Source organism: Lampetra fluviatilis, chromosome 71 (assembly GCF_964198595.1).
Source record: "Lampetra fluviatilis chromosome 71, kcLamFluv1.1, whole genome shotgun sequence".
NCBI classification, from domain to species: Eukaryota; Metazoa; Chordata; class Hyperoartia; order Petromyzontiformes; family Petromyzontidae; genus Lampetra; species Lampetra fluviatilis.
The window spans coordinates 508,675-580,763 of NC_136345.1; the positions used below are offsets into that span (position 1 = coordinate 508,675).

Below are 72,089 nucleotides of genomic sequence, written 5' to 3' on the forward strand. Positions count from 1 at the left end.
GATGGATGGTGGTGGGAATCCGGTTTTAGGTAGGCATCCGTATGGGTGGCTTTCCTGTAGACAGAATGGCTCATTGAACCATCAGGTCTCCTTTTAATTAGGACATCCAAAAAGGGTAGCTTGCCATCTTTTTCGACTTCCATGGTGAATCTGATGGCTGGGTGTATATAATTGATGTGGTCGAGAAATTGGTCTAGAGCAGGCCGGCCATGTGGCCAGATGACAAAAGTGTCATCTACGTACCTCTTCCATAAGGTCGGGTGTAGATTGGCAGTCTGGATGGCGTCAGTCTCAAATTTCTCCATGAAAATGTTGGCTACAACCGGAGATAGGGGGGAGCCCATTGGGGTGCCCTCAATTTGCTTGTAGAAGGTTCCATTCCAGGTGAAGTATGTATTGTTTAAGCAGTGTCTCACCAGGGGGGGTACCCCAGCATTCAGTCCTTGATGAACCAAGTCTTCAATGATTGCGATGGTGTCAGGCACAGAAACCTTGGTGAACAAGGAAACCACATCAAAACTGACAAGCAGGTCGTCTGTGGACAGGGAAATCCCCTTGATTGTCGATACCAGGTCAGTAGAGTTTTGTACCGCAGAGGTGGTTTTTCCAGTGAAAGGCCGTAGGATTTCAGACAAAAAACGAGCCAGTTTGTAAGTGGGGGAGTTGATAGTAGAGACAATGGGACGAATAGGTGTATCTTCTTTATGTATCTTTGGCAAGCCGTACAATCTTGGTGGCCTGGCTGCAGAAGGTTTCAACGAGAACTGTTTGGTCTGATCAATTAATGCGGTTGAAGCAGAAATGATTTTGTTGGTTTTGGTGACGAGGCTGTTGGTGGGGTCTCTTTTTATTTTTGTATAGCTGCCATCGTTGAGTAGTTCTTGAATTTTGTTGTTGTATTCTATTTTGTGCATGATGACAGTGGCATTGCCTTTGTCGGCTGAGAGGATGACAATGTCATCCCTCTTTTTTAATTGAGCTAATTCAAAACGCTCATCTTTGCTGATGTTGCTAGCTGGCATCTTAGCGTTTTTGAGGGTTGCAGAGATTTCAGATCTTGCTACGTCTGCAGCGATGTGACTCAAGCCCTTGAGAGCTACATCTACTCGAGCAATTATATCATTAACTGGTATGTGTCTAGGTGTGACTGCAAAGTTTAGTCCTTTAGCTAAAACGGATTTCAGACCTTCAGAAATAGGACTGTTACTGCGATTAATGACGACTTTGTTAACATCTAGCTTTTCAATGTGTGGGTCCGGTTTCTTGTTTGAGAGGCGGTTGAATTTGGAAATCAAGTTGTCCTTACATTTAGTCGACATAGCGGCAGCTGAAGAGGCAGTCATTTTTTCTACATGTTCCCAATCCGATGTGGACATTGTTGCACTCAAAGATAAGTGTGATTTGTAGAGTGTCTTGTCTAACTGATCTAGTTCGGTGCGCGTAAGTCTGATTTTCTCAAAGATAAGAGCTAAGCTAGTTCTAGACAGAATTCGTTTCGCATTAGAAGAAGTTACAGCAGCAGATGTTAGTGTAAATGCGTTTGGTATTACCTTAGAGTCGCGGCATCTCTTCAGAAAGGTGAGAGACTCGATTAGCTGAGCCTTCTTATCACGGAGCTTGTTGAAGGATCTCAAAGTTATGTGGAAGCCCTCCCCGTAAAGGCGGTTAAATTTCGATTTAAAGCTTTCGTGACTGCAGGGATATAGGACATATATATTTAATATAAATCAATCAAAATTAAGTCTTGTTTACAATAATCATTCCTGTGAATATGTACATGTAGTGCAGTTACTGCTCGTGTATGCGAATTGACAATTCACCATTAAACGTGTTATTTTGAAAAGTGTTTTTTTATATATTATATTTTGGCTTAATTCTATTTGTTATTCAGATTTTACCTCAAATATTACCTTTGAATTGGAACAACATAATGAGAAGTAATTGGGATGTTAATGCTACAGTAGAAGTGTTCTTGATAATCTTATCATGTTTACTGTGCATAGATAGCAACTTCAGGTATATCACACATTTCAAACTGGTTTATTTTGTACTTCAAGTGGTAATTCTGCATTTTTGGGTTTATATGATAAACAAGTTTGAAAGTGCAAAATTCCCTATGGTTTCCCTTTTTTCAAAATGGGCACCTTAAGCATCATTTTTCTCAAAAACTGCAAGGTTGTGTGCGGAGAACTTTTTCCTAAGGAATCTCTATATATTTCTGATGTTAATTATAAAAAAAAAAGTAGGTAGTGCCCCACTTGGTGGAACGAAACCCTATTTCTAGGCCTCTTTTAGGCTACCGACAGCGGCCTATATTCATATGAAGGGCAATAAACAAATTATTATATCCCGAGAGCAAAAGTAGACGTCAATAGATTCATCGGCAAGATTATGCAATTAACGAAAATGAATGACTAAAACACTTCTAACAACCGTATTCATGTAACTCGACGGGCAGCAACTGCTTTTCACGACCAGTTGATATTGAACGCATCACTTTGAAATGGCAACCCTTTTCGAAACACAAAGATAACTTTTTGGAATAATCTTATTCGTCCCGATGTGCGTGTTGTGTGTGTGTGTTGTCCCCTTGGTAAATGATTTAATTATTTTTTAGAGCCGGGAGTTGTGTTGTGAGCTTGCGGGGGGTGGGGGAGGGTCATAGACACAGCGGCTTCACTCTCTGCTTGCTCGCGCGGGCGTGCCTGCAGCCTTTGGCTCACTCTCTCCACTGCTAGATGAGTGGCGTCGGCACGATGCTGTCCTTGAAGAGGCTCGGTCGCTCGAGGCTCGGTGGGGCTTGGCGGCGCTTGGCGGCTCGTGCGCTCCCTTGCTCTGTGGCCGTTTGCAGCTGTTTGTCCGCAGCTGGGTGACGAGCCGGCACGACGCTCGTCGTCGTAGTGCGCGAAGCTCCTCCGCTGCTGGATGTCTTGTCTGTTCTCAGCGGGTGCTGGTCGATGTGTGTGTGTATTAAACACACGGCGCATTCGATGGCGCTCTCCTCTTCCTCACGGGCGGCCGGTCAGGCTTTTTCCACTGCTCCATTCCCTCTCCTTGCTTTCATCTTTGGCGTGCAGCTGACAGCTTAACACTGGCACCCACTGATGCCTCTCCCGCCCTTACTTCAGGGTTGCGCTGGTTCAGGTTCTTTCACGAGAGTGATAGCTGGAATTTCGCAAGCTTCACTCGCACTTAACCACACCTCGCCACCTCGTTCCGCGAGAATCGACACCGACTTGCGGTGTCGGTGTTTGCTCCCTCGCAACGGCACCGCCAGCCAGAGAAAGGCTGAAACCAGCCTCGACCCAGACTGAATTCAGACTTCTGCCACTCTAACGACCCCTCCTCGTCCCATCCTCGAGGCACGACCCAAGGTTGGTGTCGGTGCCTGCCAGCAAGCCTCCGCCCCAACTCCCTTGCGAGCCTCCCTCGCAACGCTGCATCGCAAGCCGAGTCACAAGACTGAGCAAGACTCGAACCAGACAGAACTGCGTGATGTGTGTTTGTGCTTAAAACCCCAAAACGTGAAACCCTCCCGTCTCTGGCATCTCCTGCGAGAGAAAGACAAACAAAAAAACAGACACCCTCCCGATCCCTCCTCGCGACCGCTCTGACCCCCCACTCCCTCTGAGTGGGTCATCCCGAGGCCGGACCCCTCCATACAGATTTATGGCCGGCCTGTTTTCGTGCTGAACTGCTGAAAGACAAAGGTGGCCAGGGAGGTCCTGAGGTTTGCTGTTTAATGGCATTTTACGACCTCCAGATGCCTGGTGTGGCCTGTGAGGGGTAGAGTTGAGCATTTCGGGAATATGTTATATATATTATTATTAATATTATTGGCCGAATTATTCTTAATATGAATTTGGAAAAAGGGGCATAAGTACAACAGTGCACATCTCCTTCATTAATGCAAGATAAAAGACAATAAATTAAACCCAAACCATACAATACATTCAACCCAAAGTATTGCTCTCCCTCCTTCAACGGAGGGAGAGCAATACTACACCAACTCTCTCCTAAAGCCCTCTTATGGCTAGCACCCTCAAAATTGCCATTTAGCTCCTGATCGTATTGCCATATGAAAAAATAGTGGGGGGAAACTTTTAGGTATGCTGCGATCTCTTGGAATTGATCAACACATAGACAAAAAAATAAACAAATTAAGAGGCAAATACATAGACACACAAACATCAACTTAATACAATTAGACACATACATTGAATAAAACTATTAACACTGACACATGGAGAGTGAAAAAAACCCATTAACCGACGAAATTTTAATTTAAAGCTTTCCTGACTGCAGGGATTCATATTATTGGTTCTTTCGGTAAAGTCACGTAGAAGAGAAATAATAAAATAATAAAAATATTAAACAATACAAATTATCACGGCGTTTCAACTGCAACACAAGCAATCATCCTCAGGTGTGAAATCCACAGCAAGAAAATTTGAAAAAAGTGGCGGTTTTTCCTAACGTCAGCACCACGAACAGCGATTTGGCAGTTGGCCAGATGGACGAGTCTATCTATGTTCGGAAAAGAGGAGGGGGGAGAAGAAAATGGAATGCGGTCTGAAAGTCACCGTAAGCGTGAACACAATCAATTAAGATCCGAAATGGTTTATCAAATCCTTCCAACGATTGCTAAGCTATAATCCATCTTCTCGGTACTGAAGTAGCTACGGATGTTTTTAACCCCATATACAATAACTATATATATATTGTTTTTGCTTCACCGTCTATTTTGTTGAGAAGAAGACAGTCTCACAGTGACAATATTAATAAAAATGTATATTTAAAAGTACAATACTCACACTTAAGTTATCGTGTGTCTTGCTTTCATTCCGGCCACATCGGTCCAGGATTTCCTCAAACGGGGTGAATCGTGCAACTCGATGCTGCTCTATTGATATGATAGCCAGATGCCTTAATCGGGCTTGGTCCATGGTAGACCACAAGTCATTTTGAATAAAAAATACTTCCATAAGTGTTCTTTTTGGGTTAGATCGCGTTGATATGTCGTGAAACGCGCACCACCAGACACAGACAATTAGTAAGGTTTGACACAAACAAAACATGCCAATTCGTAACTAGTTTTAGTGGGTGAAATAGTTTTAGTGGGTGATCTAAATTGGAATTGGCTAAACCTGCCGGCCGTGGCCACACATTTTGCAGATGAATTTAACCTATTTAAATTAATAAATGTCCACCACAAGACACAACCTAAAAAATCCGGGACAGTCATCTCTGCTTGACGTCTTATTGACAAATGCCCCTCACAATTTCGCACTGACTGGTGTTCTGGGTAATAACCTTAGTGATCACGCCTTCATATTTGGGGTGAGATCATCAGCCAGACCAAAAGCCCCCCCTAAATTGGATGAGAAGCACTCCATGAGACACTTCAGCACTTAAGGCATTTACTAATGATGTGCTTCACTCGGATATTGACAAGGTCTGTGATATCCCCAACCTGACTACGGCTTGGGAGACCTTCAGGTATACGTTTCTCCAAATTCTTAACAAACATGCTGCGTTGGTTAGATTTAAAACTAAAGGCAACCGCCCACCATGGTTTGATTCTTTGAATACTAAGCTCATGAAAACTAGGGGCAAGGCATGGGCATGTGCTCAGAAAAGTTATTTGGTCAATGGCTGGCTAGAATACAGGATTTTAAGGAATAGATAAGTAATATAAATGCAGCATGCAAAAAATGCCTACTTTTCCTCATCTCTCCTGGAATCACATGGAAATGCCAGGATCTTTTGGAAAACAATCAAATGATTCGAAAAGGCATCCAAAACAGATAATCTGCTCGTTGAGCTTAACCAAAATGGGGAATATTTTTCAGAGCCCAAAAAAATAGTTGACAATTTTAACCTTCATTTTTCTGAAGCTGGTAACCTTTTTAATGTGTTGGTAGTCACCCCTGCTCATGCAAATTCCTACACCCCTGTCCAAACATTAAAATAATTTAGTTTCCAGCCAATCCACGAATGTAATGTTCTGAAACAACTGTCCTACCTCAAAGGGTCCTCCTCTACCGGAGCAGATAGTGTTCCCGTCTTTGCTCTCCTATCTGTTGGCCACCTAATATACAAACCTATAGCCCATATTTTTAACCTGTCCATCAAAGAAGCATCAGTACATCTAGAATGGAAACAATTCCTATGTTCGTCCACTTCACAAAGGGGGCCCTAAAGATGATCCAAATAACTACCGACCTATCTCAATTCGGTCCGCGTTGATGAAAATTTTTGAAAATGATTGAACTACCAAATTAGCAGTTTCCTGTCCGACAACAATCTATTACATCTAAAACAATCTAAGATCCAAAAAAATACAGCACAACATCTGCTGCATTAGACTCTCTGAATCACATTTACAGTAGCCTTAATAATAAGCAGTACTGTGCCAGTCTTTTTCTTGACTTGTTCAAAGACTTTGATACAGTCGACCACAACACCCTGCTTAGTAAACTAAGTTGCCTCGGTTTCTCAAAACACGCAGTAGAATGGTTAAAAAATTACCTCTTTTCTCGCACCCAAACTGTATTTACAGATGGTTGGAGGTCAAACAGTGTTCAGATAACAAAAGGGGTTCCACAGGGTTCAATCCTCGGCCCCCTCTTGTTCTCTCTTTATGTCAATGACTTGGGCACTGACCGGGATCTTTCCAGGGTAAATCTTTTTACAGATGACACGATACTGATTACTGCTGGCCGCTCTCCAGATGACGTGATTGATAAGTTCCAGAGTGATTTCAACAAACTACAACATCAGCTAGTTGCTCTTAAACTAGTCCTGAAATACCTCCAAAGCCAATGTGCCAGGACTAAAGCAGGAAGTATTTTTTTACTAAATTACATTCCTTAAATAATAATCAAATAGAGCAAGTCAAGATCTTACATATCTTGGGGTCATCCTGGATTCAAAACTGAATTTTGAAGATCACATTGATTATATTGGTAAAAAGACAAAAATAAAAATTGGTTTTCTGTATCGACACAAGCACTGCTCGCAGACTACCTACTGAATCTCCTCTCTGTTTCGAAGAACAAATGTGACCTAAGGTCTTTGCTCATTTACCAGCTTCACATTCCTTATTGTCGTACAAATACAGTAGGAAGGGCCTTTGCTATTAATGCCCCCAGGGTCTGGAATGCTATTGCCAATAAACTGCAACTTGAATCACTACCTATGAGATCTCCACTCAAAACTGCTCTAGAGGAGTAGTACACCCCTAGCTGCCACTGATAATCAGTTGCCTAAAATCAAATGTTTCGCTCTGGATGACCGCTGCAAAGTATGATCTTGTGTTTTGATTTAGTGTGCTGATCTTTAAAGGTGCATTGAATGTTTTTCATACTCCCACTGATGCTCCTGCTGTTGTGGAGTGACTCATGCAGTCAGCTATGGCTACAGGGTTTGGTGGTACATGTTGTTTATGTCGTTAAATGTGAAATTTCGGTCACAGTTCCTATGATCACTGTTAAATTGTTTTATGGCTTTATTTTGGTGATTTCGAAAAGTGTTTTGGTTTGGCCATGTTTGTTTGTTGTATGGAGTTAGACTAATGACTTTAATCTAAGTTGTCTTGTGGTTGTTGTTGTTTGACTTGCATCCCACTGGGATTTTGCACACAGCGTTGGTGTATGGTGCTTTTTCTGGAAGACTTTGCTGTTTTTTCCTGGATTATTCTGTTTGCGCATAGTAACTTTAAGATGTTTTCTTGTTCATGTTTTTTGTTTCTTGCAGTTGCACCCGATTCAAGAGCCGAATGGCTCACAGGGCTATACCAAATAAATGAAACTGAAACTAGTTCAGCACATATTCTTGGTTCATTCGGTAAAGTCACGTAAATAAAAAACCATAAAAATAAAAGTAAATATTTTTTTAAATAAAACAACAAAAATATAATAATATAATAAAAAAGCAAAAAAACACGATAAAAATATAAATATTACAATAAAATTTCAGTAAAAAAAATAAAATAAATTGAAAATAATAAAGGCAAAAACCCACGACGTTTTGATCGCAACACAAGCGGTCTTCATCAGGCGGAGAGAAAAGAGGGGGCAAGGCTCTAAATGTAGCTGCTTATAAAGGTTCCAAAGTGAGTGGGTGGAGGAAAGAGCTGTGCAAGCAACACGCTAATGGAGCAACACTAAGGGGGAGTTGGGTGAAGGTGAGCTTGTGCAGCGCAAACAAGCATGGGCGGGGGAAAGCCAGTCAGCCAGCGTTAATACTGGTTGGAACCTCCTGGTTACACCAGCCCACAGGGGATTATTCTGTCCGTCCGTCGTGCATCAAAAAATGGGAGGGGTGGGGCTGGGTGGAGAGGGGAGGGTGGGGAGGGGCTGGGTGGGGAGGGGCTGGGTGGGGAGGGTGGGGAGGGGCTGGGTGGGGAGGGGCTGGGTGGGGAGGGTGGGGCTGGGTGGGAGGGGTGGGGCTGGTTGGGGAGGGGCTGGTCACCCCGTGGTGCCCTTATAAAACTCAACGTTTAACCTACTCACGCCGGCTTGTGCCCGCCCTCACAGTCGGGCATATTTGCGGAATACACCACGCCGCCGTTGACCCTGGCCATTGACCGAGCAACCCAATGTTCCTACCAGCTCCCTCCGCAGGAATGTGTTGGAAGAGCAATGGGGGGAAGGGGCAGATACAGGGGGAGAGAGAGGGGGTGGGGCAGAGATAGGGGGGGGAGATGGGGGGGGCAATGCACCTCGCTACACCCATCCACACTGCTGACGGTAGAGGTTGACAAGAAAACACAAATCAAGTCATGACCCAAAGTGGTTGATAACATCTTTCCAATGATTGCGGAGTTTAAAACCGTCGTCTCAGTTGAAATTGTCTGTATATTAGGGATGGCTTCGTGAACGAATCTTTGTTGTTAGCCAGTCGGCTTGCAACGTACCATTGTCTTAGAGAAATCTATTTCATGTGAGCCAGCCGCATTAAAGTAATGATCAGACACGGCAGAAGTATTGGTCCTGCCGTGTTTCAGATCTTCCTTATGTAGAGGTGTATTGGGTGACATCACGTCACGCGCGCCCTCGGAGAGAGTGGCGTCGCGGGACGTGACGTCAGGCGGACAGTGGAGGACGGTGACGTCATGCCCCCAGGGGGGTATTTAAAGGGTGACCCGGGATGTAACCGGGGTTCGTCGGGGGTAGGAGTGGGGACTCGGGTAATTGGTCCTCACACGAGGCTAGGGGAGGCTACTCCGCGCGACTGGCCGAGGTTGGGGGTGATCCCGGGCCGGGGCAGGGTGGAGAGCCGAGTTAGCCGGGGTGTAGGGATCCCAATACCATGTCTCCTGGGGAGTTATTGGTTAGGGGGTGTTGGTTCGGCGTAAACCCTTAACAACCTGGCGTAAGCCCTTAAATAAACGTGGCGTGAGCCCCTAACAGCAACCTTCCTCGGAGTCGTGAATTGCACCATAAACAACACTTATGTTCACGAACACAGTTCCAAGACATGTCGTTTGGTTTCCCCAATGTAACTTCTGCTGCAGATACAGCTTAGTTTGTCGACGCCCGGATATCACATGTCAGGAATCTTGTCCTTCACAGATGGGATTAGGGCACGAATTTTGTGCACTGTGTTAAATCGGACCTGGATCTTGTGTTTGTTCAAGATAGTTCAGCACACCGGTGTGTTGGAAACCTACGTGTTATTTTTTTTACTTGTTCATCTATTGATTCGGAGGGCCCTCCCTTGTGGCCGACTGGGCTCCTCTATACGTTACAAAACGCTGCATACACCTACCCCATAGTTGTTCCCCTGCACGGAGGTGCAAGTGTCTCCACTGCACCGCCTAACCTGCAGCCCAACTTGCAATCTAGTAGCCCGGTTCGATTGCATCTCGTGGCGTTGCGGTGGAAACAATGGGCCAAGTTTATTAAATCCCACCCCCACTCCCTCTATTAGTACCTGTCAAACCGGCAGTATAATCGGGTACACCAGTCAATTGCCAGGACGAGTGTGCTGCGGTAAAAAGTGTGTGTACTCCCACCTCTTCCAGGTTGGGGACGTGCTGCCATCCACTGTGTGGACCAGAGGTCACTTGAAGGGATCTCAGAGGTAGCTCTGTGATATGCGATTGTGGGGCAAGCATTATGTAACACAAAGTCGCACTTAATGTAGCTGATAGCACAATGAGGACAACATTAATATGGCAGGAAATATATCCTTTAATTATAGCAGTAATATAGAGAATAAAAAAGACAAAGACTCCCGTATAGCCTAAACAGAGCACCTATGAAGGCCGGCACATCACACAAGTGCGTGGGTGACCAGCACCACGCCCGGCCGCCTTTGTCTCCTCAGTGGCGATGTTTACATACTGCACCAGTACTCATTTGAGGCTGAATCGACTAGGGGAGGCCCAGGACCAGTTAAAATAAGTCACTGGTGTTGGCCGTGAGCGGGAATCAAATTCGCGTGGCCGGGTTTATAGCGCAGCGCACTAACTGCTCCACTACCGCTCCCCACAATATAGACAAAGTTCACTCACACACATGGAAAGTATGTTTTAATTACATAATTTCGTAAATGACTTCAGTGAATAGCCCATCATTTACCAAGCATGGTACAATGGTTATGGAGATGTTTGTGTCCATTAGTGGCAAATGGCGGCTGTTATTGTGTTTGTGTCTGCATATTTGTCCGATTCCTGATCACTGCAAACACCAGTTACGATTATCTAAACGAGCCCTGAGCATGCCCTGGGTCAACTCGGCCTCAAATGTGTACTGTTACGATTTGTAAACATCTTCACTGAGGAGACAAAGGTGACCGAGCATGGTGCTGGCCACCCACCCCGATTGTGCTGTTCCAGCCTTCATAAATGCTTAAGAGGTTTTGTGGGTTAGATCGCCTAAATATATAAATGTGTCGTTAAAACCCGCCACCACCCGACACAGCAAACTAGTAAGGTTTGTCACGTAAATAGAACGTGCCAATTCGTCAAGAGTACAGCACACCAGTGTGTTGGAGAGCCAGGCCATAAAATTTACAATCTGAGTACGAAGTTTTTTTATATGTACGCGATCTAACCCAAAAACCTATATTATGGATATTGGTCGCGAAAGCCTACTTCATAAATGCTACTCGCTAGCAGTACTTGCCCAACCAGTCTGCTAAATCTAGATTTAAACTCGATAACTTAGTACCCCTTTTTGTGTTTAGTTTATTGTTCGTCCCCCCACACATCCGATTATCACGGTTGACTATGTATGGTGCGAAATAAGTTCAACATACATACAAAGGCTATACAGAGGAATCTGTCTTTGTTCGGCTGTCTCTGCGCATATCTGTGTTTGTGCCTCTGAGACTCCCCCCCCCCCAACTAGAAGTGGCCGTTGTCACGGAGATACTGGGCCCTGGCGACCACGTCGTTGGCGTAGTCGTCGCCCGTCGTGCCGATGTCCATGTTGGCATACGACCCCACGTTCCGCGTGCCAGCGTTATATGCCGAGATACCTCCTGTACATACATGTGGATTACATACATGTGGATTACATACATTTTATACATTGTATACACACATATATACATTGCATATGTAAAAATATATTGCATGTGTTAATGTGCACAGAGTGATATCCGTGTTGACGTATGTCTTATGCCAAGATGTCTTCTGTATTACACATACATATACACATAAAATATACATTGTATACACATTAAAGTGAACATATTTTATATATATACGAGCTTTACTACCCGGCTTCGCCCGGGTCTTGGATTCTTATCTTGGATTGATGCTTGAAAGAAAGAACAAATCCTAAACAAATCAATGTAACTAAATCTGATGTTTTTCACTCAAGGAAATTCAACCTTAACCCACTTATACGTAAGGTTGATTTTGGCAACTGGAAGGGAATGACGTACGAGCTGAAAATAGTCGCGTTCACTTAAAAATTCCAGACAGCATAAACTGTGCAAATTTCATGACGTCAGAGCTCGGCGTTTGAGAGTTTTTGCTGCTTCACACAAACAGATGTATTTTATTCTTTATATTTAAGATTCAAGTTTCATTTATTAGGTACTAGCGGTAAGTATCCCCCGTTGCCCAGGCGAAAAATACAGACACACACATCGACCTACACAACAGCAACCGCCATTCGCCACTAAGTGGCGGTGACATCACCACGACGCTTGTGCCAGGCCATGTGCACATTGAGGCCACGTGAAGTGTCGAACGCCCGCTGGCAGACCCAGGTGCAATGGGTCGGCTGACTGAGATGACTGGCTGATGCACCACCTGTGCCCCTTACTGTGCTAACTTGCTGTGCTTTAGCCACCCGGCGCTCCGCTCGTTGTTGTGAGCGTCGCTCCTCCACCCTCCGTTGTTGCTGGAGGGCGACTGCCTCCAACTGCCCAGTAGCGTCCTTCACGAGCCTCCTCCACAGAGGCCGATCTTGACACCGCTGGTATCAGTCATCGGCAAGTCCACTCAGCTCCACGTCCTCCTGTACCACATCACTCCATCTCTTTTCTAGCCCATGCCGCGCCCGTTTAGCCCCCTCGATCCGGCCGAACAAAATCTGTTTAGGCATGCGGTGGCTGGGCATGCAGGCTACATGACCCAACCAACGCAGCCTTGCCTGCCGGAAGAGCTCACCGATGGGACTTTGCCCAGATCTTTCAAGGATTTGAGCTCCTCACACAATCCAGCCTGGTTAAACCCAGGATGGATCGTAGGCAGGCCAGTCTAAATGTTTCCAACCGGCGAAGATGCTCCATTAGGGGGGTCCACGTTTCGCAAGCGTAGAGAAGGGAGGGAATGACCGTGGCCGAGAAGACCTGAAGCTTCGTGCGGAGCGACAGACCAGGTAGCTTCCACACAGCATTACGCAACCGATGAAAAAACAATGCCGCTCGACTGATTCGGAGTGAGACCTCTGCTGTTAAACCGGAGCCGGTGATAAGCACACTGCCCAGGTATGGCAAACTCTCCACAAGCGGCCCATCACCAATTGGGAGTTGTGGGGGTGGAGTGTCCGATGGTACAAAATACCCAGGCAGGTGCTTAGTTTTGGTGGGGCTGATGGCAAGGCCCCGACTCTTAATGGCAAGCTCCAAGTTGAGTAGCAGCACCTCCAACTCGTCCTCTGAGTGAACAGCAATTACCAGATAATGGGCATACATAACATGGTTGCATAATAGGGATCCATCCCTTGATCGCACCCGGGCATCGATCAGCCTCCCATTGTATCTGTAGCAGATTGAAGGCTTAATGAAGTACGTGGTAAAAATAGATGTGAAATAATGTGACATCCAGAAGACATCCCTGTCGCACGCGAAGGTATAGAGGGAATGGCTGCGACTCGCGGCCATGTAGTTTTACCCGGGCGGCAAAGAATATGAAATAATGCAGTCACGAAAGGTGTAAGTGAAGATAAGTAGTGTAAGAATAGGAAGGTGAAATGTAAAAATATAGGTGTATTTGAACGTGAGTTGACACAATAATAAAGATGAAAGCAATGGCCAAGTTATAAGCCCAAAAAAATAGGTTTACGATTTGTATGGTGTGTATGGCATAGTGAGAAATGCAAAATTGTCAAAAATGTTTGTAGCTATGTGACGTAACAGAAAGAGGCAAATAATCTGAAATCCTGTAGTCATGAAAGCTGTAAGTGAAGAGAAGGAAAGTAATAATAGGAAGGTGATTTTTTTAAACGTATGTGTATTAGAACGTGAGTTCACACAATAATAAAGATGATATTTGAACGTGAGTGCACACAAGAATGAAGATGAAAGTAAAGGGCAAGTAATAAAGAATTTTTTTTATCGATTTGTATGGTGTATGGCAATGTGACAAATGCAAAAAATATGTAAATGTTTGTAGCTACGTGATGTCACAGAAAAATTCAAAGAATATGAAACCCTGCAGGGACAAAAGCTGTAAGTGAAGAGAAGTAATGTAATAACAGGAAGATGATATTGGTAAAAATGGGTGTATTAGAACGTGAGTTAACACAATAATAAAGATGATATTTGAACGTGAGTTTACACAAAATAATGATGATGTAAGTAATGGGCAAGTAATGAACAGCAAATATTTGTTGAGAGATTTGTATGGTGTGTATGGCATAGTGACAAAGGCAAAATGTATTGAAATGTTTGTAGCTACGTGACTTAACCGAAACAGGCAAAAAAAAAATCTGAATTCCTGCAGTCACGAAAGTTGTAAGTGAAGATAAGTAATGTAATAATAGTAAGGTGATATTTGCATTGAGAGGTGTATTTGAATGTGAGTTGACAGAATAAAAAGATGAAAGTAATGGGCAAGTTATGAACAAAATATATGTTGTGAGCACAGAAACAAAAATAATATATTTCCAAGGTGATGAATAAAACAACAGTTTTGTAGCGTAGGAAGCAAGGAAATTTGTACTTACCATAGGCTTGGTGAGGCTTAGTCCCATGTGGAGCCCCCGTCCTGGCCTACATTGCCAAGGCATGGTGAGGCAGCACTTTGGCAGGCTGGGCCGCTACCCCCACACCCATCCCCCCGTCAGTGTAAGAATAATGGTATCCAAGAACTTAAATATAATTATCTACTGACTCTGTAGTATAAACTGGACGGATCGTGTTGGGGGGGGAGGGCGAAGAGGACATCAGACTGTGAAGAAAAATCCGCAGCGTGATGTGTGTATTTATTGCATGTTAAACGTGTAAAATAAAATTTCCCCCGTGAGCTGGACCGAACGCACATCACTTGGCAGGGTCCGCCCCCCCCCCCAGGCAATTGTCGTTAGTTGGTATGGTCGATGTGGCGCAATGAGTAAATAATTAAAATAAGAATGCCACAAATTTGTTCATTAAACCACTTTAAAGTTTAGGGATGAGAAAATGGAATAACCTATTCCCGCCGCGGGGCTTAGGGCGTGCTGCCTGGTAAATTTTTTTACCCCACCGTCCGAGAGCCAAATCCCTCGCAAGCGGGCGCGCGCAGAGACTTTTATATGTGTAGTGGTGGTGTTGACGCGCGCCGACTGTGACAGTGATGGATCACGGGGCGGCACGGGGTGCGGGGTTGGGCACGCGTTGTGGGCGTGGTATGGACGCGCGCGCCGGGAGTGACGGATGACGGGGCGGCGCGGCGTGGGTGGTGAGGCACGCTGAGATGTGGGAAAACAGGATCGTAGCGAGTGCCCAGTGATTGGTCAAATAGGATGGGTGCTCTCAGCGACGTCCGCAGGTGGGGTATAAAGGGGGACGCGCGAGAGCACTCGGGGTTGTTAACCAGTTGAAGATCGAAGACGGAGTTGAAGAGATAGTGCCCCGAGACCCCTAGTCCCGCTGTCCTTGTAGGGACCAGGGCCCTGTGTGGCTCGGAGGCGAGACTGTGGGACCCGTGGTTCGACGCCCACGTGGGTCGGGACTGGGGGACCCACAGTCGAGACGGACACCCCGGCAGGGTGTGTCCAGAGTAGCTCAGTGGGCGTTAGTCGCCAGAGTAGCTCAGTGGGTGTTGGTCACCCGAGTAGCTCAGTGGGCGTTAGTCGCCAGAGTAGTTCAGTGGGCGTTAGTCGCCAGGGTAGCTAAGAGGGTGTTGGTCACCCGAGTAGCTCAGTGGGTGTTAGTCACCCGAGTAGCTAAGTGGGTGTTAGTCACCCGAGTAACCAAGTGGGTGTTAGTCACCCGAGTAGCTAAGTGGGTGTTAGTCACCCGAGTAACCAAGTGGGTGTTAGTCACCGAGTAGCTAAGTGGGTGTTAGTCACCCGGGTAACCAAGTGGGTGTTAGTCACCCGAGTAACCAAGTGGGTGTTAGTCACCCGAGATACTACAGTGGGTGTTAGTCGCCTGTGAACCGAAGTTGGTGAAATAAAGAGTGTGCTACCCGTGAAGTCGTCTCCCGCCGAGTTACTACATTACAACTGGCGTCAGAAGTAAACCTGTCTTCAAGAAGAATGGATACTAGGAAGACTACCCGTACCCACGAGCGAGATCGGGAAGACGACGGCGTACCGGAGACACCAACCTCGGGAGGAGAGGACGAGGAGTTGCCGCCGATGCAGCACTTCGCGGCGATGGCCGACGCTCAGCTCGCCTCCCGACACCAGCCTACAGGACGCGCACTCCCGCCTGGCGGAGTTGCTGCTCGCCGCCGCTGCAGTTTTGGCGGAGATCTCCGTTCCAGCGGGCGGAGGGACGGCTGCGGGGTTGGAGGAGGCGGCGCGGCTGGAGGGTTCCCGCCAAAAGGCGCTTCGCGCCAAAAGTTATGAAGTTGGCGCCGTTTTTGAGGGACCGCCATTGTTTGGCGGGAAGCGGGGACACCACGTGGCCGGAGATCTCCACTCAGCGCGGCCCGCGTCATCGGCGCGCGCCGGAGCTCTCCAGGGTGCGACTGCTGACAGAGCCAACATTTTGTACAACCACAGTGGCGCGGGGGAAAATCGTTCCGACGACGACGACGACCGAGTCCTCCAGCAACGATTGCCCGCGCTGTCGGCGTTCAAGGCAGACGGAGGCGACTGGGGAGCCTTCCACCGAAGGTTCCTCGCACATCAAGAAATGTCGGGGTGGTCCGACACCACTGCCCTGCGCGCTTTGCCAGCGATGCTCGACAACGACGCGCTTGCAGCCTTCACATCGGCCCCAAGGTCGTCTCGCTCAACGCTCCAGGCCGCGCTACACCTGATGGCTAAGGTGTTCGGCCCGCCCTCGACCTGCCGCCACCAATTCTACGATCGGCGGAAGGTGGTTGGGGAAACAACGCTCGCCTATCGCACGGCGCTGCTCGCCTTGGCGGACGCAGCTTTTCCCCGCATGGACAAGGAGGGGAAGGACGCCATGGTGACGGAGCAGCTGCTGGCGTTGGCCCACGAGTTGGGAGTCCCCATTAATGTGGCGGACGAAATGGATATCTGCTCCCTGGCGATCGCCACGAGTATTCACGCGTACGAGGTCCTCAAGCGCAAGCCGACGGTCGTCTGCAAATTGGCGGAGAACGCGGCACTGGCCGCCACGATCGCCGAGCCTCAGCCAGCTGCGGATCAGGAGCAGGCCTTCGCTGTATCGCGTCCGGGGGAGTGGAGAACGGGAGGTCGTTCACCCACACGTTCATCCCGCAAGCTGGAGCAACCGAAACCTACGACGTCCCTCGTCGTCTGCTACAACTGCGGCCTTCGGGGTCACGTCGCAGCCGGGTGCCGGGCCCCGCGTCAGCGCGCCACGGGACCACGTCGGGACGACGACCAGGCCCACAAGTCATCCCAACTAAACCCGGTGTCTCGGGCCTGACGGCTGCTGACCGTCGGGAACCGGAACCCCGCGGCACGCGCGGGTCCCCGATGCCTGGCCCGTGCCTTCCTGAACTCCCGGCACCGCCGGACGGTCAACCGCGTCTGGTGCCATACGACGGACCGGCAAGGCGGACTCGGGCTAGGGCACAACACTTTTCATGAAGACATTTTTCAACACCGAGCTCGCCCGGTGTTCCCCCTCTGCCGGGGTAATGTCCCGTTCTAGGGACGCTCGGAAAGAATGGGACGCTGCACGAGTCGGAAGAGAAGAAAAAAAAATAAAATGGAAATTTTTTTTTATTTTTCTTTTCTGCATACACATTTGGTATTGTCACTCGCCGGATTGTATATATTGTTCTGTTGTTGTGTAGTGGCATTGGTTGATGGTTGCGGATGGCAGTGTTCGCGTTGTGTTGTGTTGTTACGTTGGTTGTTGTTCTTGTTGTTGTGTTACGGGGCACACTGGGGGGAGGGGGTGTTGTATATTTTTATAGCAGCCGGGTCGGCTGCGAGCTATGTGGTAGGGGGTGATGTAGTGGTGGTGTTGACGCGCGCCGACTGTGACAGTGATGGATCACGGGGCGGCACGGGGTGCGGGGTTGGGCACGCGTTGTGGGCGTGGTATGGACGCGCGCGCCGGGAGTGACGGATGACGGGCGGCGCGGCGTGGGTGGTGAGGCACGCTGAGATGTGGGAAAACAGGATCGTAGCGAGTGCCCAGTGATTGGTCAAATAGGATGGGTGCTCTCAGCGACGTCCGCAGGTGGGGTATAAAGGGGGACGTGCGAGAGCACTCGGGGTTGTTAACCAGTTGAAGATCGAAGACGGAGTTGAAGAGATAGTGCCCCGAGACCCCTAGTCCCGCTGTCCTTGTAGGGACCGGGACCCTGTGTGGCTCGGAGGCGAGACTGTGGGACCCGTGGTTCGACGCCCACGTGGGTCGGGACTGGGGGACCCACAGTCGAGACGGACACCCCGGCAGGGTGTGTCCAGAGTAGCTCAGTGGGCGTTAGTCGCCAGAGTAGCTCAGTGGGTGTTGGTCACCCGAGTAGCTCAGTGGGTGTTTGTCACCCGAGTAGCTCAGTGGGCGTTAGTCGCCAGAGTAGCTCAGTGGGCGTTAGTCGCCAGGGTAGCTAAGAGGGTGTTGGTCACCCGAGTAGCTCAGTGGGTGTTAGTCACCCGAGTAGCTAAGTGGGTGTTAGTCACCCGAGTAACCAAGTGGGTGTTAGTCACCCGAGTAGCTAAGTGGGTGTTAGTCACCCGAGTAACCAAGTGGGTGTTAGTCACCGAGTAGCTAAGTGGGTGTTAGTCACCCGGGTAACCAAGTGGGTGTTAGTCACCCGAGTAACCACGTGGGTGTTAGTCACCCGAGATACTACAGTGGGTGTTAGTCGCCTGTGAACCGAAGTTGGTGAAATAAAGAGTGTGCTACCCGTGAAGTCGTCTCCCGCCGAGTTACTACATTACATATGTAAGAGAAGAATACAGAGCTTCCCTTTAACATTTAACAAGGGCAAATGCGGTTAGCCAGTACTACGCCGAGCTACCTTTGTCTCCCAATCGTGATGTTTACAGACCACATCACGGACTATGTTAAGGCTGAGTCGACCTAGGGGAGGTCCAGGACCGGTTCAAATATTATTTACAAATGTGCGTTGTGAGCGGGAATCGATCTCAGGGTTCTTAGCAACAATGTGCTAACCGTTGTGCTACCGCTCCCCATAATTATACATTATTGCCACCACTCCACATTATATACATGCATACGTATGTATATATCTATATTTGAAGTTTTCGTGACTGCAAGGATCCATACTCCTGGTTCTTTCGGTAAAGTCACGTAGGTAAAGACAATTAAAAAGTAAAAGATAAAAATAAATAAATTAAATCACGACGTTTCGATTGCAACACAAGCAATCATCATCAGGTGTGACAACCACAGCAATAAATTTTACTGAAGTGGGAGAGAAGCCGAAGTCAAGGGGTTTATACTGGGCATGGTGAGGGGGGGGGAAGGTGACGGGGCTATAGGTGCGCAAGGAGGCCACGTGAAGTGTCGAACGCCTGCTGGCAGGAGGTCACGGGACAGACTCAGATGCTACAGGTTGACTGACTGAGACGACTGGCTGATGCAGCACCTGTGCCCCCTACTGTGCCAACTTTCTGTGCTTTAGCCACCCGGGGCTCCGCTCGTTGTTGTGAGCGTCGCATGGAGTGTCTGATGGTACATAAGACTCACACACACATTGACATACACAACACACATATGGACTTATAAAGACACGCATATCGACTAAGACAGGGACTTACACACACACATGGACCCACACACACATCGACTTACAGACATACATAGACTGCCACACACATATGAACTTACACACACATATCGACGCACACACACACATGGACTCTCCCACACATTCACACATTGCCGTACACACAGACTCCCACACAAACATACATGTACTCACACACAACAACAACCGCCGTTCGCCACTAAGTGGCGGTAACGTCACCACGACGCTTGTGCCAGGCCACTCACACACGCACATAGAGCCACACACACATGGACTGACACACACACATAGACTTATGTACACAGACACACATGGACTCACACGCACACGTGGACCAAAACACACAGAAAGAAATGGACTTACACTGACTCACATGGAGCGACGCACACACAGCGACTAACACACACACACACAGACTGACACAGACATATCGACTCGCACACAAACACATCGACTCTGACACACAGACTCACACACACACACATTGGCGCACACAAACACACATCGCCGCAGACATGAACATCGACCTACACGCACACATGGACTTAGACGCAGGCATTATTATTGTGAAAAAAAGTAACTTAATTAAAAAGAGTAGTTGTCTAAACACGCACACCACCGCACACACATTGACTAACACCCACACATGGACTTACGCACACACACATTGACGGTATGCACTATCACTACAGCAGTGCACACGGACTATGGTGGTTCGTGGTATCACTACAGCAGTGGCTAGTGACTGTGGTGTAACCTGCTATTAATACAGCAGTGCATACTGTGGTGGTACCTGCTATCAGTACAGCAGTGCATATTGCCTGTGGTGGTAGCTGCTATGATAACAGCAGTGCATACTGTGGTGGTACATGTGTTGAGGAGTTCCCAGGACGCAAGGGGATGGAGGTAAGGTTATTAAAGCTATTACAATCTAACACAAGGGTACACAACTCCCAGGGGTTAGGGGTCCTATGCTGAGTCCTGGTCCCTGCCCGGCTAGCTCCGGTCTCTCTCTCCGTGTCGGATCGGGGACTCTGCCAACTCCACCGAACGGAGAGAGAAGCACCTCCATTGGCTACCACCGGCGTCCTTCCAGACTCACGACTTCGTCCCTCTACATCCTGGTTCCCTCTCTACCCTTCTCACTCTATCCGTTCCCACAGTGACCCCGCTTTCGTCACGGGTTCTCCCTTAAATACTCTAGGAGACGTGACATAATCGAACTGCCCAGCACACATCACGTCACACGTTCCTTGACGTCACACGTTCCTTGACGTCACACATGACGTCACGTCCCCATTATACTCCTCTACACATGGTTTAACAAAAGCAGTCCATACTGAATGTGCTGGTACCTGCTATGATGACAGCAGTGCATATTGACAGTGGTGGTAGCTGGTATGATTACAGCAGTGCATACAGTGGTGGTACCTCCCTTAGGTCGACTCAGCCTCAAATGAGTATCTGGTGCGGTATGTAAAAACATTGCCACTGGGAAGACAAAGGTAGCCAGTCGTAGTGCTGGCCACTCACTCCCTCATGTACCGTGTTGGCTTTCATAGGTGCTTGCTAATAGCACTTTCCCAAATGGTATGTTAAGGCTATACGGGAAATCTTTGTCTTTGGTCCGGAGAGAGGTCATGATTCCTTGAGAACAGGTGAGAGAGGTTTTGTAGTCAGGGAGCTTCCATCTTCAGGTTGATGTAAGTGGCACAGAGAGTGGATGGTGGTGCAGTGGAGAGAGAAGCTGTGAATGTTTGTGAAGAGGCGCTATTGCTGGTGCTCTTACGGGACCTTTCATCTGCTGGTCCTGGGTCCAGTTAGGGAACTTCTTCTTGATGGCACTGATCATGTCGATGAGGATGCCCGTGCCCTGCTTCAAGTGGTCTTCGCTGTCCCACGTACCCACTGTGTTGTGGAAGCGCTTGTCCACCTGGACAAAAACACCGATGCTTAATATAGCCTTAACCAGACTGTTGGGCAAGTTCTGTTAGTAAGCACCTCCGAAGGCCGCAACGGCACACAATGGGGTGGTGTAGCAAGCACCACATACAACTGCCAGTGCTGATGCATACACACCGTACATTTTACTAATTTGAGGCTAAGTCAATTGAGGGGATGCCCCGGACCAGTTCAAATATTCACTCCCAATGTAGGTGTCATGAGCGGGAAGCAAACTTATGTGACTTGGGTTCATGGTACATTGACACCAATTATCCAAATTTATACATTTAACTATTTTTATTTAGACATGTAATTTTAGTCTATTTGTTTGTTTATCTCCCTTTTGATGGGACTTTGTAGGATGAACGTTGAGGTTTATAAGGGCACGGGGTGACCAATAAAGTCTGAATTGGTCTGTAATAAGGTAGGCACTGATAAGGGGTTAACAGGTATGGGTGTGTAACAAATGCGTGTGGTGTGTACCTGTGCTTTTCCAGGTAAAGGACACAATTCCAGTTAAGGCAGTTACACGCATATTTACCTGTGTCTATGTTACCTGAACGATCTCAGAAAAAAACAAATTGGCAATGCAGTTTTAGGTTAGAATCTCAATTGTTTATCATGGTGTTCATCTACTATCACGTGTAACGCTAGGGTCGCAGTGCAGGGCCAACTGTCTTAAGATGCTTAATTATTTCAAAATGTATCAAAGACATTAGTGAAGGAGTTATATATATTTGTTATTGTGCAAAATTTAGGAAACAACCAGACTATTTCTTATCATACTCGAGAGAGGATTTGAGTTCGGAAAATGTGCATGCTCATCCTTACAACCTTTCTTCTGTGACACGAGAATAATTTGATGCCTATTTCTTTTCTACCTTATAATTCTGAACGCTAGATCACAGAGCTAATATTTTAGTTTACACAGCAGTGGGAGCGCTCATGGCAGTACAGCGGATTCGGGACTGCAAGATTTTGGGTTCTCACTTCCCCCTACTGTACCTTGTTTGTGTGCAACATTGTCCCGTGTTGCAGAGTGGAACAGTGAATGTTACCACACACTAATTCAGTTTCAACTTACCTTGTTCGAGTTCAACACCCTCCTTTGCTGGAGAGTGAGAAGAGTCTCGCCCAGGCAGCATTTTCAAGTACAGTAAACCCTTATTAATTCGACACATATGGGGCTCTGGTCCTGCCGAATTATCAAATAACGAAATAAAGCTTATTTAGTCCAAGGTCAACATCCCACCCAGTGCAGGAGAGAGTGAGAGGACGTACCCTTGGATCAAGGGGAATTATTCGCGGTGACTGGAAAATTATGGGAATTGAGTGTGCCACTCATTTTCAGGGAGCAAGATCTGTGATTCCAAGAGGGTCGTTGTACTATCGGCATCTGGGAGAGAACCATATTTGGCTTATTCTTTGGTTCTTTTCGGTTAAGTCACGACTAAAAATAAAATAATAAATTAAAATAACATATTACGACGTTTCGATTGCAACACAAGCAATCATCATCAGGTATAAAAGAAATAGCAACAAAAATCTAACTAGAAAACTATAGACAGACATACAAGCAGACAGACATCACAACGGCACACAGAGAGAGGACACAAATCGGCACAAAGAGAGGGGTCGTTTCTGTGACGGTCCCTTAAATATAGAGAGGGGGGGGCGGGGACGGTGAGAGGGAGGGGGCAGAGAGAATTAGCATATCAATGAGTGTACTGCAACGTACTGCTGTTGCAAGTAAGATGACAATGTGGAACGGGCACGCAAAATTGAAAACGGGCACGCAAAATTGAAATTTAGGAGACAGGCACACGAAAATTAAATAACCTAGCAAAATATCGAAATGTGATGTAATACAACACAGAGAGTCGGTTAACACACAATTAACGCATATCCTGGTTGATTACGTGTTTCAAAATTTGCTAAGTTAGAATTTTAAGTGTGAAAATTCCAAAGAGAGGACACAGGTAGAGAGAACAAATAGCCAGAAAGAAAAAGGATAAGCTTAAAACTTCCCCGTAGAAGTGGTTCAATCTTAATTTAGGAGCTTTCGTGACTGCAGGAATTATTCTTTGGTTCTTTTCGGTTAAGTCACGTCTAAAAATAAAATAATAAATTAAAATAACATATTACGACGTTTCGATTGCAACACAAGCAATCATCATCAGGTATAAAAGAAATAGCAACAAAAATCTAACTAGAAAACTATAGACAGACATACAAGCAGACAGACATCACAACGGCACACAGAGAGAGGACACAAATCGGCACAAAGAGAGGGGTCGTTTCTGTGACGGTCCCTTAAATATAGAGAGGGGGGGGGCGGGGACGGTGAGAGGGAGGGGGCAGAGAGAATTAGCATATCAATAAGTGTACTGCAACGTACTGCTGTTGCAAGTAAGATGACAATGTGGAACGGGCACGCAAAATTGAAAACGGGCACGCAAAATTGAAACTTAGGAGACAGGCACACGAAAATTAAATAACCTAGCAAAATATCGAAATGTGATGTAATACAACACAGAGAGTCGGTTAACACACAATTAACGCATATCCTGGTTGATTACGTGTTTCAAAATTTGCTAAGTTAGAATTTTAAGTGTGAAAATTCCAAAGAGAGGACACAGGTAGAGAGAACAAATAGCCAGAAAGAAAAAGGATAAGCTTAAAACTTCCCCGTAGAAGTGGTTCAATCTTAATTTAGGAGCTTTCGTGACTGCAGGAATTATTCTTTGGTTCTTTTCGGTTAAGTCACGTCTAAAAATAAAATTATAAATTAAAATAACATATTACGACGTTTCGATTGCAACACAAGCAATCATCATCAGGTATAAAAGAAATAGCAACAAAAATCTAACTAGAAAACTATAGACAGACATACAAGCAGACAGACATCACAACGGCACACAGAGAGAGGACACAAATCGGCACAAAGAGAGGGGTCGTTTCTGTGACGGTCCCTTAAATATAGAGAGGGGGGGGGCGGGGACGGTGAGAGGGAGGGGGCAGAGAGAATTAGCATATCAATGAGTGTACTGCAACGTACTGCTGTTGCAAGTAAGATGACAATGTGGAACGGGCACGCAAAATTGAAAACGGGCACGCAAAATTGAAATTTAGGAGACAGGCACACGAAAATTAAATAACCTAGCAAAATATCGAAATGTGATGTAATACAACACAGAGAGTCGGTTAACACACAATTAACGCATATCCTGGTTGATTACGTGTTTCAAAATTTGCTAAGTTAGAATTTTAAGTGTGAAAATTCCAAAGAGAGGACACAGGTAGAGAGAACAAATAGCCAGAAAGAAAAAGGATAAGCTTAAAACTTCCCCGTAGAAGTGGTTCAATCTTAATTTAGGAGCTTTCGTGACTGCAGGAATTATTCTTTGGTTCTTTTCGGTTAAGTCACGTCTAAAAATAAAATAATAAATTAAAATAACATATTACGACGTTTCGATTGCAACACAAGCAATCATCATCAGGTATAAAAGAAATAGCAACAAAAATCTAACTAGAAAACTATAGACAGACATACAAGCAGACAGACATCACAACGGCACACAGAGAGAGGACACAAATCGGCACAAAGAGAGGGGTCGTTTCTGTGACGGTCCCTTAAATATAGAGAGGGGGGGGGCGGGGACGGTGAGAGGGAGGGGGCAGAGAGAATTAGCATATCAATGAGTGTACTGCAACGTACTGCTGTTGCAAGTAAGATGACAATGTGGAACGGGCACGCAAAATTGAAAACGGGCACGCAAAATTGAAATTTAGGAGACAGGCACACGAAAATTAAATAACCTAGCAAAATATCGAAATGTGATGTAATACAACACAGAGAGTCGGTTAACACACAATTAACGCATATCCTGGTTGATTACGTGTTTCAAAATTTTCTAAGTTAGAATTTTAAGTGTGAAAATTCCAAAGAGAGGACACAGGTAGAGAGAACAAATAGCCAGAAAGAAAAAGGATAAGCTTAAAACTTCCCCGTAGAAGTGGTTCAATCTTAATTTAGGAGCTTTCGTGACTGCATGAATTATTCTTTGGTTCTTTTCGGTTAAGTCACGTCTAAAAATAAAATAATAAATTAAAATAACATATTACGACGTTTCGATTGCAACACAAGCAATCATCATCAGGTATAAAAGAAATAGCAACAAAAATCTAACTAGAAAACTATAGACAGACATACAAGCAGACAGACATCACAACGGCACACAGAGAGAGGACACAAATCGGCACAAAGAGAGGGGTCGTTTCTGTGACGGTCCCTTAAATATAGAGAGGGGGGGGGCGGGGCCTGTGAGAGGGAGGGGGCAGAGAGAATTAGCATATCAATGAGTGTACTGCAACGTACTGCTGTTGCAAGTAAGATGACAATGTGGAACGGGCACGCAAAATTGAAAACGGGCACGCAAAATTGAAATTTAGGAGACAGGCACACGAAAATTAAATAACCTAGCAAAATATCGAAATGTGATGTAATACAACACAGAGAGTCGGTTAACACACAATTAACGCATATCCTGGTTGATTACGTGTTTCAAAATTTGCTAAGTTAGAATTTTAAGTGTGAAAATTCCAAAGAGAGGACACAGGTAGAGAGAACAAATAGCCAGAAAGAAAAAGGATAAGCTTAAAACTTCCCCGTAGAAGTGGTTCAATCTTAATTTAGGAGCTTTCGTGACTGCAGGAATTATTCTTTGGTTCTTTTCGGTTAAGTCACGTCTAAAAATAAAATAATAAATTAAAATAACATATTACGACGTTTCGATTGCAACACAAGCAATCATCATCAGGTATAAAAGAAATAGCAACAAAAATCTAACTAGAAAACTATAGACAGACATACAAGCAGACAGACATCACAACGGCACACAGAGAGAGGACACAAATCGGCACAAAGAGAGGGGTCGTTTCTGTGACGGTCCCTTAAATATAGAGAGGGGGGGGGCGGGGACGGTGAGAGGGAGGGGGCAGAGAGAATTAGCATATCAATGAGTGTACTGCAACGTACTGCTGTTGCAAGTAAGATGACAATGTGGAACGGGCACGCAAAATTGAAAACGGGCACGCAAAATTGAAATTTAGGAGACAGGCACACGAAAATTAAATAACCTAGCAAAATATCGAAATGTGATGTAATACAACACAGAGAGTCGGTTAACACACAATTAACGCATATCCTGGTTGATTACGTGTTTCAAAATTTGCTAAGTTAGAATTTTAAGTGTGAAAATTCCAAAGAGAGGACACAGGTAGAGAGAACAAATAGCCAGAAAGAAAAAGGATAAGCTTAAAACTTCCCCGTAGAAGTGGTTCAATCTTAATTTAGGAGCTTTCGTGACTGCAGGAATTATTCTTTGGTTCTTTTCGGTTAAGTCACGTCTAAAAATAAAATAATAAATTAAAATAACATATTACGACGTTTCGATTGCAACACAAGCAATCATCATCAGGTATAAAAGAAATAGCAACAAAAATCTAACTAGAAAACTATAGACAGACATACAAGCAGACAGACATCACAACGGCACACAGAGAGAGGACACAAATCGGCACAAAGAGAGGGGTCGTTTCTGTGACGGTCCCTTAAATATAGAGAGGGGGGGGGCGGGGACGGTGAGAGGGAGGGGGCAGAGAGAATTAGCATATCAATGAGTGTACTGCAACGTACTGCTGTTGCAAGTAAGATGACAATGTGGAACGGGCACGCAAAATTGAAAACGGGCACGCAAAATTGAAATTTAGGAGACAGGCACACGAAAATTAAATAACCTAGCAAAATATCGAAATGTGATGTAATACAACACAGAGAGTCGGTTAACACACAATTAACGCATATCCTGGTTGATTACGTGTTTCAAAATTTGCTAAGTTAGAATTTTAAGTGTGAAAATTCCAAAGAGAGGACACAGGTAGAGAGAACAAATAGCCAGAAAGAAAAAGGATAAGCTTAAAACTTCCCCGTAGAAGTGGTTCAATCTTAATTTAGGAGCTTTCGTGACTGCAGGAATTATTCTTTGGTTCTTTTCGGTTAAGTCACGTCTAAAAATAAAATAATAAATTAAAATAACATATTACGACGTTTCGATTGCAACACAAGCAATCATCATCAGGTATAAAAGAAATAGCAACAAAAATCTAACTAGAAAACTATAGACAGACATACAAGCGTCGTAATATGTTATTTTAATTTATTATTTTATTTTTAGACGTGACTTAACCGAAAAGAACCAAAGAATAATTCCTGCAGTCACGAAAGCTCCTAAATTAAGATTGAACCACTTCTACGGGGAAGTTTTAAGCTTATCCTTTTTCTTTCTGGCTATTTGTTCTCTCTACCTGTGTCCTCTCTTTGGAATTTTCACACTTAAAATTCTAACTTAGCAAATTTTGAAACACGTAATCAACCAGGATATGCGTTAATTGTGTGTTAACCGACTCTCTGTGTTGTATTACATCACATTTCGATATTTTGCTAGGTTATTTAATTTTCGTGTGCCTGTCTCCTAAATTTCAATTTTGCGTGCCCGTTTTCAATTTTGCGTGCCCGTTCCACATTGTCATCTTACTTGCAACAGCAGTACGTTGCAGTACACTCATTGATATGCTAATTCTCTCTGCCCCCTCCCTCTCACCGTCCCCGCCCCCCCCTCTCTATATTTAAGGGACCGTCACAGAAACGACCCCTCTCTTTGTGCCGATTTGTGTCCTCTCTCTGTGTGCCGTTGTGATGTCTGTCTGCTTGTATGTCTGTCTATAGTTTTCTAGTTAGATTTTTGTTGCTATTTCTTTTATACCTGATGATGATTGCTTGTGTTGCAATCGAAACGTCGTAATATGTTATTTTAATTTATTATTTTATTTTTAGACGTGACTTAACCGAAAAGAACCAAAGAATAATTCCTGCAGTCACGAAAGCTCCTAAATTAAGATTGAACCACTTCTACGGGGAAGTTTTAAGCTTATCCTTTTTCTTTCTGGCTATTTGTTCTCTCTACCTGTGTCCTCTCTTTGGAATTTTCACACTTAAAATTCTAACTTAGCAAATTTTGAAACACGTAATCAACCAGGATATGCGTTAATTGTGTGTTAACCGACTCTCTGTGTTGTATTACATCACATTTCGATATTTTGCTAGGTTATTTAATTTTCGTGTGCCTGTCTCCTAAATTTCAATTTTGCGTGCCCGTTTTCAATTTTGCGTGCCCGTTCCACATTGTCATCTTACTTGCAACAGCAGTACGTTGCAGTACACTCATTGATATGCTAATTCTCTCTGCCCCCTCCCTCTCACCGTCCCCGCCCCCCCTCTCTATATTTAAGGGACCGTCACAGAAACGACCCCTCTCTTTGTGCCGATTTGTGTCCTCTCTCTGTGTGCCGTTGTGATGTCTGTCTGCTTGTATGTCTGTCTATAGTTTTCTAGTTAGATTTTTGTTGCTATTTCTTTTATACCTGATGATGATTGCTTGTGTTGCAATCGAAACGTCGTAATATGTTATTTTAATTTATTATTTTATTTTTAGACGTGACTTAACCGAAAAGAACCAAAGAATAATTCCTGCAGTCACGAAAGCTCCTAAATTAAGATTGAACCACTTCTACGGGGAAGTTTTAAGCTTATCCTTTTTCTTTCTGGCTATTTGTTCTCTCTACCTGTGTCCTCTCTTTGGAATTTTCACACTTAAAATTCTAACTTAGCAAATTTTGAAACACGTAATCAACCAGGATATGCGTTAATTGTGTGTTAACCGACTCTCTGTGTTGTATTACATCACATTTCGATATTTTGCTAGGTTATTTAATTTTCGTGTGCCTGTCTCCTAAATTTCAATTTTGCGTGCCCGTTTTCAATTTTGCGTGCCCGTTCCACATTGTCATCTTACTTGCAACAGCAGTACGTTGCAGTACACTCATTGATATGCTAATTCTCTCTGCCCCCTCCCTCTCACCGTCCCCGCCCCCCCCTCTCTATATTTAAGGGACCGTCACAGAAACGACCCCTCTCTTTGTGCCGATTTGTGTCCTCTCTCTGTGTGCCGTTGTGATGTCTGTCTGCTTGTATGTCTGTCTATAGTTTTCTAGTTAGATTTTTGTTGCTATTTCTTTTATACCTGATGATGATTGCTTGTGTTGCAATCGAAACGTCGTAATATGTTATTTTAATTTATTATTTTATTTTTAGACGTGACTTAACCGAAAAGAACCAAAGAATAATTCCTGCAGTCACGAAAGCTCCTAAATTAAGATTGAACCACTTCTACGGGGAAGTTTTAAGCTTATCCTTTTTCTTTCTGGCTATTTGTTCTCTCTACCTGTGTCCTCTCTTTGGAATTTTCACACTTAAAATTCTAACTTAGCAAATTTTGAAACACGTAATCAACCAGGATATGCGTTAATTGTGTGTTAACCGACTCTCTGTGTTGTATTACATCACATTTCGATATTTTGCTAGGTTATTTAATTTTCGTGTGCCTGTCTCCTAAGTTTCAATTTTGCGTGCCCGTTTTCAATTTTGCGTGCCCGTTCCACATTGTCATCTTACTTGCAACAGCAGTACGTTGCAGTACACTCATTGATATGCTAATTCTCTCTGCCCCCTCCCTCTCACCGTCCCCGCCCCCCCCTCTCTATATTTAAGGGACCGTCACAGAAACGACCCCTCTCGTTGTGCCGATTTGTGTCCTCTCTCTGTGTGCCGTTGTGATGTCTGTCTGCTTGTATGTCTGTCTATAGTTTTCTAGTTAGATTTTTGTTGCTATTTCTTTTATACCTGATGATGATTGCTTGTGTTGCAATCGAAACGTCGTAATATGTTATTTTAATTTATTATTTTATTTTTAGACGTGACTTAACCGAATAGAACCAAAGAATAATTCCTGCAGTCACGAAAGCTCCTAAATTAAGATTGAACCACTTCTACGGGGAAGTTTTAAGCTTATCCTTTTTCTTTCTGGCTATTTGTTCTCTCTACCTGTGTCCTCTCTTTGGAATTTTCACACTTAAAATTCTAACTTAGCAAATTTTGAAACACGTAATCAACCAGGATATGCGTTAATTGTGTGTTAACCGACTCTCTGTGTTGTATTACATCACATTTCGATATTTTGCTAGGTTATTTAATTTTCGTGTGCCTGTCTCCTAAATTTCAATTTTGCGTGCCCGTTTTCAATTTTGCGTGCCCGTTCCACATTGTCATCTTACTTGCAACAGCAGTACGTTGCAGTACACTCATTGATATGCTAATTCTCTCTGCCCCCTCCCTCTCACCGTCCCCGCCCCCCCCTCTCTATATTTAAGGGACCGTCACAGAAACGACCCCTCTCTTTGTGCCGATTTGTGTCCTCTCTCTGTGTGCCGTTGTGATGTCTGTCTGCTTGTATGTCTGTCTATAGTTTTCTAGTTAGATTTTTGTTGCTATTTCTTTTATACCTGATGATGATTGCTTGTGTTGCAATCGAAACGTCGTAATATGTTATTTTAATTTATTATTTTATTTTTAGACGTGACTTAACCGAAAAGAACCAAAGAATAATTCCTGCAGTCACGAAAGCTCCTAAATTAAGATTGAACCACTTCTACGGGGAAGTTTTAAGCTTATCCTTTTTCTTTCTGGCTATTTGTTCTCTCTACCTGTGTCCTCTCTTTGGAATTTTCACACTTAAAATTCTAACTTAGCAAATTTTGAAACACGTAATCAACCAGGATATGCGTTAATTGTGTGTTAACCGACTCTCTGTGTTGTATTACATCACATTTCGATATTTTGCTAGGTTATTTAATTTTCGTGTGCCTGTCTCCTAAATTTCAATTTTGCGTGCCCGTTTTCAATTTTGCGTGCCCGTTCCACATTGTCATCTTACTTGCAACAGCAGTACGTTGCAGTACACTCATTGATATGCTAATTCTCTCTGCCCCCTCCCTCTCACCGTCCCCGCCCCCCCCTCTCTATATTTAAGGGACCGTCACAGAAACGACCCCTCTCTTTGTGCCGATTTGTGTCCTCTCTCTGTGTGCCGTTGTGATGTCTGTCTGCTTGTATGTCTGTCTATAGTTTTCTAGTTAGATTTTTGTTGCTATTTCTTTTATACCTGATGATGATTGCTTGTGTTGCAATCGAAACGTCGTAATATGTTATTTTAATTTATTATTTTATTTTTAGACGTGACTTAACCGAAAAGAACCAAAGAATAATTCCTGCAGTCACGAAAGCTCCTAAATTAAGATTGAACCATATTTGGCGTCAAGTATCTGCGGTGTTGATTTATGGTTTTGTGTCACGCGTTCCGGTTTGTTGGTTTTCGTTGCATTATTAAATTGTTTTGTGGTTATATCTATGGGACCTTTTTGCCAGTATCCAAACTGATGAAAATATAACTGCTCAACCCAAGCTATAAGTGTTCTGATACCTGCATTGTCTTTGTACTGTTCGCCTTTTGGCATTCTCTGGTCTAATACTGGTGAGACAGGGCCATGAAAAAGGCTGCCTCTGGTGTAGGCCAATCAGTTTCAAACACAATGCATACATTATCAGACCATGTTTGTTTGCATCTTTTGCCACAAGTATGTGTGGTTAATGCCTTGCAAAAGGTATCTATATGGTGTGCGAACATCTTAACACCTGTTTAATTGCTAGAAAAGATAAAACCTATTCCTATTTTTAATCATGTTTTGTGGTTGCGAAGTGAGTAGTTGCCTCTCTTTTGTGGCCCTGGGGTTTGCCTGAGTGGGGTGGTTCATCTAATGGGGCTTGGTAAGCGGATGGGCTTTCCTTTGAGGGAAGAGTTATAGGGCTCAGACAGAGGTGAAGTGAGACACAGAGACACCTAGTAACATAGATACTGAGACAAACATTGAGATGGTGACAGAGAGTGAGACAGGCATTGAGGTTAAGTGAGAACGAAAAAGTGAGAGTGATGCAGATATATTTGTGATACAGTCACAAAGAGTGAGACACTGAGAAAGAGAGACACAGAGCCACACAGGGAGATACTGATATACCGAGGGATATCGAGCCCATGGCCATGAACTCCCACGCAGAGTTCATGCACGTGCTGTGTCTTGCACCCTGGGCCTGTTTTGCTTATACTGTGCCCTGGCAACTCCTCATGTTCTCCAGAGCAAGGTACCACAAGGACCTGGGGATGGGAACTCTAGGGACTGGCAATGGTGGGTGTAAGCTAACTCTGTGAGAATGCTGTGAAACGCTGTTTGTTTCTTAATTGTTGCCCTGATGTATCTTGTCCTTTCAGGATTAGGACATCCCCACTGAAACGTGTGGCTTTTGGTGTTATTAACAAAGTGGTGATTCAGCAAAACTTGGTCTTCGTATTCCGTCCGGGGTGAGCGCCGAAGGGACCATGTGAATGGATATGGTGGTATAGGAGGGGATAACGTACACCTCCTTTCTACCACACTGAGCTGGTGAGAGACCAGAGACATCAATCGCTTAAATAATCATATAAACCCAGCTCCCCAGAAAACATGATACTGTGGTCTAAAACGGGTCAGTGGTTCGTCAAATGTTAAGTCAACATTGTCATGTGGTTGGGCCAACGTTGCCAAGTGGTTGGCCGAACTTTGGCCCAACAACATTGGCCCAAGTGTCAATCTATTCCCGGGACCCACCTGCATTAGTCCGAAGCCATTGCCGTTATCGCCAAAGCCTTTAACGAGCAGAGCGCCAGCACGCGACTCGCGAGAGATGATGGCCGCGATGACAGCCGGGTCCATGCACTTGGCGTTGGCGGTGGCCACGATGATGGTCTTGTAGTTCTTGAGGCGGTTCAGGTCGGCGTTCACCAGCTTCTTGGATGCGGCCACTCCTGGGGTGGAGAATAATACAACTTGGGCTGTTGCAGCATTCAAGATCATGCTTTAGACCAGGGGTGGGGAACCTTTTTTCTGCCAAGGACCATTTGGATATTTATAACATCATTCACGGGCCATACAAAATTATCAACTTAAAAATTTGCCTGTCATATTTGGTCAAACATTTAATTAACTCACCCCTAATGTGATGGCTGGAACTGCTTCTCTTTGGTGAGGCGTGTGATGTTAGCTGGTATTGATGATGTTGCTACTCGCAACTGTTTTCCAGGTTTGCGTCGGTCAGTCTGGAGCGCAGTCGACTCTTTGCGATGGTAAGTTTTGAAAAGAACTGCTCGCAGCAGTAAGTTGTTCTGAACACAGATGCATATTTTAATGCATGCCTCCTCCAAGTGGGAAATTGATTATTGCTTATGTAACATTTATAGAACTCAAGTAGTGGGAGGTTGTTGTACCTAGCTTTCAGCTTATCATCGCTTTGCAGCTGAATAATTTCGTGATGTAGGTTATTAGGCATATCAGCTGGTTCCACATTGAATGGTGTCGCAAAGATGATCAATTCCATGTTTACTTTTCACGTCCTTGAATCTTGCATTAAATGCCTCAATTAGTTTCGCACATTCACCAGCATATTCAAGTGTCGTAGAAGGTAAAGTCACGTAGGTGAAAATAAAAAATAAAAATGAAAAACAGAATTACTGTAGTGGGCAGAGAGCTATTTGTCTATTTGTCACAAATAGCTCTCTCTGCCCACTACAGTAATTAAGTTTTTTTGTTGTGGTTGTGCCACCTGATGACGGAAGCTTGTGTTGCCTCCGAAACGTCGTGATTTAATTTAGTTATTTTAATTTTAATTTTCACCTACGTGACTTTACCGAAAGAACCAAAGAGTATGGATCCTTGCAGTCACGAAAACTTCAAATCTAGAATGTCGTAGAAGGCTTTTGTCCTTTCAGTGGGGAAATGCACCGTGTTATTCCTTTCGAGTTGCACTTTCCACAGCCTTAATTTAGCTTCAAATTATTTTACGTTTGAAAGCAGGGAGCTGAGAAGCTGGTTGGGGGCCTGCAGCTTGACGTTCAGCTCTGAGAGGTACTTGGTAATGTCCTCCATGAACGCTAAATCACACAGCTACTTGCTATCGTTGAGTTCCCTGACAGGTTTCCCCTTCATCTCCATGAACTGCTTGACTTCATCCCGCAGTTCGTAAAACCTCATGAGCATGTTCCCGCGACTCAACCACCGCACTTCACATTGATAGACAACATCACCGCACTTAGTCAAGATCATTCAGTAACTCCTTAAACTGGCGGCTGTTAAACCCTCTGCTTTTGACAAAATGTATGCATGACACTACTGCTGACATCACATTGTTGAGCCGCAACGACTGTGCACAGATACTTTTTTGGTGTATGATGCAGTGGCATATAATTAAATCACTTGGATCAAGACTGAGACTATTCAGTTCTTTCTTGACAAATGCAATTAACCCATTTTGCGAGCCAACCATGGCTGGAGCTCCATCTGTATTAAGGCCACTTAACATTAAAAATGTTAGCTCAAGTTTTTTCATTGATAAAACAAGTCTCTCAAACAAGTCCTCACCTCTTGTAGTGCCATGCATGGCTTCCAGTGATAGCAGTTCCTCTCGCGTGTCAAACTCTGCAGTTATCCCACGAACGAAAGCGGCCAATTGGGCAGTATTTGTTACGTCCGTTGTCTCGTCCCAAGCCAGAGAGAAAAAATGGAAATCCCCTGCAGAATCCTTTAGTGTTTTTTAAAATCTTGTGCCAAGTCAGTAATCCGATCTGAGACGGTTCTCTGAGACAAATTAACACTCTGAAATGTTTTACTTTGTCTGGTGCTTACAATCCTGCAGCAGCCACCATGTACTCTTTCACAAACTCTCCTTCTACATGAGGCCTCAGCTTCTTTGCGAGGATGCTCGCTCACTACATAATTCGTCTGAATAACGTTGTCTCTACCACAACGAGGCCTAGTGAAAGCAGCTTGTTGTGATTTCAAACTCTGCTGAAGAGCATTGATTTTATCCAGACGCATTTGGCCTCCACATTCATTGAGTTTAGCATGTTTTGAGCTGTAATAACGCTCCAGATTGGCTTTTTTATTACTGCTAACGCATCGCCACAAACTATGCATACAGGTTTGCCTTTGACTTCAAGAAAAAAATAATCATTGGTCCATTTATCTTGGAAAGATCGACACTCTGCATCAACTTTTCTTTTCTTCGTAGTCGCCATTTGTAGGATGTCACACCACTTAGGTTTTATAACTATCCAGTGTGTGTGTCACCAGCGACACGATTATTCAGTAAAGCAAAGCTACCGAGCGGGATGGGCCGTCACGTCATCGTGGACGGGAGCAACGTCGCCATGGCTCGCGAGTGAGAGTGAGCGAGAATGAGTGAAGAGGCCATAATGGTGGGGAGGAGGCCGTGATGGCGTGGAGGAGGCCGTGATGGCATGGAGGAGGCCGTGATACACTCACTCATCATACACTGACTCACTCACACATCATACACTCACTCACACTACCACTGACTCACTCACTCATCATACACTGGTAGTGACTCATGTTATTAGCTATGGCTGCCAGTTTGGTCGTACATGTTATGTATATCGTTTATTGTTAAATTTGAATCACAGTTCCTATGATCACTGTTGTTACATTGTTTTAATAGCTTTACTTTGGTGATTTCGAAAACATATGGTTAAGTCATGTTTTTTGCGGAAGTGCGGAAATGGCTTGATAAATTTAATCTCAATTGTCTTATGGTTGTTGTTTGACTTGCATCATACGGGGATTTTTGCACACAGCGTTGTAATATGGTGGGTTTTTTTCTGGAAGATTTGCTGGTTTATCCAGGATGTTTCTGTTGTGCGTCGTCGCTTTAAGATGTTCTCTGTTCATATTTTGTTTGTTGTGGTTGCATCTAACTCAAGAGCCGCATGGCATCTTGGATTTGGAACATATCCAATGTTCGTATCATCGACTCTTGAGGTCTTTTCTATGTACTGTAATTTCCTTAATCTTAAATTAGAGATTCAGTTTTTGTGAGGATTGTTGATCGTGGACGTGTCGATAAAGGTTGGATTGGAGTTATCGTCTGTGTCGACAAAGAAGTCGACAACATCGTCGTCAATTATCGGAAACAAGGTCTTAAACATCGCAAGGAATCGTCTCATCGCATCTCGTTTCATCATCACCAGATCGCCGTAGTTTCGCCACTGTGTTAACACTTTCGCAACGTGTAAACTCCCAGCCTGCCTGGCACTGACTGTCCTCTGAGTCACCGCAATACAGGCAGATGGGCTGCGGGCAGCCGACGAGAAGCATACGTGTCTGTACTCGTATGTTTCCTGTCTATCCCGTAATGGACATTCCTTGCTTATCTCTCAAAATGTAAGTTACAGTATTATTATGATTCACTTAATATGAATGTATGTTTCTATGATAAAAGCTCCTAGATTGATTGAATTTCGAGTCCCGCCTGCGGTTGCCTTGGCAGGGCCAGACCAAATGATTTCACAGGCCTTATACGGCCCGTGAGCCGGACGTTCCCCACCCCTGCTTTAGACTAAGACATCATAGATGCCAAAGCTGCTAATGCCACCAGTGCACATCATTGCGACTGACCCTCTCTATCCTCCACCAGATTTCACAGCTACTACATGGTTAAGACCGAGCCACCTCCAAGATTTGCCCAACAGTCTCCAACCACATGCTCTTAGACTTGCATAAAGACCCATAGACATACACAGAAAATAATACACTCATATGAACACCTATAGATTTGCACAGAGAGCCATAAACTCACACAGAGATCCACAGACATCTACACAGATCCATACATTTACCATGACAGTCTGTCACCATCTGGCCTGAGCTATTCACTTCCCCTTAGAAGCCGGATTCAACAATCACTGACCTTTCCGCATCTTATTAATCTACAGTACAATCTTCACCTGCCATCTTCTCTCTCTCCCCTATCCTCCTCCGTCTGCTCAGGAAGGTGGAAGACATGGATATAAAGGACAGCATCTCATCTATAATCATCACCATGATTACTATCACATGATTTGGTGATGCTAATGCTGTGATAGCAGTCAAATAACCAAAAACTCCAACACGTTCTGAAAAAATAACACTGCTTTTTGAGGAATGGCACTTCTTCATGGCTCGTAAATGGTGAGCTATGAAGAAGACCATTGCACGAAATGTCACCTATTATATATTCTTATTAAGGCCACATTGATATTAACAAATGTGCTCAGTTTTTTTTTCATAATGAAGTATTATTATCATTGGCCGGTTAGCGGCAATGTACACAATGACATCATATTCATCATATACAACATTATCTAACAACTATTGCGCGTTAGTTGAACGTTAGTGGCTATGCTGCACGTGGCCTGCAATCTGTGGAGGCAGCAGAGAGCGTTGGTGGATCACACACAAATGTTGTGAAGTCCATGGGCATCAAAGAGGAGCCATACCGTGGTTCTGCCATGAGAAGGTAGCACATGGCACAGTAAAAATCTGGACTCCATCTGTTCCATCTGTATGAGATGGAATGTTTCCCCCTTGCATGGGTGGGTTTTTTCTGGACACTCCAGTTTACTCCCACATGTATTAACACTCTTTAATTAGCTGAAAAAAAACTTTTAATATATATAGTTGCAGATCTTGGGTAATTTTTAGTAGTGATGACTCATCACCGCATTGCTGATACTGCCTTTCCACTCGTCTATGGTTTCTGCTCGTGCTTCTGAGTCATCGTCTCTCTGTCTCCAAGACTGAGAAAATGCTTTGTGGCATGCATTAGAAGTCGAAACAATTATTAATGGACGCTCGCCAACTCGTCTTACCCCTCTCGCTCAGCTTGTCTTGTTTGGCAGTCTTAATCGAAGCTCCCGTTGTGTCAATGTTCATCAGGTCACCATAGCAACCGGTTCCACTCCCTCCTATCGGAACACAATCACCAACCCACAGTCAGTCAGTATTTGTACCTTCACCTTCCGACGTGTCACGTGGTGCAATGCAGCAGCAGACTGCATCAATTTACAAGACAATCATGCTCCCACGCCTATAAGCATGCAACCCACTTTTGCCAACCCGCATTGATGATCGTTATCGTGATGCATGGCCAAATTAACCTGCGCAACCTGAAGGAGGACCTCATTAAGCAGTGACAAAAAAATTAACCCGTAAAAACAAAGTTTTTCACTATAAATCCTTTATATGTGTAATGTAGTAACTCGGCGGGAGACGACTTCACGGGTAACACACTCTTTATTTTATCAAACTTGGTTACAGGTGACTAACACCTACTTTGTATCTCGGGTGACAAACACCCACTTAGCTACTTGGCGACTAACGCCCACTGAGCTACTCGGATGACCAACATCCACTTAGTACTCGGGTGACAAACACCCACTTAGCTACTTGGCGACTAACGCCCACTGAGCTACTCGGATGACCAACATCCACTTAGCTACTCGGCGACTAACGCCACTGGGCTACTCGGATGATCAACATCCACTTAGTACTCGGGTGACAAACACCCACTTAGCTACTTGGCGACTAACGCCCACTGAGCTACTCGGATGACCAACATCCACTTAGCTACTCGGCGACTAACGCCACTGAGCTACTCGGATGACTAACATCCACTTAGCTACTCGGCGACTAACGCCACTGAGCTACTCGGATGACTAACATCCACTTAGCTACTCGGCGACTAACGCCACTGAGCTACTCGGATGACCAACATCCACTTAGCGACTAAGTCTTCAGCTCCGTCTTCGGGTCTTCAACTGGGTAACTCTCCCCGAGTGCTCTCGCGCGTCCCCCTTTATACCCCACCTGCGGACGTCGCTGCGAGCACCCACTTATTCGACCAATCGCCGGGCGCTGGCTACGATCCTCTTTCCCCACATCTCATCGTGCCTCACCACTCACTCCGCGCCGCCCCGTCATCTGTCACTCCCGGCGCGCGCGTCCACACCACGCCCACAACGCGTGCCCAACCCCGCACCCCGCGCCGCCCCGTGATCCATCACTGTCACAGTCGGCGCACGTCAATACCACCACTACATCACCCCCTACCACATAGCTCGCAGCCGCCCCGGCTGCTATAAAAATATACAAACCCCCCCTGTGTGCCCCGTAACACAACACAACAACAAGAACAACAACTAAGCTAACAACACAACACGACGCGAACACTACCATCCGCAACCCTCAACCAATGCCACCGCGACAATAGAACAATATATACAAACCGGCGAGTGACAATAGCAATGTGTATGCAAAAAAACAAATGGAAATTTTTTTTTTTTCTTTCGACTCGTGCAGTGTCCCCTTTTCTTCCGAGCGTCCCTACAACGGGACATAACCCCGGCAGAGGGGAACACCGGGCGAGCTCGGTGTAGAGCAAAAAAACCGTCTTCATGAAAATTGTTGAGACCTAGCCCGAGTCCGCCTTGCCGGTCCGTCGTACGGCACCAGACGCGGTTGAACGTCCGGTGGTGCCGGCGGTTCAGGAAGACATCGGCCAGGCATCGAGGACTCGTGCGTGCCCCGGGGTTCAGGCTCTCGACGGTCAGCAGCCGTCAAGCCCGAGGCACCTGGGGGTGGGTCAGGTGGAGACACGTGAGGATCAGCCTGCGACACCTCCCTCCCCGAGTCGACGGTCACATCACACGCCCGGTCGTCACGGCACAGAACGGGGTCACACGGTGCCGCATAGGGCTTCAGTCGGGAGGGGTGCACATACCAACGGCGTTTCCCCCATTTAATCTGTATACTCTGGGGTCGTGCAACCCGCACAATTTCCACCGGTCCCCTCCAAGGTCTCAACAACTTGGGGGACGTAGCCAACGGTGCATGTGGACAATGCAGCCAGGCCTTATCGCCTGGTTTCCAATCATGCGTATGCACCCTCCGCTCATGCAATTTCTCGTTTGCAATTTGCCGCGACCGCGAATTCAACCTTGCCGCCTCCCGCGCTTCAGTCAATTTGGCGATATTAAATTTGATGTGGTCTGCCAATTTAGATTTTGCACGTGGCTGGGAAATCCCCAGTTGGACGTCCATGGCCGGATCGGCCTCCCGCCCATACATAAGAAAAAATGGGGAAAACCCCGTCGCCGCATGAGGGGCCATTCGATAGGCCGCGAGTACCCCCGGCACCTGTAAGTCCCAATCAACCTGATCGTCGCAGACCTGTTGGCACAACATAGACGTAATCGTCCTGTTCAGACGCTCAACCATCCCGTCAGTCTGCGGGTGGTAGGGGGAAGTACGCACTTTCTTTGTACCCAACAGGTCGCACACCTCGCGCAACAAAACGCTCGAAAAATTCTTCCCTTGATCCGTCAGCAAGCGTTCGGGGGCGCCCTTGTCCAACACATAACCCTGGACAAAGGCGTCCGCCACCGCCGCAGCCGACTGGTTGGCGAGCGGCCATGCCATAGGCCATCGGGTGAAGTATTCCACGCCAACCAGCAGGAACCTATTTCCCCTTGGTGTAACCGGAAAGGGCCCCAAGATGTCCAACGCTACCAATTTGTTTATACGCGAAACCTGAATGGATTGCAGCGGAGGATTAGCTGCCAATGGTGGCGGTTTCCTTTTTGCGCACCCTACGCATCCCTTAAGAATATTCGCCACGTCGTTACCCATCCCCGGCCAATAATAGTCTCGCTGGATTAGGGCGAGCGTTTTGTGAAAACCCAGATGCATGAGCCGTTCATGAGCTGCCAGAACAACCCTACCCCGCATAGCAACAGGCACAACGAGCACGTGACGCCAGGACATGTTGTCCCACCTCATCAAAAGGCCCTGTCTGCACACCCAGGAACCGACCCGCGCCTCCCCTTCTTCGGGAGCGCCAACTTTCCGACGCAGCGTAAGTAGGGAGCTGTCGGACATCTGGAGGCGGCCCCACTCAATGAGGGGCAACGACAACAGCGAATCCCTCCCCGTGGGGGCGTCCTCTCCCGGGGTGTCAGTGGCGGCGAGCGCAACTCCCGGGGTGCCGGCGACCGGGGGTTTGCACCGCGCTGATCCCAACAAACATGTGCAGTCCGTGCACGGCGGCAACCGCGACAAGGCGTCCGCGTTTGAGTGCCGCAACTCCTTGCGGTAAATCGTCGTGAATTGGTAGTCTTGAAGGACCTCCAACCATCGGGACAATTGGCCCGATGGCTGTGCCACGCGCATAGCGTATTGTAGAGCCGCATGGTCCGTCCGGACCGTAAAATGACGGCCGTAAAGATACGGCCTGAATTGCTGTGTAAAAACCACAATGGCTAACAATTCACGACGAGTTACGCAATAGCGTTGTTCTGCGGGGGAAAGAACCCTACTACCGTAGGCGACCACCCGTTCAACCCCCCCGACCACCTGTGAGAGCACCCCCCCGATACCCGTATTGCTGGCGTCCGTGTCAAGCAAAAACGGTTGTGTGAAATCGGGGTAACACAAGGGGGGAGCCTGCACCAAAGCGTCACGGAGGGAGCAGAACGCAGCCTCCTCCTCCGCCCCCCAGTGAAACCTCACACCCTTAGCCGTCAAAGCGTGCAGGGGCTTGGCTATGGTGGCAAATTGCTTGACAAAACGACGGTAATAGGAGGCAAAACCAATGAAACTACGAACCTCCGTGACCGAGGTTGGCGTTGGCCATGAGCTGATGCAATGCGTCCTAGCAGGGTCCGTCGAGATCCCTGAACGACTCACGATATGGCCCAAATACCTGACCGATTCCCGAAGCAGAAAACATTTAGCCGGTTTAAATTTAAGCTTAGCGGAACGCATCCTGAGGAACACCGCTCTCAGTCGCTGGAGGTGCTCCTCGAAAGTCCGACTAAAGACGATAATATCGTCAAGATAAATCAAACAGGTATCCCATTGGAGGCCCGACAAAACCAATTCCATGAGTCTCTGGAACGTGGCGGGAGCGGAATGTAAGCCCATGGGCAAACGGTTGAATTCAAATAGGCCCCCAGGTGTCCGGAAAGCAGTTTTAGGTTTTGACTCGTTATCGAGTGGCAATTGCCAAAATCCAGACAGCAGATCGAGTGTGGAAAAAAACTGCGCTCCCGCCAAGGCATCCAGCGACTCATCCATCCTGGGGAGCGGATACGCATCCGCCATCGAGATTTTGTTTAAGCGGCGGAAATCGACACAAAACCGCAAGGACCCGTCCTGTTTCTTTACTAGGACAATAGGAGCACCCCACGGACTAGAAGAGGGCGAAATGATATCGGCCGCCAACATATCATTAACCGCCGATTGCACATGTTCCTTCTCGGCCGGGCTGAGCCGGAAGGGATTCTGACGAATAGGGGCCGCGTCCCCTGTAGCTATGTGGTGGCGCAACAGGTCAGTGCAGCCGATATCGTACTTATGTTTGCTGAACACGTCAGCAAACTCGATGAGCAAACCCCTCAATGCTCCCAATTGCACCCCGGACAAGTTAGCAGAACCCGCACACAGCGAGTCCAACCACTCAGTCCCCTCATCACTTTGAGGATGCGACTCGACAGTGAAATCTGCGTGAGCCACGAGCCGTTCCTCAACGGGTAGCGGCGCGGCGTGAGCCAGCACCGTTCCCTGCGCAATTACGGCCGGCCGCGACCCCGTATTCAGGACCATTACGAACGGCTCACTGTCCCCTCTCACCATGGTTTGAGCAACCGCTAAGTCGAGGCCCTTACTGGCTCTGTTTGACGGCCCCAACAGCACCCCCTGTGCCTCCGCACCCACCTCGAGTGGCTTCCTGAACCGAAGGGGTACTAACATTTGCGATCCCGGGGGCACCCGTACAGTGTGAGTCGCCAGCGCCTGCACCGTCGCACAAACCGTGCGCACTTTGGTAGGGCTCGACAAGAAGGCAACCCGCCGACCTGACGGAAGCTCTATGCAGGCCTGATCTATAAGAATTTTGATGGGCATTTTTGACAAAAAGTCCGTACCTAGCAAACAGGGAACGGCCAGCGATGATGATACAAAAATAGGGCCCGCTAATTTAATGTCACCAATGCAAATAGTCGCCCGAATCTGGCCGATGATCCCCAGGGATCCCCCATTCGCCGCATAAAATGGCACGTCTACTGGCAGAAGGGGTCTACTTTGGACGGGAAGAATGTTATAAATAAGGTCCGAGATGATGGTGGCCGACGCACCCGTGTCAACAAGCACCCGGACCTCAACCCCGTCAATGAACCCCGTTACCACGGACGACCCGGCTGACGCAGCCACGATCCTGTGGGCCAATTCGGACCACTCGACTGCTTGCGGGCCGCGTACGGACCCCCCTCGCTGAATTGAACCCCCGGCACCCAGCCGCGAACCCCCCACCACGAAGCGGCGACCCGAATGTGCCGTGTTTGTGGACCGAACGTGTGAGGTGCCGCGACTTGCCGGGTTTTGTTGGGATGACTTGTGGCCCTGGTCGTCGTCCCGACGTGGTCCTGCGGCGCGCTGACGCGGGGCCCGGCACCCGGCTGCGACGTGACCCCGAAGGCCGCAGTTGTAGCAGACGACGGACGTCGTAGGTTTCGGTTGCTCCAGCTTGCGGGGCGAACGTGTGGGCGAACGACCTCCCGTTCTCCACTCCCCCGGACGCGATGCAGCGAAGGCCTGCTCCTGCACCGCAGCTGGCTGAGGTTCGGCGATCGTGGCGGCCAGTGCCGCGTTCCCCGGCCATTTGCAGACGACCCCCGGCCTGCGTTTGAGGACCTCGTACGCGTGAATGCTCGTGGCGATCGCCAGGGAGCAGATCTCCATCTCGTCTGCCACGTTGATGGGGACCCCCAACTCGTGGGCCAACACCAGCAGCTGCTCCGTCACCATGGCGTCCTTCCCCTCCTTATCCATGCGGGGAAAAGCTGCGTCCGCCAAGGCGAGTAGTGCCGTGCGGTAGGCTAGCGTCGTTTCCCCAGCCACCTTCCGCCGATCGTAGAACTGGTGGCGACACGTGGAGGGCGGCCCGAACACCTTCGCCATCAGGTGTAGTGCGGCCTGGAGCGTAGAGCGGGACGACCTTGCAGCAGATGTGAAGGCTGCAAGCGCGTCGTCGTCAAGCATCGCTGGCAACGCACGCAGGGCAGTGGTGTCGGACCACCCCGACATCTCCTGATGAGCGAGGAACCTTCGTTGGAAGGCTCCCCAGTCGCCCCCATCCGCCTTGAACGCCGACAGCGCGGGCAATCTTTGCTGGAGGACCCGATCGTCGTCGACGTCGGAGAGATTTTCCCGCGCTCCGCTGTAGTTGTCTAAAATGTCGGCTCGGTTGTCAGGCGCAAAATGGAGGGCTCCGGCGCGCGCTGATGACGTGGGCTGCGCTGCGCGGAGGTGTCCGGCCACGTGGCGTCCGTCTTTCCCGCCAATCAATGGCGGCCCCTCAAAAACGGCGGGAACTTCCAGACTTTTGGCGCGAAGCGCCTTTTGGCGGGATCCCGCCAGCCTCGCTCCTTCCTCCAACCCCGCAGCCGTTTTCTCGCCCGCTGGAACGGAGATCTCGGCCAAGATTGCAGCGGCGGCGAGCAGCAACTCCGCCAACCGGGAGTGTGCGTCTTGGAGGCTGGTGTCGGAGGCAAGCGGAGCGTCGGCCATCACCGCGAAGTGCTGCATCGGCGGCAACTCCTCGTCCTCTACTCCCGAGGTCGGTGTCCCCGGTACGCCGTCGTCATCCCGACCTCGCTCGTGGGTACGGGTAGTCTTCCTTGTGTCCATACTTCTTGAAGACAGGTTTACTTCTGACACCAGTTGTAATGTAGTAACTCGGCGGGAGACGACTTCACGGGTAACACACTCTTTATTTTATCAAACTTGGTTACAGGTGACTAACACCTACTTTGTATCTCGGGTGACAAACACCCACTTAGCTACTTGGCGACTAACGCCCACTGAGCTACTCGGATGACCAACATCCACTTAGTACTCGGGTGACAAACACCCACTTAGCTACTTGGCGACTAACGCCCACTGAGCTACTCGGATGACCAACATCCACTTAGCTACTCGGCGACTAACGCCACTGGGCTACTCGGATGATCAACATCCACTTAGTACTCGGGTGACAAACACCCACTTAGCTACTTGGCGACTAACGCCCACTGAGCTACTCGGATGACCAACATCCACTTAGCTACTCGGCGACTAACGCCACTGAGCTACTCGGATGACTAACATCCACTTAGCTACTCGGCGACTAACGCCACTGAGCTACTCGGATGACTAACATCCACTTAGCTACTCGGCGACTAACGCCACTGAGCTACTCGGATGACCAACATCCACTTAGCGACTAAGTCTTCAGCTACGTCTTCGGGTCTTCAACTGGGTAACTCTCCCCGAGTGCTCTCGCGCGTCCCCCTTTATACCCCACCTGCGGACGTCGCTGCGAGCACCCACTTATTCGACCAATCGCCGGGCGCTGGCTACGATCCTCTTTCCCCACATCTCATCGTGCCTCACCACTCACTCCGCGCCGCCCCGTCATCTGTCACTCCCGGCGCGCGCGTCCACACCACGCCCACAACGCGTGCCCAACCCCGCACCCCGCGCCGCCCCGTGATCCATCACTGTCACAGTCGGCGCACGTCAATACCACCACTACATATGCGTGGCGGCTAGAGTCCTCTCGTCCTCTGGCTTGAGATGGCTGCCACCTATGGGTCAGATGATTGCCTGCCACCATTAAGCAATTGGTAATTAAATATAAAAAAAGAATTCCCTAAAAAGTGTAAAATTTTGGAAAAAATTTTCACGAAAAGAAATTGTCACGCACAACGAGTCTGTGTGCAAAATGTCAGCTCGATTGGATCACGGGAAGTGGGTTAAAAAACGACCGAAAGATTTGCACGGTCGTAAGCGCGCAAGCAAGCAAGTGAACTTAATATAAAGGATTTAAAAAGTGTTTAAAAGTAATTTACCCACAATGCACCACAGTATCACTCATCATTGGGTTGACACATTCAATGCGTGTGACGTCATTCACTAGGCCATGAGGATATGGCATCCCTGCGTCACCTACACGCATCTCGGCTTGTTCACCACTTGTTGTGTTTAGTTTCTTGTCCTTCCTCCTCACCTCCAATTAGCATGGTTGGCTACGTACTGTGCCAAAGAAGTTCAACATACATACATACATGTGATGTCAGCGACATGGCACGGCTCGGCTTATGCACCACTGGCACCTACTGAGCCAGGCTAGTCTGGCTCTGCACAGCCCCAGCATGGCTCAGTTGTGATAGTGGGAAAAAAAGGCAATGTAGATGCATAGTCAGCACAATAATGTATTCTGACACGGCCATTACGAACCACCCTCACCTGACTGAGATTCGATGCAGCACTGCCGGTTGTTGGGCCCCCCACACAACCCCGAGGAGTAGCTGCCTCCACAGTAGTTGGAGTTGACCTGACACTTTCCACCCATGTCGGTGCACTGCCCATCATTGGCGGACCATGATTGCTCATTAGAGACACCTGAGGGAAATACATTGGGTATTAAATAGACGAGGTGACGGTACAGGTGTGGCCTTGCAATGTCTTCACACACAGGCCCCTGTACTAGAGATGCCATCCAATCCTTGAAACCTGGTCTCTCTGAAGTCTGAATTGGCACTCTAATCCTTGAGACCTGGTCTTACTGAATTTCATTCAAAACTCTGACCCTGATCCCTGGTCTTAGGGTTGCAATCCTGAATCACCTTCATACCCAGTCTCAGAACGTCGATCCTTGAACTTTCGGTCTGAAGACTGATGATGAACCATAGTTTCTCTGAGACTCTTTCAATACCCTAAATTTGATACTATGGCTCACTCAAGACATTAATCCTGATACCAGTCACAGGACTATAATATCTGGTCCTCGGTCTCAAAACTCCGATCCCTGTAACCGCTGATCCCTGGTGTCTCACTGGGTCCCACCACTTACAGGCCGAGTTGCACTGGAGGCAGCAGCGGCGGTTGGAGTCCCCGCTGCAGAGGCTCGTGGCGACCCCTGCACGGCACACGGTGTAGCGCCAGTCCAGACACTCGCCGCCCTGGCCCGTACACGCAGAGTCTGCCGCGGCTGCTGGGTCGCGGCACACGGTCACACCCCCACCATCATCAGCAGCAGCAGCAAAATCAACATCATCAGCATAAGAAGCAAATGTAGCAGCAGCAAAATCATCGTGAGAAAAATCGTTGGCAGCAGCGGCATAAATAGCAACAATCGACAGCAGTTACATCAGCAGAACTATGAGCAGCATCATCATAATCCACAGCAAGCAACTGAATTATCATTTTCAGGAGCAATATCATCAGACGCAAATAAAAAAGCATCTCATAGGTAGGTGAATGGTTGTGCAGGTGGGTAAGTGTATGAGAGAGTGGGTGTTTAAACAAAAACAACCTCCTACATATTCATATTCTTTGAGTCTTTCGGTAAAGCCACGTAGATAGAAAACTACTAAAAATAATAACAATATCATGACGTTTCAATCGCAACACAAGTGCAGTGGTGATACGCGCTGGGGGTATACGTCGTGTGCCAGCGCGTATGTACGGGTGTGTGCGTGGTGACGCGCGCTGACGGGGAGGAGCAGGCGTCAGCGCGGGTGGGGGTAGTGCTGCTGATTGGCTGTGTGCCGGTGACGCGCTGAGAGGGAGTGATCGGGTGGCAGCGCGGTGTGATTGGTCGAGGAGTGGAAACACGCGCTGGGCGGAAACGGATCGTAGAGATAGCGCAGGGTGATTGGGTAACTGAGGAGCGGTGCCGACGTTGAGGTCCGCATCCGCTCCGTCTCCCGGGAGGAAGGGATATATAAGGTGATGCACAGAGGAGTAGAGGGGGGAAGTGGAACCATCTAGGAATGAAGACGAAGGTGCAGAGATAGAGCCCGGAGAGGAGAGTAAGGGAGAGTAATGTAGAGTAATGGAGAGTAATGTACAAGGTGTAGCCAGAGAGAGAGAAAGGTCTACACGAGCCGAGTAATGTACAGGGTGTAGCCAGAGAGAGTGTAAGGTCTACACGAGCCGAGTAATGCATACGGTGTAGCCAGAGAGAGTGTAAGGTCTACACGAGCCGAGTAATGCATACGGTGTAGCCAGAGAGAGTATAAGGTCTACACGAGATAGGTACTGAAGAGTGTGTAGCCGGAGTTGTAAGGTCTACACGAGACGGGTACTGAAGAGTGTGTAGCCAGATGTGTAAAGTCTACACGAGACGAGTGAAGAGTGTAGCGGAGGCGTAAGGTCTACACGAGACGAGTAAAGAGTGTAGCAGAGGCGCAGAGTCTACACGAGACGAGAGAAGAGTGTAGCCGAGGCGCGGAGTCTACACGAGGCACAGAGAGCCAGCAGCACAGAATCTACGGGAGTCGAGAGAAGTGTGGAGCGGAGAGAAGAGGTCACGAGTTGTATCGTTGTATGGTGACCGTACTGTGAAGAAGAGAGGCCACGCGTTGTATCGTTCAAGTCAAGATTTAATAAAAGAAGTGTGTTCCCGTCAAAGGAGTTTCCTGCCGTCATTTCCAATACTTCACAAGCAATCGTCATCAAGTGAAAAATATAGCGAGAGAGCTGCTGAGGCAGGAAAAAATATATAAAAATGTATAAAAACCCCCTACCTCCTCGATGGTGCCGGATGGTAACCCTGTCATGGCTGTGAGCAATGCCATGGGGAAAGGGCCAATTCCCATCAGCTGTTCCCTTCATGGTGCTTGCAGCCACCGCAGTGGCAAACGGAGGCTCTGGTGGGTGCAAGGGGCTGATGACCCCTCCACCTTCAATTCAATTACCAAGAAACCACGAATTAAAGGTCAAATTAAGCTTGTGTGCTGGTCTATATAGTGACAACATTGGATGTGGACCTATGTCCTTGACATCAGGACCTACCGTACAACCGATTTGCCCACTGACCATCGACTTGTCATCTGTAAAATGCCCCAACTATTCTTCCACTGTGGTGGTGGATGTCCACCTTGGACCCCATTCAAACCCACAGTGGCCTGGTCTCAGCTAGCTGATGAACGTTAAAAGTGAGAATTGCATCATCGCTGGCAGCTGGTGTTGGCACCCCCCCCACCCCCCGTTCTCCTGATGCCTAGGATAAATGGTTAACGTTTAAGGACTGTGGTTCATACAGCTGCAATGGCTGCTTTGGGTACGTGGTTTAAACCTATAAAGGCCTTGCCTCACAGAGGACGTGTTCCAGTTAGCTGAGAAAAAGCGACAAGGACACTCCTACCATCTACAGCATCCCACGTCGAAGAGTGAGGAGGGTTCCAGCAGCCTTCGCTCGTAGGTTCGATGAGCTGGGCGGCGCTGCAAGGATGAGTGGTGGTCACGGGTTGCTGAGAAGATGGAATCTGCCTCAGTAGCCCGTGATCACAAATCACTCTTTAATTCCATAAAATTAAGTTACTTGCAGCACCACACCTATCATCGTCCTTAGGGGAAAGAATGGTATTCTGATCTCCAACCACCAGGAACATGTTTGCAGATTTTCTGAGCTTTCTGTGAGGTATTAGGGGAGGGGAAATCCCTCATAAAACTTCATGGGGCGAGGTGGGGATCACCCTACGGGGCTGTCGTGCTTCAAATATTGGAATAAGTAGTCACTCCCTGTGAGTGTCTGGCTGAGGTGCCATCGGTTGAGGGTGTATTTGTAAGGGTTAATGGGTACGTGATCTGGATGAGTGAGCAGGTAAAAGTTTACGAGTAAACGAGTTATAAATCCTTACCTGAACTCACAAACAACAGGATCACAAATGGCCCCAACATGGTTCACCTGCCCACAGACACAGAGGCATGCATTGAGCCAAACAGGCAACATGTGCTGTAAGCACCTTAATTAAGCTTACAAAGCACACAAAGGGGTGATCTGACCAGCACCACATCCAACTGCCTGTACATCCCGAGAGACAAGCATTCTGCCAAATTAAGCTTGGAATTAAATGTCTTCTGATCAGGGTCACTGGTGACTTTGATCACTTACTGCAATTGAGAATCTGGTTTAATCGTGTAGTGTGTATCATAATGTGTATAGTGGAATGCATAGTATATTACAATGCAGAGTGTTGCATATCGTATGATGAAAAATGTGTATACAATACGTAGCCAGCCGTGCTAATCTATACGTACGGAGGAAGGACAACAGACTCAATGCAAAAAAACTGTTTGAAAGAAAGTGTATGGTGCAATATGGGTGGTGCATAGTTTAGTGTGTATTGTAATGTAGTGTGTATAATTTAGTGTGGGTAGTATATAGTGTACAGGAGTGTGTTGTAAATATTGTCTTTGTGGTAAATATTGTAGTGTGTGGTGTATAGTGTAGTGTAGTGTGCGAGGCGTAGTGTAGTGCGAGGGTTTACGCGGTGACGTTGAGGTGAATGCAAATTGGGGGAAGCGGGGGGTGAGTGTGGTGAGGTTGAGGTGACGCTAAAGTGAGTGTGAATAGGGGTGAGAAGGGAGTCGTTTAGGGCAGTGGTTCTCAACCTTGTTTGGCTACTGCTGTACCCCCTCGTTGAATTTTGTTTCAACCGAGTAACCCCCTTTGCCTGACCCGACATGTTTCTGAGAAATGTATGAATAATGAATGTCAATAGTTTAACCCAATTTTGCACTTAATGAGGTATCCTAACTGGCAAGTAACTGCAAGCAAATACAAAAAAAAAATCAACGGACGCTTTGCATGCGTGATGTTATTACTTTGTGCTTGCTGATTACTCTTGAAAACCACATTGTTCCGATCAACGAGTTTAGAAAGGTATTTTATATGTTCGTAGGTTACCAAATGTATTCAAATGTAATCGTGGTAATTTTATATTGTCAGATTCATACATGATTATTCACCAATTGCTCGGGTTATGATATAATTTCACACATTAATAAACCACCTCGTGTACCCCCTGGGACAATGCCATGTAACCCCAGGGGTCTGCGTATCCCTGGTTGACAAACACATGTTTTGGGGACCGGTGCTGCAATAGTTAGCTCACTATGCTTGCGATCCCCAGTGACCCGATTTCAATTCCTGCTCACGGCCACCACCAACACCAGTGACGGATTATCTAAACAGGTCATGGGCTTCCCCTAGGTTGAATCAACCTCAAATAGGTACCTGATGTGATGTGTCAACATTGCCACTTGGGGAGACAAAGGCGGCCGGGCGTTGTGCTGGCCACTCACCCCCTCGTGTACCATGCCGGCCTTCATACGTGGTTGCTAACAGCGTTTGCTCCAACACCAGCACCACCTTCGTCAGTGATTATATTTATACAGTGCACCAGGTAGTTATTAAAGGCTGATCGACCTAAGGGAGGCGAAGGACCGGTTGAGATAGTTGTAACTGCGGGAATCAAACTCGGGTCAAAGCGCAGTGCAATTATCCGCTGCACCACCGCTCACCATAGACACATACAATCCCAAACCAAACTTCCCCACAGACACCCAGTTACCCACACCATACACATCACAACCTACACCAAACACAAATATCCCAGTATAGGCTATACAGACTATTGGGGAAAGTGCTGTTAGCGAGTACCTATGATTTTTACACACCACACCAGGTACTTATTTTAAGCTGAGTTGACCTAGGAGAGACCCAGGACCAGTTCAGAAAATTGTTACTGGTTTTGGGCGTGAGTGAAATCGAACTCAGGCCGCTGGGTTTATAGCGCAGCGTGCTAACCGCTACACTGTTCCATACTCTTTGGTTCTTTCGGTAAAGTCACGTAGGTGATAAAAATAGTGAAAACAAAGCAATACATTAAATCGAATGCAACACAAGCAATCATCATCAGGTGTGACAACCACAGCAATATTTTTTTACTGAAGTCCTTGCAGTCACGAAAACTTCAAATCTAGAACACTACACTGTTGCTCACCACAACAACCGCCATTCGCCACTAAGTGTCGGTGACGTCACCACGACGCTTGTGCCAGGCCATGTGCACCTTGAGGGCCACGTGAAGTGTCGAACGCCCGCTGGCAAGAGGTCACCACACCCCACATCCACAACTCACCACGAATACTCACCCTGTGAATTTCAGTGATTGAGTCACCCACTTCTCTCGGCGTCAGGCCCTGGCACCAGCAGTGGTCTCAGGAAGGCTCCTGGCATCTCTTAAAATATATATATGCTCATGCTGGAGGCCACCGGATGTTGGTGGCTGGGCCCCATGTGGCCAATCGGATGCAGGCGTTCAATCGACGTCAGAGTAACACACCTGTCTCGCATAATTGCTGAATGTGACGTCAGCAAACCCGCTGTAAAAAAAACTGTAAAATGTTGTTCTGTAAATAAGTTTAAGAAAAACTGGTAAAACATGTTCAGTCATTGATTCCTTGAGATTCATGTCCATTTCCAGAAAAGTGGAAATATTTTATTTCAAAAGCCCACGAACCCAAAATTATGCAATTGGTACGTATATACTTTATCTTTTTTTTTAATTTATATTTCGTGACTTGCTTAGATTTCCGGAACTTTGCACTGCTATCGTGTTTTTGTATTGTTTCTTGTTCTAACTTTCTGACCCACACCTACTGGACGCCGGTGAAAAAGAACTGCATAGCTCATCGGATTCTTCCAGTTTAAATAAAGACTGTTCGCCCTGTAAATCAGCAGGCTAATGTGCATTCAGCGTTTCTCATGTATAATGCCGAACGAGTTCGTGTGGGTGCGGCACGAGTCAAAACCGTCAGGCAATAATACGCAGCCCACTTACAAAGACGGGTCTGTCAATGAAAGGCATTATTTTAATTTAACCTCACCCTGTAATTGAACCTCGGGGCACTTACATCTACAATGTCACATTCGGTGTTTGTGTATTAAAGTTTATGAGAACAATAGCCTTATTCGTGAAAACATTAATCCTGCATTAATTTTTTTTCACACTGCGAGTGCAAATTGCTGTTGGTGAGACGACTGGTTTAGACACGTAGACACGTTCACTTTGTATTAGTTAACGTGATGTGCGGTATAAGTCCAACAGAGCAACACTTAGGTCGACGAATCCAAGCAGCAAACGGAAGGAGGTATACGTCATCATGAGATGCGACGAGAGCAGAGGTTGCTAACGTTGAGGGCTGCTTGTCTTAATTTATATATTTAGCTTGTGAGCTATGCTCACAATTTTGTCGCGTGACATTTCTCACGAGCCGTCCTTTGAGTTATTCTTGAACTGACTGAAAGGGCATAGAAATGAAAATTGATTTTTTTCTTTCTTCTACGCAGTCCTATGGGCTTTGTGAAATAATGTTTCCTTTTCAGAATTTAAATAGGAACACTCTGGACAGAATTTCCACCTGCTTAATCACGACAGCGGACTTAGGCCATTGAAATGAATGCGAATTCCATAGTTTCAGCGACGAATCTTACCCATGCCCCACTTACGTATGGTTAAGTCAGAATGCTACCTCTAACCTGGATCTGTGTTTTAATCCATATGCTCTTTATTTAAACAGGCGTTCATTCTTAGTTTAGAACTCTCCGTGCTTTCTTTGCATCAGGTTGACTTTTTTGTATTTGTTACCACGTTTCTGAGCTATCTAATAGTAGACAGTAAGCATTGACTAAACATTTTATTCCTCAAGTGCAACGTTATATTGTTCATTTTGAATGAAATCGTTATTTTTTGTATGATAATCTTCTCAATCAGTTAGCTGCCAATTCCGGCAGAATCGCATCCATTTACAAAAAGTGGAACTACTTTATATTGAGAGCCCACGTGCCCCATGTGTAGTGAGTCACTTCTGAGACACTAATAGTAGGATGCAACACACGTTTATTCTACACCTTGGGACATTGTTCACACACGGAATAACAATAAATGGGTCAGAACAGCCAGCACGCTGTCTGAATCCACGACGCCAGAGACGAAGATGTAGCACCTTGGGTTCCATTCCACCAACAGACAGCCCTCATCCAACCTCGGGACTTCCCTTCAATGCCCCCCCCCCCCCGTCGTGGCCTGGCCCCGCCCTTGGCCACGCACCCTTCTGGAACCTACCAGATGGTTCTGGGCCACCTTCCACGTGTCCCCTGCCTGGCTCCGCCCTTGGCTATGCTCCCTTCTTGAACATACCAGAAGGTTCTGGGCTATACCTCACGTGTCCCCTCGGTCACCTTTGCCCCACGTCCTTTACCCTAGCCTATCACGTGCTCCACTAGCCGGCCGGGGTGCCACGTCCTCATATGCCCCCTTTGGCCAGCAGCCAGCGCCATGCACCATAATGACCCACTCCATAGCATTGCATGCTCTGCTGGCAGAACGGCTGCCACATCCTGCTCTGCCGGCAGGTCGGCCCACATTCCCTCTTTCTGTCAGTAACCAGTGCTACGCATCATAGTGACCCATTCTATGTCACTACACATGTGTAGAGATGTAAATAGAGTCTCTATGGCGTGCACACCGGCTACACCCACAACTTGTAAATTAGTACGTGCGTACCTTTCTCTGGTGCCGGCGGAGACATGGCGGAGAAGCGGGCCCTAGAGAGCATTGTCTCGTCGCAGAGAGAGGGCACATGCCGACACGGGGTAGTGAAGGGAGCCCGGAAAAGGGAGCTCGAAGGACACGTGATGCTGGCCATGATTCCGTTGGGAGAGTCTGAGCAGGGGGGCGTAGCTGGAGGCGGAGCGTGGCCACGCTCAAGAGGATAAGAGGGATGGGGGCGGATCGATTATTGTTGTCTGAGAGAGGGAACTCACCGTGCGACGTCGCTTTGTTTGGTTCTAGGGTAGTCAGTCGTCGGGGAGTTATGTTACATAGAGACCCGGCGGGGTATAGGATAACCCAGAGTGTAGTTAACCCGTAGCCCTGTTAGTTGCTAATAAATCGTGGTGCCTCCAGATCTCTGTGTATGTCTCGTGACTCACACTACATATGTATAAAGACAGCACGGAGCGATATTGGGACAGTATGGTGACCCCGGAACATGGTTATTAATGGACGTGCTCATGATGATTGAGGAGACAAACGTTGATAGGGTCACGTGAGGGGGAGCACGGGATCAAATGGCTGGGAAGTGTAATAAGGGCGGAGATTGACAGGGCAGGTGCGACGAGGTGAATTCGAGAATAGGGGCGTGGCCGGACCGGGCGAGGCATAAGAGTCGGCGTGAACTGGACCTGGGGGGCTGTTGGTGTGGGGAATCGCCGTCGTCGTTGTCGCCTTGGAACAGGTTGTCTCCATCGTCTTCGAGATGTCTTGAGACTAGAAGCTATGTTGTCCCAGAATAGAGTCGTCTAACTAACCAAGTGTATATAGTCATTCGTGGTTACTCGTTGAGTTGTCAGTGGACTTTATTCGAATAAATATACGGAAAGACAAGACGGTGTCTCTGAGAGCTACATTACAAATGTACCAAATTTGTCCTGTAAATCGACAGGTGCAGCTGCGCACATTGCTAGAGTTTATCTTTTCTTAACGCTGAACGAGTGAGTACAGGTGCGGTGCGTTGCATATCCATAACCCAGTTCTTCATCATGGTCAAGAATAGACGTAGATATCACTTACACAACCAGGTGTGTCAACAAATCGTATGACTTCCGTTGCATATTAAGGCTTAACCCTTCTGGTGCACTTCCATCTACAACACAGGCACTCCTGTGTAACATGCCAAGGCATGAACATTGAAAATTCACCGTAGGCAAAACGCATTTTTCCTTTTCTACGGTAAAGTTGATGAAGAAAACCTGGCTTCTCTTCGGGAAAATGCACTGGGTGTGAGCTAGCAACAGACAGAGCAGGGGATTTCGTACACATTTGCTGTACCACGTTCCCCTGGAGAGCCAAGGTAATGCTCCTCTTCTACGACCACGATAACTAATTTCCACATCATGTGTGACCCACACAGTGTGATGGAAATTAAAATTTAATTCTCTCCCTTATTGTCCACCATATCATGGTCCGTCTGGCACTCACCCACGGATGAAATGCGGCCATCCAAGGTCGCTACACCAACACCTCTTTGAAAACACCAACATTACCACAACTAATTTCGTCGAGCGTTTGTCGTGAATTCTTAATAGCGAATAGCGAGGTTCAACAGAGTAACAAAGTAAAAAAAAACACAAAGACAAAGATCCCCAGTATAGCCATAACCGACTGTTGGGACAATTGCTGTTAGCGAGCACCTATGAAGGCCAGCACGGTCCACAAGGGGGTGGCCAGCACCACGCAAGACCGCCTTTGCCCCAAGTACGTGTGGGTAATGCAGAATTGATGTCTTGCAAAAGGTATCTATTTGGTGTTTGAACACCTTAACACAACTCTTGTTTAATTGCCAGAAAGGGTAAAACCTTTTCTTATATTTTTCATGATTTTGAATCTGGCAAAATGGTCACATATATATCACAGAGCGCGTTGGTACAGATAAGGTGGGGGAGAGGGGATCATTTCCCTCTCTACATCGATAACTCTTCGTAATATGCCGTTGTAGCACGGTTAGCACGTTGTTGTGCCGCCCCGGCCCATCTGGACCAGCTACCCACCACGGACCCACAGGGTTTGTGTGTCTCATTGTCCAGTCTGCGGTGTTTGAGCGACGCAACCTACTCATTGGTTTGACGTATGTATTGCAAGTATGCAATACATATGTAATGCTTATTGTATTAGTGTTCACATTCGCGTTTTGTGTGTTTGTGGGAATATATGTGTATTTATATTATGCTGTGTGTGAACATTTGCATAAGCGTTGAGTGTGTGATAGCGAGTTTGGTAATGGCTGTGTGGGTGTCCATACCAAAATGTGTGAGCACTGTGTGGTCCAGATCATTGGATCTAAAGGGGACATATCACCTCCAGTAAAGCCAGCCACACTGATTCTGACTCAGGTGCTGATGTCTCAGAGCCAGACCCATCCTCAACACCACGAGTTCATTCTTGAGTGTTAACCCTGTGAGGGACCTGCAAGTCTTCCCACCCTATTCTATTGCGCTGCACCGACTGACACTTTTCTCCCCTGGCGCTGACCCCCGGATGAAATACGGTGTCCAAGCCTCTCTTTAATAACACCAAAACTGCCACAACTATTATTGTCGACTGTCAGTTGGACATTCCTAAACATAAATGTCAAGATGCACCTGCCATGCCAGTCCGCCGAGTTCTAGTTTTTTGCGATTCCTCCCTCTGCAGAACATGAGCTGCCAGGTTACAGATGCGTGGATGCAGTGGCGGATGAACTCCACCAAGGTGAGTTTAACTATGGTGGAGCTGATGTGGTACAGGGGAATGTGGAGCTGATTGGATTTTCCGATGACTGGTACTGGGGATGTCAAGATAGGCCTCCATGGTGGAGGAAGTTGGAGGCAGCCACCCTTAAAAAACAACTCACATCTACGAGCAGAACACGATGTGGCTAAAATGCAACAAGTTAGCCAGTAACTTACTGAGATGTCTGACAGCAACATCACCAAAGAGCACAGCTGGTGCATCCGTCAATCATATCAGTCAGTTTACCCATAATGCCTGGGTCTGTCCCCTTGACCTCCTGTCAGCAGTAGCTTTAACCATCTCGTACAGGACCCTACCATCGAACCTCCCAGTTTCAACCTTCCACGCCGCCACTGGACGACCATCAACGAAATCAGGACCGAGCATGTCGTAGATGCGGCCAACTGATGCACAAATGGCGCATCGAAGATTCGGCGGCCTGCATGTGCAGCCACGAATCCCAAACCATCGACTGCATCATAAACACTCTGCTGCTGCTGTCTTCACTCCTTTAAAGGAGGAATGGACGAGATCCATTTTGCTTCTGAAAAAACTATTGAGTGGATAACAACATATAAAATTACAGATTTAATCTTCTGTTATTAATCCATATGAAAGAAGAAAAATACTTAATGTGGGCTTAAACTGCATCTGGCAGACCCAAGCGCTGTGGTGTTGTTACCGCCACTTAGTGGCAAATGGCGGCTGTTGTTGTCTTCTCTCTTGGTGAATTCTATGTATTTGTGTGTATCTCTTACCCATGACCAAACTGCTTGGGGCACACCGAGTTTTTGGGTAGCAGTAGCTAAACAGGATTTGGCTGGAGAGTGCTTGAAGGGGTTAGCACCACACACGTACAGGTTTCTCAGGGGCTCAGGCACTGCAATATGGTCAGCCAAGGGTCTTGCATCATAATCTATTGTTGTACCATACTACGCTTCCACTTATATGTTCACCTCGCCTTCACCATCTCGCACTGCCCAGCTTGGTGAAGTAAAAGCAAAAAGCCTGCCATGGCCAATGATGCACGGATGTTCTTGATCCTGTATGTAACGCTGCAGCAGAAGAAGAATCCAACTACACGCTGGTGACATGGTAAACAGGGGTTCATATACAAGGACCACGCATCGGGAGAAACACTGAGGAGTCCGAGTGACTGCTGATGGACGCTTGTATCCCCCCCGCTCCACCCTTGACCCTTCTACCTACGACCGTTACCCTTTCAAATCCCGCGGCCTTTTTCTATTCGAAATCTGCCATTATTCAGGTGATAATTTATCGATCTAGACCTTCAATTCCATTGCAAGTAAACTTAAAAAACGAAACTTATTTTATTTAACCAGGTAAGACCTACTGAGATGTGTAGCTCTTTTTCAGAAGCGATCTGGCCACAAATGATAGCTCAACAAAATGGCGTATAATCACGTGGAAATATATAGCTGCAGCTAAATACTCTAAACGTGTGATGTTGATTCTAAATTTGGAGGGGAAAACCCGTAGTACCCGAAGAAAAAACCGTGCAACCATGGGGAAAGAGACACACAAACTCCACATATACAGCTGGTGTCAGGATCGAGATTGAACCCGCGACCTCCTGCATACCAGGCGAGGTATTTAGCATCTCGCCAGCCAATAAGCGCTCAGGCCGACCCCTCTGATCAGCCAATGGGAGACTCCTCTCACCATGTTTGAATGACAAAGCGCGTGAGAAATGTCATTAACGCCGATTTTAATTAATGAATGAAAAAGGTCGCCTTTTGGCATCCTTTACACGATACGATTGCTGAGTAAGGCCCAAAGACTTAACATACTAAGTGGTCAGTAACAAACAACAATGATGATGATCTTGATTTGAAGCTGTCGTGACTGCAGGAATCCATACTCTTTGGTTATTTCGGTAAAGTCACGTAGATAGAAAAAAAATAGATCACGACGTTTCGATCGCAACACAAGCAATCGTCATCAGGCGAGACAAACACAGCAGGAGAACTTCTGAGGCTGGAGAAAGAGCTGCTGCAACAAAAGGTTATATAGGCTTATATCTACGTGACTTTACCGAAAGAACCAAAGAGTTGTGATGATGGTGTTCACATAAGGTTGCGTGGTAATGCTGTATGGCTTACTGAGATGTTTTCTGATGGTACCGCTTGTTATTCGTCATGATGTCGAACATTTCGCTTCAGTAAATTAATTTAGTGATAACCGAATTCAGTCTTGGGACTCACTGAGGCTTTCTTGCATTAACAAGAGGAATACTATCAAATGTGGGTAAAACAGTTTTTTATGAACTCTTCTGGAGGTTATGCATTTTAAAATGTATTTAAATATTTTTCCTGGCGGATGCCTTCAGTTGGCACATCTGGTTTGCAGGGTGTCCAGTGTGATTTGACACATAGCAAACACTTAAGAACACGGTTTCAAAACATTGTAAAACTATGATTTACACATTATTTGGGTCTTTCGGTAAAGCCACGTAGATAGAAAAATAATAAAGAAATACATTTAATTAATTTTTGTATCATTTTTCTATCTACGTGGCTTTACCGAACGACCCAAAGAATATGAATTCCTGCAGTTACGAAAGCTTTAAGTCAAGATTTATGATTTACACATTATTCCTTCATTTCCCACTAGCATATATATAATTAAATGATACACACTGCCGACTCCTACACGTGCAAAATAGAGTCAGGTCCTGCAATTTTCATATCAGGGCACTACGACATATTCGACGAATATTGAGATGTGATATAGCCAACAAGGTGGTATGTAGTGTAGTATCGTACCGTATAGATGGAGGCTCGATTATTGCAAATCACTGCTCTATGGGACGTCTGGCTAAAACATTACCAAGCTGCAGCATGTACAACATTCTTTGTCACGTGTAGTGACGGGATCTGCAAGATCTGATCATGTCCGTCCAGTGCTTACTGAGCTGTATTGGCTTATGGGTTCCGAACGAATGCATTATAAGGTGGCACTCATTACACACAAAGTGCTTGCCAAAAATATCCCATTATCTGAACGCCCTCTACATAACTTCTCATTTTAGCCATTAAAATGCCCTGTGAGAAGTCTGTATGTTCTCCCCATGTGCTCTACACTTTCATTCAATAGATAAAACACCCATATTGTAACTAACTGGTGTTGATCAAACATTCCAATGGTTTAACAACATAGCAGCAAATCATGACGTTCATTGATCATAATAATGTTATATCCTCAAATCAACTTCTGGTTTACCTGGTTGACTGGGCTGATACCATAACCACTCATCTTTACAATCTGGGTCAGGAGACCCAGAACTGTAATTTTTAGTTTTTAGTTTAAACTCTGTTAGTCGCCTCAATATGTTGGGTGTAACTCCCCGTGAAATGCCGTAAATAGAAGTTACATGCCAGTTTGAATTGCCTTTTTCACATATTGGCTTGCTGAAAACAATACCAATCGGCATGTTTGTTCACGTGACAACATGATTCGTTTAGCTATGTCGGGTGGATAGAGAGTGCATTACAGCACCAATGGGCATTCTACTTCGCCGATATGACCCAAAAAATATTGTTACGAATCCGTTTTGCGATTTGATTGATTCCAACTCATGTTCTTCAATGGCGATCTGGAGATCTTTCATCCACGGCTCAAGTGGGCAGGTGAGCTCGACGTGCGACCCCACCATTTGCATCAAAGACGTGACAATCCGAGACTCTGGCAGATACCGCTGCCAGGCCTTCAGCAGTCCTTACAAGCAGGGACGCAGCATCATTTCACTCGTGGTCTCAAAATCATAAAGTGAGTTCACTATGCACCGGTTTTCGTCAAAAAGGAACCACAATAACTTCACCAATCTCGTCAAGGAGTATAAACCATCACCACGCAAACTCCGGTCATCCTCGTACCAGCAGCAGGAGCAGCTTTTGACTATCCATAAAACTAAGACGGTCACCGCATCGCCCGGCGCTTTGAGATGCACTTCTGTGGCTATCTGGAATGCACTTCCTTATGCTATTAGGAAGCCACAGGAGCCCTGCACTTTTAAATCTAATTTGAAAATTAATTTCTTTAGAACTCCTTGTTGTGTATAGCTTGCTGTCCTTTCCCCACACCTTTGGTAGCACGATTGGCTACTAACGGTGCAGAATGAGTTCAACACACATCTGCATCTTTACTATCTGGAGCGGTGGTGCACTGAGGGGTTTGCGCACTGCACTCATGAACACAGCAGTGTGGGTATGACTTCCGTCCAGAGCTAGTGTGATGCCGCCGCCACGAAGCCGTTCGGCAGGCGCCCCATCCGCGACCTCGCCACCACCAAGCAACGGAGCCAACCCCTCGTCCCCCTCACCTCACCTCACATGAACACACCCGCACGCATCCCCCCCCCCCCATAGAGCTGGAAGGGAAGGTCACCTGATCGACCGGTTTTTATCCGAGAAACCCTTATCGGGATTAACTCTCACGGTTTCCGGCGATCAGGGAATTGGACGACCTCCCCCGACGCTACTTTGCACCGCGGCACTGCGACCGGCCTTAAGATGGTATGGCCGCGGCGAAGGGCATTCGGCCACCGCGGTTGAAACGCATCCCCCACACACACCCCCCACGTGTCGACGAGGCAAGCAGGGGAGGGACGGGACGGCATGAGTAGCAGGACCGCAGGGGCTCTTGCGCATAGTCACGGATGGTTAGGATAATTACGCTTGAGCGCGCAGGCACCATTGTTAGGGAAGGTAAATGATTAAGCTGAAAGTATGAATAGATCGGGAGAGGGGAGGCGCGCGGGGAGCCCGTACACAGATTCCCACGGCGAGCCTTTGTGATGGACACCGCCGCATAAACTGCAATAATAAAGGCCTGCGTGAGAAAGGGATTAATTAGGATTTACGCCGCGCACGTCGCACATTGATTAGCATATCAAAGGCGCAACGAACCGCCGTGCGCGTGCTAGGGGGGCGCGAGCCCATTGTTAAGGAAAAACTGAGAGCCGCATCCCTTTGATGTAGGGAGGATAAAAAGGGGGCGCAAAGGGGAAATCGCTCTCTTACTCCAGCGCCAGGCGACAAGACGCAGCTCCAGCCCAGCGACCCGAACGTCCGTGTGACGCATCGAGGTACGCTGCGAGTACAGGCTCAACGAACCGCCGTGGGCACCTAACAGTAAGTAAGGAGGGGAAGTAGGATCATAGCCGATAAATAGGGAATAGGTACAGGGGTAGTGGAATAGGACCGCCTCGTCGACTCACTGATTTAACATCAATTCGCAGGTAGCAGACAATAAATTATTAATAGCTGACCGTGTCTCCGTGTGATCTCGCGGAGAAGTGGGAACGCGTGTGGTGCTGTGTGCACAGTGGCTCGTCACGTGGGAGCGCGGCGTAGAGCGGCGCACGAGTGGGTGTCGCGTGTGTGCAGGTGTGTGCGCTCGTAGTGTGGGGGAAGGGGTCGGTGCGTCCGCAGGTCCCCGCTCCGTCTATCGCCGCAGGGACTCGCGCAGTGTGAGGGCAGCGTCATTCGCCCTCCGACCCCTGACCCCCGTTTAATAGCGCGTGATTCGTGGAGAGACTACGCAGCGTTTGCAGGTGAACGAGAGCGTACGACGAGCTATGCCTCTCACACGAGCTCGCGGAGGGACGGACCTGGGAGGGGAGCCGTCGGGCGATGAGCCCAGCGACGGCAGCAGCTGCTCGCAGAGTAGCGAGGGGTCGGCGAACGGCGGAGCCCCTGCCATAGGCAGGGAGCAGGGAGGGACTTCGGGGACCAGCGGACCCAACACTAGCATCAGTGGCGAGTAATATGTGAACTGGTCATAGGCCTCCCCTAGGTTTGACTCAAATTTAATTCAGTTACTGGTGTATTGTATAAACATCATTGCCGATGCTGGTACCACCACCCCTTCATGCGTCATTCTGGCCTGCATATCTATGCGCTAATATGAACTAAAATCTAAACTTTTTTAAATTTTACCAGGCAAGGCACACTGAGCTATTTTGCTCTTTTTTAGAAGTAACCTGGCCACATATGATACCTCAACGACATGGCTTATTACGTGGATATTTATAGTAGCCAATTACTCTAAACGTGTGTTTTTAAATGTGAAGGGAAAATCTAGAAGGTCCGGAGAAAAATACACACGACATCGGGGAGACAGAGAAATGCAAACTCCAAATATATAGGTGCCAGGTTTGGGATCGAACCCACGACCTTCTGTATACTAGGCGAGGTAGTTAACATATCATAGCCATGGGAGTGCCCGAGCATTACCTTGTAAGGCTATACATGGAATCTTTGTCTTCATTGATAAATTGAGCTCGGGAGTGAGCACCGGCAGCGGGGAACATATACTCGAGCTCGCAGCCACAGCACGAATTTGGAATCTAGAAAGTGGACATGGAATAAACCCAGATGGTTAAAATAAAACGAGATTGGCTTCCTCTTGACAAACCCGAGATCCTCTATATCAATGGAAATTGCATTGCATTGTTTAAACCATATTTGTCAGTTCGGCAACGTTGGTGTAAGCGTGCCCAACTCTGCTGATGAGACATTGAATGGTTATGCCGGTCTAGACTGTGATTGCATTCAACCAACCCTTGCTAATAATATAGCTTTTCAGTAAGGAAATGCAGCTAATGACTTTTGTAAAAAAATAAATGACTTTCTGTGTGTGTGCAGGTCACACATAGTTACAGTGGTATGCGTATTTGGTTTGCGTTTACTTACGTGTGGTGCGGCTTTGGGTGTGTCTGCATCAAAAGAATCCGGGCCATCGCCTGCGCTCGTGATGACCGATACGGCGGTGTTTGTGCCGGAGGGCAGTGCTGCTCTGCTCATTTGTGTCTACAACTACAGGCAGAGTGCACACTCTGAGGGAGTGGTCTCATGGTTGAGACGTGGCCGGCCGGTAACACATTTTTTTAAAAATCACAGTTGCCAATGCAAGCAATCAGCGATAATCAAGCACCACTGTTGCTGGAATAGATTCGAGTAATGAGAAGAGTAGAGCTGAGTGATTATTGATTATTTAGATTACTTGGATGCTATAAATTTCCACGAGCTATCATTAGTGGTCAGATAAAAACCAACATTCTTAAGGGTAGAATGTTGTTTGTGGGGAGCGTGCGACAATGGGGCACCCTACGAATCAAATAACATACATACACGTGGCTTTGTAAGATGCAACCTCTCCTAAATCCCGGGCCCATCCACTCTCAACTGACGAAATGGAAAACTAGGAAAAGGCGGAGGTCCCCCCGCTCCCATCTCCCATCAGCGGGCCTCTCCGCCTCTCTCTCATTTTAGATGTCAGAGAAATGGGGACCATCTGGCCTGAATTCCATTATTTTCCTGTGGGTTTATGAAACAGGTGTTCGATACCGGCGTGGGCTCGCAGGGTGTTACGCCATTGTCCCCATGGAAGTGGTTCATGGTCTTTCCAGTAGGCCAAGGTGCATTTTCTTTCTGGCTATGATGTTGAAAGTCTGGAGTAGGGTGTGCTGGTGTTTTGAAAGAGGAGCCAGTTTCAAGCCCCACAGGGTGGTTTAAATTGAAGGAGTGAGGTTAATGTGGTGGGTTTTAATTTTCGATCAAAGAGTGACCGAGTTTTGACCATCAATTCACAACTCGGTAGATGTGAGTATATTGTCTCTTTGCGAGTCTGTTGATCTCTGTGCAAGTTTACATATCCCAATGCAGCTATGGGTGTCTAAGTGTTGTAGTTCTGCAGTGGCAGTACTTTCTGCCAATTCTAGCTGCATCATCAATTACACTACGAGCAGACCTTGGAGGTAAAATGTCAATTACCCAATCGCTATGGAATCCAGCAGATGTTTTTGCAGGTGTGGTGCAGTGGCGTTTTTTAAAAGTTCAAATACCTATTTCATATTCGTCACAGTATTAGTCGAGTCTACAACAGCATGTGTAATTTGTAGTCAAGTTTTAGTGTGATATCATTTAATTATGATTTTAACCTATCTGTGAGTATTCTTAGGTTTTTTCGGTAAAGTCACGTAGGTAAAACATCAAAATTAATGAAAATAAAATAAAAACAAAAATCACGACGTTTCGGAGGCAACACAAGTCTCCGTCATCAGGTGGGACCGTCACAGCCGAATTACCTGATGACGGAGACTTGTGTTGCCTCCGAAACGTCGTGATTTTTGTTTTTATTTTATTTTATTTTCATTAATTTTGATGTTTTACCTACGTGACTTTACCGAGAAAAAACCTAAGAATATGATTCCTTGCAGTCACGAAAGCTTCAAATCTAAAACTATCTGTGAGTTTTGGTGTCTTTGTGAGTCTACGGGTCTCTATGCAACTATGGGTGTCTATTTGTTGTAGTTTTGCAGTGATAGTACTTTCTGCCAGTGCTTCCTGTGTCACCCATTACACTTAGAGTGTAGTAAAGTTCTGAGACATTCTGCGGGCATTGCAGTTGATACAATGTGGCAAGTTTCATATGTAGCCCCACTCCTTTCACTGCCCCTTTTCACCAAGCTGTGTAAATGGATTCACGAAGGGTCGATCTGCAGGCAAGGCCTACTGAGTTATGTTGCTCTTTTTCAGAAGAAGACCTGGCTTTCACAAATGATAGCTTAACGAGGTGGCTTATTACATTGAAACGTAAAGCAGCAGGCAAATACTCTAAACGGATGTTGATTCTAAATGTGGAGAGAAAAACTGGAGGATCCGGAGAAAAAAAAATCACGTGACCATGGGGATAACATTCAAACTTCAAATATACAGCAGGCGTCAGGGTTAAGATCGAGCCCACGATTATTCCGTATACCAGGTGAGGTAGTTAACATCCCCTAGCCACCGTGACATTTAAAATGTGTGGCCAGTGTGGAAGTAGACCAAGATCTCTTCTAGAGGGGCTCCCAAGCATCCCTTATGGCAGAAGCTCCTCTTCCAGCATGAGAAAGCAATTGCAGGGATGCGCCTCGTTCTGTAAACATGGTAATTGATTCATATTCACCCGGGAAACTTGGTTTGGTTGTTAGGTCGCAGTGATTCGCTGGTCAAATTAGCCTTATGGGGCAATGCCCGTTTGGTATTTACAGCCCCAGTGCCATTGGTGAAAATTCTGCATAGGAATGTGTCATGACACAGGAATGTGTTAGACTGACACATTACCTGTTTATCGATAGTGCCGCCAAAAAGCTTATTAACTCCTTATGCTTTTCATATATTTTACATATTTCAAACCTAAAATTAAAATAAGATGTTAATCTAGGTCCTAATAATAGATAAACATAACTTGAATTTCGATGTAAAGCTTTCGTGACTGCAGGGATTCATCTTCTTGGTTCTTTCGGTAAAGTCACGTAGAAGGGAAGTAGTAAAATAATACAAATAAAACATAATAAAATAATTTTCACGACGTTTCGGCCACAACGCAAGTAGCCGTCCTCAGGTGAAACCAGGTCTGTCGAGGCGACAGCGTCTGAATGAAAGGGGGCGCCCCCTTTCCCCCCCCCCCTTCCAACCCAGCTTATATATATGCTCCAAGCACGTATGCTGTTTCATTCAGACGCTGTCGCCTCGACAGACCTGGTTTCACCTGAGGACGGCTACTTGCGTTGTCGCCGAAACGTCGTGAGAATTATTTTATTATGTTTTATTTTTATTATTTTATTACTTCCCTTCTACGTGACTTTACCGAAAGAACCAAGAAGATGAAAACATAACTTGATTAAACAAATAACGTAAAAAATGAAACTCTTTCAACATTTATTCATCATAAAATGATTCTACGTTCAATAACCATGCATGAAAACTATGTGAACCTTTATTTTCAGTAACGTATTGGTCTTTTACTCCCAGCCCTGCTCACTCCCATCACTTGGAATTTTGCCGTGCAGTGTTTCGAGCTTGCAGAGTTCACTCCCCCAACCCCCCACCCCAACGGTTCACAGCTTTAGTTTGAACTCTAGGACCATCCTTGCCGCTCTCCTCTAGCCCACGCCCCGCCCCCACACTCACCCTGGCTCCTCCCCTCAGCTATATAATCCCTCGTCACAGCCATCTCTTTGGCATACTTCAGCGATTGTTTTTTCGCTGTGGTTGTCCCCACCTGATAACGGACGCTTGTGTTGCGCCCGAAACGTCGTGATTTAATTTAATTATTTTCATTTTTATTTTATTTTCACCTACGTGACTTTACCGAAAGAACCGAAGAGTATGATGACACCCCTTTGAAGATAAATTACTGCAACTCAGCGTTTCCTAATAATTGGGTTGTTCCCCTTTTTTTCTGGCAACAAAACTGAAACCGTTTTACAAGGATGCATGTCTGCATTCACCACAATACTTGCAGGCAAAATGCAAACAAAAAACACACTGATAATATATGCATTGTCCTTGAAACTGATTAGTCCACACCAGAGACAGCTTTCTTGAGAGCCTCGTCTCAATTGGTGCTAGACCAGATGACGCCAAAAGGCGTACAGCTCAAAGATAATGCACTATCAAAGTAATGAGCGCTCAGGGTAAGCATCTACATCATTAGACCTCCTTTGCCAGTACCAAAATATAATACTAGGGTTGTTCCCCTTTTTTCTGGCAACAAAACTGAAACCTTTTTACGAGGATTCATGTCTGCATTAACCACAATACTTGCAGGCAAAATGCAAAAAAAAACACACTCTGATAATATATACATTTTCCATCCACCCTTCGTCCTTCCCTGTGGAAGAGATATGTGGATGACACTTTCGTCATTTAGCCACATGGCCTCCCAGCATTTAATCATTTCCTAGACCACATCAATTCCAGACACCCATCCATCAAATTCACCATGGAAGAGGAGAAAGATGGCAAGCTGCCATTCTTGGATGTTCTGTTTGAAAGGAGGCCTGATGGCTCTTTGGCACATTCTGTTTACAGGAAGGCCACCCACACAGATTCCTACTTGAAGCCTGATTCCCACCACCACCCGGCTCAAAAGAATTCCCTCATCAAAACACTATACCATAGGGCACATTGCATCTCTGACCAACACCACCTAGCCAGTGAATTAAAACATGCACATCTGGTCATCAAGATGAACAGATACTCTGAACGTACTTTCTGCCAAGCTGTTTCTCCCAGCATACAGAAACAACCACCTAAAACTCCGATTAAAACTATCACGTTGCCATACATAGCAGGCGTTACCAAAAATATTTCTAAATTCTAAACAAACACAAGATCCAGGTCCGGTTCAATACAGTACACAAAATCCGTGATCTGTTCCCATCCATAAAGGATGTTATTCCTGACTTACAGTACCCCGGTGTTTACAAATTGAGTTGTACCTGCGGTGACTGCTACAGTGAGGGAAAAAAGTATTTGATCCCCTGCTGATTTTGTACGTTTGCCCACTGACAGTCTATTAATTTTAAAGGTAGGTTTATTTGAACAATAAGAGACAGAATAACAACAACAAAATCCAGAAAAACGCATGTCAAAAATGTTATCAATTGAGTTGCATTTTAATGAGGGAAATAAGTATTTGACCCCCTCTCAATCATAAAGATGTCTGGCTCCCAGGTGTCTTTTATACAGGTAACGAGCTGAGATTAGGAGCACACTCTTAAAGGGAGTGGTCCTAATCTCAGCTTGTTACCTATAAAAAAGACACCTGTTCACAGAAGCAATCAATCAATCAGATTCCAAACTCTCCACCATGGCCAAGACCAAAGAGCTCTCCAAGGATGTCAGGGACAAAATTGTAGACCTGTGGAGGGAGCTGAAGGTTCGAGTTGCCAAACGTCAGCCTCGAAACCTTAATGACTTGGAAAAGATCTGCAAAGAGGAGTGGGACAAAATCCCTGCTGAGACGTGTGCAAACCTGGTGGCCTACTACAAGAAACGTCTGACCTCTGTGATTGCCAACAAGGGTTTTGCAACCAAGTACTAAGTCATGTTTTGCAGAGGGGTCAAATGCTTATTTCCCTCATTAAAATGCAAATAAATGTATAACTTTTTTGACATGCGTTTTTCTGGATTTTGTTGTTATTCTGTCTCTCACTGTTCAAATAAACCTACCATTAAAATTATAAACTGATCATTTCTTTGTCAGTGGGCAAACGTACAAAATCAACAGGGGATCAAATACTTTTTTCCCTCACTGTATATCGGAGAGACGAAACGACATTTCTGACCGAATTCGCGAGCACAAATCAGATTGAAACACGGCAGAACGAATTATTCGGCCGTGGCTGATCTTTGTTTCAGATACAGCGGGTTCTCATGATATTGTTTTCTCCGATACCAAAGTACTCTGCAAACCTCCTGGATACTACCAAAGATGTATCCATGGAGCCATCCAGATATACAAACATAGACACAACTTCAAACGAGAAGATGGTTTTAAATTAAGCAATCATTGGAAAGATGTCATCAACCAAGTCAAACCTTTGCTGCCTTATAATTGTACAGCCATATCCATTTCTTCCAGTGGTGGTCTATTCCCAGCCTGATACGCCACCATCACTCGCCGGGCAGGCGCTGCACAACAAAAAAGAATACAGATGGTTATCTATCGGCTTAACTCATGCTAATCCCGTGCACCACCATCCACACTCTTTGCCACCCCCCCCCCCCCCACCTCTTGACTCCTGTTGTGTCTATACCCTTTTTTTTTATTAAGAACAATTAAAAAATATATAATAATTTTTTTTAATCTATATATATATACCTTTTTTATTATTAATTAATGAAAACAACTCACTTCTCCTCACAAGAACACCAGGAATCCATGAAACATGGAGGGCGGTTAAAATGTTGAGAGTTCGGTCACAAAGAGGTCATGGACATCCAGATGGACAAAAGATGTATGGACTAGCCTCCCAAGACATCTGGAGATGTACAGATAAGGGCAGAATAAATAACGGTTGAAACTTCGCGTTTTCTTAACGTTTTCCTTACCGAAAAGTAGAAACTTAACAAAGATAATTAACCAACAAACAATAATATTTTTTTCTATTATTATATGTTTCCTACCTACACGACCTTCCAAAAAAAAAAACTAAAGAGTACGAATTCCAGAAAGCTTAAGTGGAAACATAATTACGCTTAACCTCAGGACATTAAAATATAACTCAGAATAAACACCAATCTCTGGAGAACTAAACTTGGCGAAGCCAAAATAATAATGTGACGAGAATCATTACGAATATTCATTAAACATAGACGAATGATTACCACGATACTAAGACCGAAGGAACTCATAAAATATAATTCAAGAATAAATGTAACACACAGGACCACATAAATGTATTACAAACATCTCCTCAGCCACCTTTGTCTTCCAGCGGGGTCTGACGGGCAAGGAGGGAGCAAAAGGTCACAAGGGGGGGAGGTGTCTGCTTCTTCTCACTCTGTCTTGTTTGTTTTCTCTCGCAAGAGACGCGGAGAGAGGGGAGTCACGTTTTGAGTTAGGCACGGGCGCACACCGCGAAAGGACAGTCTGGGTTCAGTCGTGCTCAGTCTCGCAACTCGGCTTGCGACGCGGTGTTGCGACGGGGCTCGCAAGAGAGGTGTGGCAGTCGTGCCTCAAGGAGAGATGGGACGACGAGACGTCGTTAAAGTGACAGTCTGAGAACAGTCTGGGTTGAGTCGTGCTCAGTCTCGCAACTCGGCTTGCGACGCGGTGTTGTGACGGGGCTCGCAAGAGAGGTGTGGCAGTCGTGCCTCAAGGAGAGATGGGACGACGAGACGTCGTTAAAGTGACAGTCTGAGAACAGTCTGGGTTGAGTCGTGCTCAGTCTCGCAACTCGGCGTGCGACGCGGTGTTGCGACGGGGCTCGCAAGAGAGCGGAGGCGCGTCGTGCCTCGAGGAGAGATGGAACGACGAGACATCGTTAAAGTGACAGTCTGAGAGCAGTTTGTCCGAGTCGCGCTCAGTCTCACAACTCGGCTTGCGACGCAGTGTTGCGACGGGGCTCGCAAGAGAGCTGGGGTGGTTGTGCCTCGAGAAGTGATGGAACGAGGAGGGGTCGTTCGAGTCGCAGAAGTCTGAGTTCAACCTGGGTCAGGGCTGGGTTTCAGCCGTGCTCCGGCTGGCGGAGCGTCGTGAGGAAACGAAACACCGATGCCGATAGCAGGTGTCGCTTCTCGCAGAACGAAGTTAAGTGCGAGTGAAGCTGGCAGCTTCACGAACAAGGGAAGCACGGAGCAGAGAGAGTGACGAGTGACGACAAGCAATCAACCTGTAAAAGGGCGGAGATCGCCAAGCGTCGACCAAGCGAGCAAAGCAGAGAGCGCGAAGCAGTGGAGAAAGCCTGGTCAAACGGCTGGGAGGGAGAGGACAGCGCCATCGAATACGCCGTGTGCCTGAGGGCACACCGACCAACGACCAGTGTGAACACACCAGACGTCCAGAGCGACGGCGAGCATCGTGCCAACTCGTCATCCAGCAGTGGAGAGAGAGAGAGCGCAAGAACAGCACGACTCGGACGTCACCGGGCGTCACCGAGCGTCGTGCCAACTCGTCATCCAGCA

The 72,089-nt window shown here is 46.7% G+C and overlaps 1 protein-coding gene across 1 annotated transcript; it reads right to left on the reverse strand.

Moving 5' to 3' along the window:
• Positions 1-11,356: 11,356 nt before the first annotated feature.
• LOC144952919 (lysozyme g-like) lies at positions 11,357-47,394 on the reverse strand. The gene is made up of 6 exons (XM_078883395.1): positions 47,334-47,394; positions 46,727-46,882; positions 38,254-38,349; positions 33,164-33,360; positions 21,359-21,497; positions 11,357-11,493 (listed from the first exon to the last, which is right to left on the reverse strand). Exons 2-6 carry the CDS (start codon positions 46,830-46,832, stop codon positions 11,357-11,359), a joined length of 675 nt encoding a protein of 224 aa, XP_078739521.1. The 5' UTR covers positions 46,833-46,882; positions 47,334-47,394.
• Positions 47,395-72,089: the final 24,695 nt, after the last annotated feature.

What these genes read in the sequence shown, in the direction of transcription:
- LOC144952919 (XM_078883395.1), bottom strand. Translation starts at nt 46,832, where the DNA reads ATGGGTGGAAAGTGTCAGGTCAACTCCAACTACTGTGGAGGCAGCTAC. An exon ending in AGACAAGCTGAGCGAGAGGG is followed by an intron (nt 33,361 to 38,253) that starts GTAAGACGAGTT and finishes TCTCCACCCCAG; the next exon opens with GAGTGGCCGCATCCAAGAAG. An exon ending in CCAGGACCAGCAGATGAAAG is followed by an intron (nt 11,494 to 21,358) that starts GTCCCGTAAGAG and finishes ATGTATGTACAG; the next exon opens with GAGGTATCTCGGCATATAAC.